At 43.2% G+C, this 69,053-nt stretch overlaps 1 protein-coding gene across 1 annotated transcript; it reads right to left on the bottom strand.

The window, feature by feature from the left end:
* Positions 1-9,290: 9,290 nt before the first annotated feature.
* On the bottom strand, positions 9,291-32,122 carry PAG1 (phosphoprotein membrane anchor with glycosphingolipid microdomains 1). Its single transcript, XM_065400034.1, has 6 exons — positions 31,998-32,122; positions 23,297-23,348; positions 21,347-21,443; positions 17,678-18,279; positions 11,756-11,815; positions 9,291-9,644 (listed from the first exon to the last, which is right to left on the bottom strand). Exons 1-6 carry the CDS (start codon positions 32,120-32,122, stop codon positions 9,291-9,293), a joined length of 1,290 nt encoding a protein of 429 aa, XP_065256106.1.
* Between the last annotated feature and the right edge of the window lie 36,931 nt (positions 32,123-69,053).

The raw sequence follows: 69,053 nt of genomic DNA, 5'->3' as shown, positions 1-69,053 counted from the left end.
AATCAATGCAAAAGACTCCATCAAACAATGAGGATTTCAGAGGCTTCAGGAGCAGGGTGCAAAAAGAACATGTGGAAATATTTGTTAAAAAAAGACAATTTCAAAAAGTGACAAAACTGATTTATTGTATTTATTAGTTTTGACTAATTTTTATAGATTTCAATCGACTGAATTTCCCTAAGATTTTAAAAATTTGATGTGTTTCATTTCTCAGTTTGACATTGTTTACATGGATCACCAATATATTCAAAAGTGATATGCAAGTATCATATGAACCAGAAAAATGGCAGAGCCTATTTTAAAAGCTTTTCAGAGAATGCAGTACAGAATATGAAGATTTTACCAGCATATAAACAAATAAGGATTAGGGTACTGCTATACATAATTAAAACTTATATTTTAAATTATTGACCTGTGTTCTTACTTTTACATAACTTGCCTCATACTTAAGTTACATCAGGGCAAAAAATTTATTTACATACAACTTGTCTATATTTACAGTAAATAACCATAATTACCTACTGTGCTTTCAGCAGCCAAAAGCTAAATTGGCTAGAAACATCAAATGAACATTCTTAGAATAATGGTAGAGCTAGATTACACCAGATCAATACATACTATTACAAAAAAATGTTGAAAGGAACTTCATGTCATTTATCAATTTACAAAACCATAACTTAGTATTTTGGATCTGAATTACTTTCATAATGGTATAAACCCTGAAATTACAGCCAAGCTACATAATTTCTGAAAACTACACTACTGCTTGCTGGTTCTGTGAATAAAACTATACGGATTTCAAAAGGTAGCAAGCCAAACCACCAACTATATTGCAAACAAGCCTGAGATGCTGCCATCTTGGAAGTCTGCATGCACTTTCTTATATTACAACCATTCCATTAAATGTCTCACTATCCATGCATCTGAACTACATACAGTATATTTAACACATTCTCTGTATCTAGTCCAAGATATGATAGTTGGATACAGCTCTAATCATCTCAGGATTTTCAAATCAGGATGGTTAGAAAATATTTTGCAGTTCTGCTTCAGTGACAAAAGTCAACTATAGCCCAGAAAACACTATTTGTTCCTTAATAGACCATTATGAGGAAATCATTCTAATAAGAAATGTTTTTCCATTATAGAACAATAGTTAAACTAAAAACAAGTGCCTATAATTACAAATATAAACCCCAAATGCTTTAAGAATATGATGTCTCATACATAAATAAAGATTTTTGTACTGAAGCCTAGCTATTCTCTATACCTGATTTAAAGCAAATCCTTGGAGAATTATTACCGAGGCAAACTCTTTGTAATAGCTACTATTAACAACATTTCCCCATAGAAATACAGAGCTTTTTGTATTGGCTGCAATGGAAGTCATGATCAATTGTAGACCAGGGTCAGAGAAATAAAGAACCTTTTATCACTTCAGTTGTAATACACAGAATACTCACAGAAACACAAGTTATTTGCTTTGTATCTAAGGGCCTGCTCCTGCAACTCTAACTTTTGCAAATAAGCCTACTGAAATCAAGGAGGCCAATTCTGATTTCAGTCACAGTCTATTAGCGCACTGTGTAGATCAACATCTTGAAGGCAGTGGTTAAATAGGATTTCCATCACTGCAATTGCAAAATTTGTCCACTTGAGATTTCTAATAGAGTGCTGTCTAATTAGAAGTTAGGTTTTCATTTTGTTGTTGTTGTTGTTGTTGATCTGGGCTCTCCAGAAAAAGCTAGTAGAGTACAGCATGGGGCAGGAGAGAATTCCTGCCATTGCCTCTTTTTGCTTAGGGCAGCAGTTCTCAAACTGTGGGTGGGGACCCCAAAATGGGTCACAACCTCATTTTAATGGGGTCACCAGGGCTGGCTTACACTTGCTGGGGCCCAGGGCCGAAGCACAAGCCCCACCACCTGGGGCCAAAGGCTTTAGTCCTGGGTGGCGGGGCTCAGGTTACAAGACCCCTGCCTGTGGCTGAAGCCTTTGGGCTTTGGCCCCCCCATCTGGAGTGGTGGGGCTCGGGCAGGCTCAGGCTTTGATCCCCCCTCCTGAGGTCCTGTAGTAATTTTTGTTGTCAGAAGCGGGCTGCAGTGCAATGAATCTTTCCTGGGAGGAATGCATCTTTGTGATATGGCTGAAACATAAATGAAACTTACCTGTCATTCCTTTTCTTATTCTTCTTCCAGTTGCTACAGCATTCTACATTTCACCCCAAGAAGAAACCATCCTCTCTGTTTTAGCAGTTTGGCTCTCAACTCCCTTTTCTTTAAATTGGAGAACTGGTCTGCCTGAGGAGGATCAGCTAGCTTTCCTGGTATGAGTTAAAGCTTGTGAAGCAAACAGCCACTTCCAGGAGTAGAGACAGGTGCAGGTGGAAATAATTAAGGGAGACACAGGTGGCAAATCAGCAGCTACTAGGAAAATCCAGTTGCCTGTGCAAAGCCAGAGCAGTAGACTGGAGCTGGTTGCTTGTAGGGAAACCCTGAGGAAATGGGCTAAGTAATAGTTCTGATATAGCCTCGAGGATAAAAGCAAAATGCAAGTGTCCTCCCGTATTTGAGAGACTGCACGCGCTTGGCTTAAGCCTGAAAAGTTCTTGTCCTCTTAGGTGTGTTTTTAAAAATACATTTTTATCAGATTGTCTGTTTATGTTTCACCAGTCCTTGCTTGTCAGCTGAGCTGCTTGCCAAGGTGACAGCTATTCCGCCTGAGTAAGGTCTGCAGGATCTGTGGTTTTCAAAAGGACCTAAGTGACTTAGGAGCATAGGGCCCATGCTTCTACATCAGTTAGCTGCTGTTGAAAATTCCACTCTAAGTTCTCAATCTGATGCAGTGTCCATACCCTCTGACAGCTAAGTCATATTTCAAAAAGGACTAAAATGTTGTTAAAATGCTGATTGCTGTCAACGTGACAAAAAACACCAACAACTAAACAGCTTCATAAATGATGGACGTTACAAACCCAACCTATAGTGAAAGCCAGAAATGAAATATTTTAAGTCTCTTTCAGGGCATTACGAAGTCAGAGCCTCAGCACTGCCAACTCCCAGTGTTAAAAAGATCATGACATTTTAAAAAAATAAAATGTGTGTCTTGGGTTGTAGACCCTTTTGGTTACACTTTTGTCATGTTTTCAAGCTTTTCTCTGCAACTATGAGGCGTTAGAAATTTTCATTAAAAAACATTAAAAAGCTGAGATCTCAAGTAATCACAGGATTCCAGGAGCTGGATACACTAAACATCCCCCCCACCAACACTAAATTTTATAAGATAAAACGCAAGAGGTGGCAACATTATATTGTATTGAAAGGAAGTCATCCCAAATAAAATAAATAACAGAATCTTTAAAACAAAATCAACTTTAAGTACCCTCCAATCATCTGAACAGTTTGTTATTTTTATACAAACAGGAAGAAATAACACAGCTACCCTTTGAACATAGGTACCCTTTAAACCAAAGAGTCTCCTTTTATCTTTTCTATTGCAAACATATACTCATGCTTGTTAAAATTAGCCAGTGGGTTTGTAAATATACAAAACTTGTGAGCAACTACTATTAAAAGGATAAAAAGAACATAACTGAAAACCATACGTTTAAAAAGTAAACAGCAGGACAACAGCACGTACAGTAGATCAGCCTAATAACTCTTGTGCAGAAACAGTGATCTGTTTATATCTTTAGCTGTAGGCACTTTGTCAGCCTGTGTGAGATGATTGCCAGCTTGGCAAGGGTTTGAACTGGGGCCCTCCAGAGCTAAAAGCATGAGTTGTTATAGCTTGAACTAGACAGCCAGGCACTGTAGCCGACTCACGTCCTCTGTGGATTGAGGACAGATGCGTGATACACACTGACCAGTGGTTTACATATGCAAGATGTGCAGTTATGTTTTGTAAACTGATCACTGGGTCACATCAGAAACTGATCACATCAGAAATCACCATTCATGTTTGCACTAGCCCTCAAAAGAAGTGCAATGCCCAGTGCACGTGGTATGCTTTAGCACTACTGAAAAATTGGCACGTAGGAAATAAATCTATTGTATGTTTCTAGGTTGAGGGGGGAACATAAGAATTATGAGCATGTGTTCTTCGATACTGACCCATTCAATGGTATATCTGACGGGGCTCTCCATTCTGCAAGGAAGGGACTTCAGATAATTATCTGAGTGTGGGAACTCCCTTGTCCCATTTATCTCTTCAGTGTTATAAATCTACCAATTTCCTTTATCACTATAAGCTATGGCTAGCTGGAAAGGGATGCTGAAATATATCTTCCTGCCTTTCCTCAGACAGAGAGCTCCCTTCACAATGTCCTCCATCACTACCATCCTACAGAGAGACACTACGGACTAACTTTTGCACAGGTGTAAACAGTTGCATTGCTCATCCAAGTCAATAAAAGTTGAGCTTCTTTCCCCCAGAACAGTGTTTGGTTTGAGGTCTGTAACAGCGCAACAAACCATTGCCTGAGATGCTGAGTCATTCTTTCTGAATTCTTGTTTTTGCAAGAAGCTAAATCCCAAGTTCTTCATTCTGGCAAAGTCCAATAGCCTTACTCAGGCATGCTCCAATTGAAGTCAGTGATTTAAATCTGAATTAAATGAGAGTTTGCCTGTTTAAAGGCAAAGAAAGGACCTCAGAATTGACTCCAATTGAATTTATGTTTCAGGACTATATTTCATTAGATAGACTACAAAGTAAAATGTATATACAGAATTGGGAGTGGGAGGTAAGTCCCTGAACTGAGCCCTATTTATATATTATTCCAACCCCATAATGTACAGATCACACCTTCACATGTCCAACTGAGCCTAAGACCAGGCACTGGCTCTGATTGGCTGATTTAAAATACTGATTGACCAATCTAGGCTTGTGAGGTGTGAGGACTCCGTTTTGAATCTGTGTGAGCTGATGAGAAAAAAGGAAGCATTGTTAGAGAGTTTTGCAGTTAGAATAACACTGCTAAAGCTAAGTTCTGGAAAGCACATGTTGCAACAGAGAATGATGTATGTCACAGCTTTACGTTTCAGCTTTGAGAAAGCACACTGAAACCATTTATCCAGCATCTTAAAAAGCACCATTGAAAGGTTTAACAACAGAGAACACCAAGTATACAGAATTTTTAACAAGACTACCAGCAGGAGCTGTGCAGGGATCCATGGAAAAGTATACAGCCCAGAAGAATCCTTGGAAGATGGATTCCTAAAGGCACAATATGTTATGTCCTGAAGGATGCAGCAGTTGACACCTAGCCAACTGCTACTGTGGAAGATTTCAGCTTTGGGTGACCAATGAGAGTCTGAATCACAGCACCTATTTCCCTCCTGCAATTTTTTTTGAATACTATGAACCCTGCTACATATGAGCGAGTTTACAAGTGATTTTAATGCAAAAGACCATGAGCAACTATTAATCCTAGATACATGTAGACCCAGAATGCCCCCGGCCTGAAAGCTCACTGGATCACTAAAGATTTACAAAAGATGATCAATAATTCTTCATTGCAAGGCTTTGTTGTAACATCTATCTTTCTGGAAAGATTGTGACATGACTATTCCCATCCTGGGACTAACCATTTTGACTTTCAAAGACATTTAGTCTGTGTTCCTCTCTTCCTACAAATTGCAGAGTCAGTTCTGACTTGTCCAAGAGGCTTCAGGGGCTGGTCACATCTTCTCTACCTCTGTACTAAATGAACACTTACAAAGTGGTATGGAAACACTGAATACTAATCAATAGATCAGATTATGAATAGATTAGATTATTTTGGTAACTAGGTACCTGGGTCTCAATAAGGATGTGATATAGATACTCTGTGGCTATATCTTTGCGGCTGGAGGAGAGATCAGTTTTGGGCCTTGACTACACTAGAAAAGATTTGCTGGTATAACTGAATCAGCAAACGCTCCTAGTGGAGAGAGTTTATATCGTGAGATACTAGTTTATACTGACAAAGAGAGTGATTTTGCTGGCATAATTTACACCAGTTCCCTGAAACAAATTAGTGATTCCAGCCAAAGGACATTTTTGCTGGTATCTTCACTAGGGCTTTTGCTGATGCAGCTATGCTGATTAGGGTGTGATTTTTTTCACACTATTAACCAACATACCTATGCCAGCAAAACTTTTAAGTGTAGAGCAGGCCCTAGAAAGAAAATCATCAGGTAGCAAATTCTATGTTCTGGATTCTGACCTCACCCCTAATATGAGACATTTGGGATGTAGTGAGCATGGAGGAATTAATGGAAAGGGAGAGAGAAGTAAGGCCAGGCAAAGCATGTCCCTCTGCCTTACAATACTAGTATTAATCTATTTTGTGATCCTGGTTTGAAACATCTCTGCCGACGGACGCTGCTGAGCTCTGGTGCTTCCCCTCCTCCAATATACAGCTGAAGAGGAAATGCAGTGGAAGCATCACTAAGAGTCCAGATCTTACTCTTGGAAAGGAGTGAGAAGAGATGCCAGATTCCTTGTCGAGTGATTAAATTATCCAGGTAAGAACTTGGGATGGGACCCTGGCACATTTCGCTTTAAAGGTGGATTGGACCTGGAAGTTGAATGGGAATTTTGGACTTGCCCCTGAAGAGTCCTTCATCGGGGAGGACTGTTCTGTTTGCTGGCTTCCAACAGTTGAAGAGCGCTGATCCACCCCCACAAAGGAATCTCAGCTGGTGTGAAGGGATATAAATGTCCCAACTAGCCACCCAGACTCTGAGCCCCTTAGGGAGTAGTCTTGGCAGATCTCCCCATGTGTGGCTCCTGAGAAGATCTCCTTGCAAATGCTATGCCTCTTGACCTTTGACCTGTGCTGCCATGATGGGGGTGGGAAGAATAGGCAAAGAAGGATCTCAGCAGGGGCCCTTGTTTAGGGTGCCACCCCCCAAAATTTTTGAGGAAAGGAAATGGGAAAATAGGGGGAAAAGATTTTGGCTGCTGCTCCCCCAAAATCAGCTTTGAAAGGTGGAAGAGGCAGAAACAATGAACTGGAGGCAGAGAATCTGGTACAAGGATGAAAGTATTGAGAGGACTTTGAGCCAGGCCCAAGATACTTTTGGCTTAGTCTGAACTGCCTCTGCATGTACAGGAAAAGAGTCACAGCCCAAATGTCCCAGACTGAGTGGGAGGTCAGGATCCAGAAACTTTTCATTGCTCTGATACTGCAAGATTTCATTGAAAAGTATCACTGCTTCACAAAATAATTCTAATGTGTGTTGTATAGTAATGAATGAATTTACTGCTTACAGTTTAAAAAAATCACTTTTATAACTGTGTTATTAAACAAATTCATGTTTGGTATGTAGTGCTTTATGAGACCAAGTATTTACTGTGCCCATGAGTTACGAAAATACCCAGTTAGATTTGATACATCCCTGGTAAAAATTACCAGTATTCCTCAATACCAACTGAAACAGATATAGGCTATTATACCACTAAGTGGGCCAGTCTCAATGTATGCATATCTTTTTTCTTTTCTTTTTTTAAAGCAAAAACAAACATTTTCAAACATACACTATATAATATTGCATATACAAACATGAGATGGCCCATGGATTTGAACACTATCAAATTTTGGGAGGAGAAGTTTAAATCTGGATTTAAATTTTGCAGCTGTGTTTGTGTGTGTAAAATAACACACACACACCAGATGTGGTGCATTTTCCTGTGTTCTTAGTATGGCCCATTATGGTGTGTTGAAAGAAACAAAAGAACCAGCAAAACACCTATCTATTTAATCTCTCTAAGCCATACCCTTTGTTTTTATTAGTAACCATGTAACTTGAATTCTCTGGAATGATACTGGTTTTAAAACTGGTTGCCAAAATGGTCAATTACCATCACATCCCAAGAGATTCTTCTCCTCCCTCGCTGTTTTCTTTCCCTATTACTTTTTAGCATAGGAATGGTGAGCACCAGTGGCTTTCCCTGAACATTTCTCATCCTCTTCTTTTCTCTCTTTGCCTTTTAACAAAGTGATCTTTACAGAGACTGAATGATTTTGATTTTTGAAAAAACAGCAAGACATGTTCTATATACCTGCTTAGAAATCAGATAATGCCTAGTAACAATTAAAGTATTAATTTATGTGCTTCTATTACAACTAATAGGTAATGTTTTTAAAATCAGGATAATTTTTTTGTTACATAAAATGGCAAGTTAATATACAATATTTTTGAACATGGAAAATTTGTTAGGAAGTAAGCATAAAACTTAAAATATCAACCCCCACGTACCACACTCAGTAAATAAATTCTCATAATAAAAAATATGTTTTTTACATTTTGATCTGATTACATCTAAGTTGAGTAACTTAAAAGAAGCAGATTTCTTAAAGATAAGGTCAATGCTGCGTTAATGTGGACTGGACATTCATTTGCACAGCCCTTCAGATGCAACATGACAACTGCCCAAATGCTGTGTAAGTCTGAATGTGTGTGAGAGACAGAACCTAAATGTTAAGGCTATAGTTTTAAAGCAATATGCTCCCAGATAATTTTTAAAAAGGCAACAAACAACCCCTACAAATACCAGTCCTTAAATACTGACAGTCAAGTTCTAAAGCTTGACTTAAAAAAACATGGACTCTACAAAATGAATTCAAGTACTATTGATGTAAGTCACTTGTGAACTGAAGTACCTTTGTTTAGACCACTGCAGTAATGAAAATGGAATGGAACACATTAATATTCTGTCTCCATCTCTGATCACATCTGGCTGCAAGAGCTCACAGTCCTAATATACTGAAATACAGAGCTCCTCCTATGTAGAGAAGTTAAACTCATTTTTCATGGCCCCACAAAGAAAGTCTGAGTTGAAGTATGGAGCTAAAATAATCTGAGATTTGCTCTTTGAAGAGGAGGGCTGAAATTGAAGGCAAACGATCCTTGAGAAATATTGTGAAGCTAATGACAAGAATAATATTTAAAAATGTAAAGCTGGTTTTCTTTAATGACAGTATTTTTAGGAAGTGATCACTTTGAGGTGACAAATGTGGTACTCTTTCCCAAATACTGGTTGTCTTGCAACTCTAACAATAAAGGATCCTTTAAACCCTTTTGATATCAATTCTGAACTGATGTAATCGTTCTCGTGAGGTTCACACCACCAACAAGATAGTGCAGCCTGGATGAAAAATGCTTTGCTTCTTTGTCTTTAACTTTTGTTCTGTACTTATACTTTGACTTTCTGTTGTTCAAAAGGAAAAATATTCCTGTTCTTGTTTCACATGAATCTGTTGAAAATATCTGTTGATAATACCTGCCGTAATCTTGTTGCCAGGGCAATTAAAGTCTGGAGATATCCCTAGAGTTTTGCTGCAAGTCCCCTATACTCTCATAGTCATTCTCTCCTTGGAGAATAGCTTGGCTGGTGTTAGGCACTGATAAGGTCTTGTCTTCCTCTTGGCTTACTGACTGGACAACTTCGTAGTCCGATTCTGACTCCCCATTTGGCCTGTCCGCTGACTGAGGCACAGTGGTAATGTCTGAGGTGTTTTCCAAGTCCTTTACGCTAGCATAGAGGCCACTGCAAATAGATGGGGACCTTTGAGGTACAACTTCTTGAATACTAGTGTAAGTAGAATCCAGCACTCTGACGGCCTGTCCTGGTTTACTCACAGAAGAGTACATAGCTGAAATCTAGGGAAGAGAGAGAGAGAGAGAGATTTAATTTTTAAGCAAAGCAAAGAACTTCTGTTCCATCATCCTCAATCTGTTCTGAAGTCAGCCATGGAAAAGTATATCGCTGCTACACTCATCGATTTTTTTTTAGGGAGAAAACATTATTTATTAAAAACAACCATTGAACATAATCCCTTGTAGTCCAATCTGTATACGAAAGATAGCCAGCCCTGTGGGAAAGTTGATAGAGTTATAGTATATTTTACCTCAATATTCTCAATGCTCTGGCTGACTGTGGGTGTGACAAGGAGATGACTGGTTTCAGCTTCTGGAAAGCAATGTGTGTGTGAGGGGGTGGAATGTAATTTGTACCTAATTTTAGATAGAATGTCTACTCTTTTACCCTTGGATAGAGGCTGCACTGTAACTATAGTTGTCACAGGTTCTATGAGGGACCAAGGATGTGAAGAGAAAATAAAAATGGAGGACAAAATTTACTCAGCCAAGGCGATATTAAATAAAACTAGAGCTAATGCTGGGCCTGATGCTGCAGACCCTATTCATTTGACTTCAATGGGATTGCTTCCTGAGCAGGGGTCACAGACTTAGTCCCTCTGTGATTTAGGATTACAAGTTAAAGAGCAAACCCTTGTCAGCATGTCTTGGAGGCTGACAGGGAGAGAGAACACCCATGGTCACACTAGCCAATTCCCACTAGCAGATGACAAAAGTAACATGCCTGAAAAGCTATGAAATAATAAACCTCAAACAAGGGCATGAATGGTTCAAGAAAAAGGCACTTTCAAAGGGAATAATTAATAAAAAGAGCCAAATCTCAGAAAATACAGAGCTGAATAAAGGGGCCATGTACTCAAACAAGCCCACATAAAAGGCCTGGAGCCCAGACGTGGAATTCTGAACCCCAGAATGCAGTAGACAGCACACAGCCACTGCTCTAGGTATGTGATGCAGAAGTAGATGATACTCACTGCTCCATCCTATGTGTGGATTTGGCTTTGTGGTTCCACTTCTGTCTATACCCCTTCTCTACTGGAATGCAGAGAGCCCTGCAGTGCATAAGGCAGGGGGTGGAGCTCACCTATGTGCGTTTTCTGAGCCTACCACCTTTGTTAATAGAAACATAGCTCTTCTGTTACATCTTGGGTCTTTCACACGCATGCAGGGTCATTCATGGTTTGGATGAAGTGAATTAAGAAACAAGAGATGTGCATTATCATAAGACAACATTGAGTGCTGCAGGTGCACCTGTGATTCACATAGGGAGTGCAAACACTTCCATTAATATTCTGTTGTATTTTTTAATTAACAGATGTATCACTTTCCAGGTGGTGATATTTCCCAACTCTTATTTCCTGCAAACAATAGGAAATACAGACAGAAAGTTTTCCTACTAATATATTTCCTGAAATACCATGTTCATGCACACACAGATTCTCAGGACTAAATTAAAGGAACCCAAGATCAAGGATGACTGCCTGTTTATGGATCTCTTAATAGAATACATGAAATCATGTGGTGCACTGTAAAGTTTGTGTTTGCTTTTTAAACAACAAATATTTGTATATTTCATGGGGTTACTGGAGGTGACCACACTCAGCCTCTTTTTTTTTTAAACTTTTCTTTTCCTTCCCTATTTGGATCCCCTTAGTTTGTTTTACTTGTATAAATTTTTAGAGGATGGCTTTATATTCCAAATGGTTTTATTATGTTTTAAATCTATTTTACATTTCTCCAAGCACTGTGGGTGGGGGAGCACTTAAAAAAAAACAGGCCATATTGGGCCATTGATTTATTTTAAGCAGAACTCCTCATTGAAATCAACTGGACTATTTATGGCCTCAAATTATTTACTGGCATTAATTCTTTACAAGGCAGTAACCCCCTAGTAACAGGTATGAAAAACCAAAATGCAACATTCTACTTTAAAACACCTCAGATTTTATGACTTTGGCTTTATAAACTGAAAAAATAATCCATAGCTTTAGTCTCCCTACAGAGAATTTTCACCTTTCTCAGACCCCACTTAATCATGCAGAACTTATGCTGATCTCAGTCTGAAAAAAAAAAAATCTTCTGGTTAGTTATTAAATTTCATGCAAGAAACCTACATCATCTTCTGTCAGAGACGGGTCTTCCTCTCGAGACTTGTAAGACAGTGAACTAAGCCTCTGTAAGAGAAAAAACCCCTCATTAACAGTGAACATTGTGAAACCTGTAATACAGCATTCCCCTTAGAATCAATATATATTACATGGGTATTTGCTCACTCCATTCTATTTTACATCAACTAATATCTATGCTACTGCTTTTGAGATAAACAGCCCTGAGGGCAGTATGGCTTTTTAGTGCATCAGTGTTGTTCTGAACCTAACTTTCATAAAGAAAGGTAAAAACAATTCAGTGGTTAAATGGACTCTGTTCTATAGGATTCCTGCAGTTAGATTTCTAGTGAAATAAGAATGAGTCCGCAAAAGGTTTACAATCATGAACAATTAACACCAGGCTGTTATGTAAGGCTTACCATATCACACTATTTACATCTAAGAACTATTTCTAATTAAAAATAATTAGTTTAAACAAATTCAAGGGAATAATATCCCTTTAAAAGGGACACGAGTGACTGGAGGTACCATTCTTTGTTAAAATGTTAATGGAACCTTTGCAAAATGGTTGTGGCTGATGTCTTGATGTTGGGTTGGAGGCTTTGGCTTCACAACTGAGGAAATAAAGGTGTTACCCATGAAGTTGGTTTAACAAAAAATCAAAGATATATTTACATAAACATTCCCTTTTTTGTTGCTACAGCAGAACCAGCAGATGCTGCTGTGCATTGATAGTGAAAGCTAAATAGAGGAATGGGAAATTAGAATTAAAAAAACCCTACAACAACCCCCATCTACAATGTTTAAAATATTCAATCAATTCCCATTTTCAACTGTGCTGCAGCCGTAGTTCTCAAGGACAGAACAGGCCTGCACTTCAATGCATTATGCATGTACATTGCAAGAAACATGTGATGCTGCCGGAGCTCTAACTCAGGATGACTTTTACTCTGAATAAATTTTAATTAGACAAACACCTTTTCTCTGGCACTTAGGGAACTGTATGTGTCATCTCTTGATTAATTCTTCAAAGCGTGAACCATTTTAATCAATTCCCAGTCCCAGCAGATTCTGACATTGTATTCTCTGGATTGGGAAGCTACAGAGCAGCGAATACATTTCTTTGTATCAATGACTATGAAATAAAATGATTTTTTGGAAGATTTTTCACACCTGACAGGAATAAAGTCATTAATACCGACAAATTTTCCCCATAAATATTAGGGTTGGTGTTAATATTCATTACATATAATATTTATTATATATTTAGCTCTTTTTGGTTAATTATTAGCAAAGCAATCTTGATTTTCTTTTAATAACCTTGTTATTTGTAAGTATTCACTGAACAGTCTTGATGAAAAATTTTCGGGCTTATGAGTTGTGTGTAAATTGTTCACTTTAACTCTAATATAGCCACCAATCTTATATGGTGTTTATCTGTTCCCTGATTGGATGATTGAAACGTGTTAAATAGGAGACTCACCAATAATAATAGCAAGTAATGTATATCCAATACACATTTCAGACAAAAACATTCACATTAAAACTTGTGAAACTTCGGAGATTTGTTAATATGTTAATAAATACTAGGGCTGTCAAGCGATTAAAAAGATTAATAGCGATTAATCATGCTGTTAACAATAATAGAATACCATTTATTTAAATATTTTTGGATGTTTTCTACATTTTCAAATATATTGTTTTCAATTACACACAGAATACAAAATGTACGGTGCTCACTTTATATATATTTTTATTACAAATATTTGCACTGTAAAAAACAAAAGAAATAGTATTTTTCAATTCACCTAATACAATCTCTTTATCATGAAATTTGAACTTACAAATGTAGAATTATGTCCAAAAATATCTGCATTCAAAAATAAAACTGTGTAAAACTTTAGAGCCTACAAGTCCACTCAGTCCTACTTCTTGTTCAGCCAATTGCTCAGATAAACAAGTTTGTTTACATTTGCAGAAGATAATGCTGCCTGCTTCTTGTTTACAATGTCACCTGAAAGTGAGAACAGGCGTTTGCATGGCACTGTTGTAGCCGGTGTCGCAAGATATTTTACGTCAGATGTGCTAAAGATTCATATTTCCCTTCATGCTTCAACCACCCTTCCAGAGAACATGTGTTCATGCTGATGATGGGTTCTGCTTGGTAACGATCCAAAGTAGTGCGGACCAACACATGTTCATTTTCATCATCTGAGTCAGATAGATGCCACCAGCAGAAAGTTGATTTTCTTTTTTGGCGGTTTGGGTTCTGTAGTTTCCTCATCAGAGTCTTGCTCTTTAAGATTTCTGAAAGCATGCTCCACACCTCATCCCTCTCAGATTTTGGAAGGCACTTCAGATTCTTAAATCTTGGGTTGAGTGCTGTAGCTATCTTAAAAATTTCACATTGGTATCTTCTTTGCATTTTGTCAAATTTGCAGTGAAAGTGTTCTTAAAACGAACAACATGTGCTGGGTCATCATCCGAGATTGCTATAACATGAAATATATGGCAGAATGCAGGTAAAACAGCAGGGGACATACAATTCTCCCCCAAGGAGTTCAGTCACAAATTTAATTAACGCATTTTTTTTAACGAGCGTCATCACCATGGAAGTATGTCCTCTGGAACAATGGCCGAAGCATGAAGAGGCATATGAATCTTTAGCGCATTTGGCACGTAAATATCACGACGCTAGCTACAACAGTGCCATGCGAACACCTGTTCTCACTTTCAGGTGACATTGTAATTAAGAAGCAGGCAGCATTATCTCTCGTAAATGTAAACAAACTTGTTTCTCTTAGCGATTGGCTGAACAAGAAGTAGGACTGAGTGGACTTGTAGGCTCTAAAGTTTTACATTGGTTTGTTTTTGAGTACAGTTATGTAACAAAAAACCCTACATTTGTAACTTGTACTTTCATGATGAAGAGATTGCACTCCAGTACTTATATGAGGTGAATTGAAAAATACTATTTCTTTTGTTTATCATTTTTACAGTGCAAATATTTGTAATAAAAAATAATATAAGATGAGCACTGTACATTTTGTATTCTGTGTTGTAATTGAAATCGATATATTTGAAAAATGTAGAAAAGAATCCAAAAATATTTAATAAATTTCAATTGGTATTCTATTAAAAGTGCAATTATTCACAACTAATTTTTTTAATCATGATTAATTTTTTGAGTTAATCGCGTGAGTTAACTGCGATTAATTGACAGCCCTAATAATTACCCAATATAATATGTACACTCACAAATAACAAATAATATGACCCCATATCATAAGGGTGTGTCTGCCCTGTAGCACATACTGTTGGTCAAGCGTGGCATGGCTGGCACTTCCTGCCTCAGTTTCCCTCTCCACGGTTGGTCTCCTCCAGCACAGATTTGATTGGTGTACAAGAAGAACTAGGATATGGCAAAGTGATGAACTGCTCACACACATCACTGCCCTACTACCGGGAAAAGCTAACTTTGATCACTAGGCTAACATTTTTGCCATTGTGATAGGGTGACCAGATCACAGAGGCGAAATATCGGGACGCGGGGGAGGTGGGGGAGGGAAGGGGCGGAGCCAAAAAATAAAAAAGCCAGTGGGGAGAAAAAAAAAAAAAAGCACGAACAAGCGGGAAGTGCCTAGGCTGGCGCCGGCCACACGCAGATGTAAACAGCGGCCCCCGGGTCCCGGGACGCAACAACCCCCGCCCGAGGACTGACACCCCGACGCCGCGGAGATGGGCACGGACAGGGGGAGCGCCCCTGCCAGGTCCCTGCACGGAGACCGGCCTGGGCTGGCCGCGGGCGCGCCAGCGTGGGGCAGCCCCTTCCCTGGCGGTCTCCAGCTCCCCGCGGGCCCGGGAGTGCAGAGCTGTAGCGACCTTCGCGCCACTGGGCTACACCCCACTGGAGAAGCGGGACCTTGATACGGCCCCCAGGCTGGGACTCGCCCAAGCATCGCGGGACGGGATCTCCTCACCTAGGGTCGCACACCCAGCCAGGCACGCACTGCTCCCCCGCCCTGCCCCCCGGAGGCAGACAGACTCACAGATTCTAATTATTCCCAGCACTGCGGCGGAGCCGCCGCCCGACCGGCCCTTCCAGCCGCTCCTCCGCCTCTCCCTCGCTGCATGTCAGGCAGAGGCATGCACCTGGCACCCGGTGCCAACTACACCCCTCCGGGGCCGGGGCGCACGTGGCGGAGGTAAAGCCCCGAGGAACCGGAGTCCCCACGCAGGCAGCTGCTCCCCCCCCCCACCCATGGGCGCGTAGGGAGCCGGTTCCCCAGGCCGGACCCGGGGCTGGCCCCCTGCAGGTACCGCCCCGCCCTCCTGCCTGCGCTTGGGCTAGGGCCAGGCCGGACTCACCCCGCCGTCCCCAGGCCTCCACCCTCCAGCGCTTGCCTGGGAGCGAGGAGGAATGTGGCGTGCTTCGGGAAGAGGCGGGGATTTGGGGAGCTATCCAATGGGGGAAGGAGGGGGCGGAGTTGAGGCGAGGGAGGGGGCGCGACCTGGAGCGGAGGGCAAAAATTGCTTGTTTATCCAGTGTCCCAACCAAACATTGGTCGGGACGCGGGACAAATGAGCAAATATCGGGACAGTCCCTATAAAATTGGGACGTCTGGTCACCCTACATTGTGATCACGCAGCCTCCGAAACTGCTTAACAGCACTGACTAGACCATAAACAATCATGTCTTTTAGGAGTCTATATTTACATGTAAAGACCAAAGCAGTTCTTGTCTCACTATTATCTACCTCAGCAAATGTAAATAATGGGGGGAAAAACTCACTATAATTTCATTTGAGCCTTTTGTGAAACTTGATCGATCTTAACACTGTTAAGAACTCTATGGCCATTCTAGCCTACAAAGCAGCTTAATGGCAGCCAGGGGGAAGATGCCTAAGGCCTGGTCTATACTGGGCGGGAGGAGGGGGGTGATCAATCTAAGTTACGCAACTTCAGCTATGTGAATAACGTAGCTTAAGTCGACGTACTTAGATCTACTCACCGCAGTGTCTTCACTGCAGTGAGTCAACTGCTGACGCTCCCCCGTCGACTCTGCCTGCACCTCTTGGCCTGGTGGAGTACAGGAGTCGACGGGAGAGTGCTTGGGGGTCGATTTATCATGTCTAGCTTGATGCGATAAATCAACCCCCGCTGGATCGATTGCTGCCAGCTGATCCGGCAGGTAGTATAGACATACCCTAAGTTAGAGTAGCTCCTCGGGCAGATTTAACTTACATCAGGGGCCGTCCCAACCACTGATGCAAGTGGAATCTGGGTGGCAAAAAGGTGGCTTAAAGTCAACTTTGTCCCCTCCTATGTTGTGCCTTAGACACAGCAGAGAACCTGGCCTCTAGACTGTAAGAACGTCAGGACTGGGCCTCATGATACCTGCCTGTAACCTTTTGTTGGACTGTTGTTAAACCAATATGGGAAGTGCATTCCAAAGTAAGAATGGCCTCTACCAAGAAGCCCTGCTCTCCATTTTGTACATCTAGGTATTATTTGCATAAGCTATTAGCAAAAACTAAAGGAAAAAGACCCTAAGTCACAGAAATGAATAGGATGCCAGTGCAGCCTTTAGAGAACTAGTGTGATAGCTTCCATACATCTAACACCACTGAGGAAGCAGGCAGAAGCAGTTTGTACTACCTGCAATTTCTGAATAGTTTTAAGAATGGCCCCAAGTAAAGCACACTGCATGAATCCAATCTGGAGGTCAGGATGGTATGGATAACTGTCCTCACCAGAGAGACTGGAGCGTATGCTTCACACCGTCACTATTTCACAGCCATGCATGACCTTAATTTAAATATGTTTTTTAAAATAAAGGACGATTTTTAAACTTTCAGCTCTATGACCATCATCTACGTACATAGGGTCTTTTTTCTGTCATTATACAATTGTCAGTATAGGGTTTACCTTATCAGGTTCACCAGCCCTCTCAGTCACCTCTTCTTCCTCCTCTGCTTCCTTTTCCTGAACATTCTCATTTTCATCAAGAAATTTCATAGGTACGGGAGGTGGAGCCTCATCTTCCATGTCTGGAGTGTTGCCAAGAGGACTCTCTGAATTAGTACTTTGCCGACTTTTTTTATTTCGGTCAACGGAGGCATATTCTGCTGATTCAGTCCTGCGCTCAGGAATCTGGTCCAGACCTTCAGCAACTGTCGGTGTAGACTTTGGTTTGCTGCCACAGCTTCTCTCAGCGTTGGATGCTACTCCTACCTCCTTAATTTCCTTCACAGTTTCATACAAGCAGTCTTCAACTATGTTTTCTTGGGAGGAGCTATCTTTCAAGACCTCATAAGGCCCTTCCATTCCAAGACCCTGATCATATTCAATATTTCTTGGGGAGAGGATGGTTTCCATGGCATCATTAGGAGGAATTCTGGGTAGCTCCCGGCTCTGGTGACATTTTATCGACTTTCCCAGAGCGTCCTGATGGTCTAACAGATCAGAAACAGAAGTTTGTACTTCTTCATAAGGCTGGATGCAGGCAGTTGTGCTGTCTTCTGAGAGAACTACAAAAAAATATAACAGAATAATTTACCAACTCTCCCTGACTACAGGAAGGTTAGATTAAATAAGCATACAACCTACTTTGTTTCTGCATTACTATTTTTTATTTACCGTGAGAAAAAATTACTTGGAATTCTCCGGTATTCACAGTATTCTCAGGTTTTAAATAAAAAGACATTGCTGTACTTACCAGATAAGATAGTTTAGTTTCACAGCACATTATTTATGCAATGAATCTCAAAACACTTTACACAGCAGCAATGCTCATAGTGAGCCCAGGGAACGGGCGAGTAGATGCAACATATGTAATGTTCTCAAAAATAGCTGCTATCCATTTTTGCATATTAGAGTCTGCTGGGGTTAAGAGTGAGGATGTTGGTGAGGATTCTGGACTCCGCTATTGTTCTTTTTGAAAAGTCCTGTTGGATCTTTGATTTCTGTTTGCTCATTTCTCTGAGACAAATAGAAAGGCCCTCACTTTAACAGAATGGCCTAATTTTGACCTGACCCACACCTTGTCCAACCCTACTGAAGTCAGCTGGGTTGCAGAGCACATTCATTACTCCACAAGTTCCTTATTGAAGTACTTTTCTTAATACTGTAATGCATAATATGAACTGACAACCTTTAGTCCTACAAATGAGGGATTACTAGTAACTACTCATCCACAAATAAGGTAGTCCATCAGATTTGGGGTGGAAAAGAAAAAAAGGGCAACCTGTTTTATTAAGCAGAACATGTAACCCACATCTGAGAACATGACAATAACTTGTTATTTTCAGAGATAATACTGCTGGAATGGAATGTACAGATCTTGTTATCTGGTTGTGCACGTGGGTATGCACTGAAGTTTGCTGGCAGTCAGATATACACCTCTACCCCATAGAACGCGGTCCTCCGGAGCCAAAAATCTTACCGCGCTACAGGTGAGACCGCGTTATATCGAACTTGCTTTGGCCTCCCTGCTCCTTGTCCCCTGACCGCCCCCTCCAGAGACCCCCGTCCCTAATCACCCCCAGGACCCCACCCCCTACCTAACCCCCCTGCTCCCTGTCCCCTGACTGCCCCGACCCCTATCCACACCCCCCCCCCATCCCCTGACAGGCACTCACCGGCAGCGGCGGGAAGCGGAGCAGCCCAGCCCCAGCCCGCTCCACTCCGCCAGCTCCCAGCTGTGTCGCTCTGCTTCCCGCCGCAGGTGAGTACGGGGGGGCGTCCTTTCCCCAACCTCCCCACACTCACCGGCGGCGGGAAGCGGAGCACTGCGGCTGGGAGCTGACGCGCTAATCCGCCGGAGCGCTGCTTTACCGCGTTGTATGCGAACCCGTGTTATATCAGGTCGTGTTATATCGGGGTAGAGGTGTATACACAAATCCATACAAACACTTTCAAGATTTTATCGTGTGCTTTTATAAGGGACATCTACCTGAAAATTATTTCTCTATGAGGTTATTTTACTTACTAGCTTCTAGTAACACTTCAAACCGACAAAAGCTTAAAAAAAGGAGAAAGAGAAAGTGGTATTTTCCTCCACTTTTCCAGTCTAATGTGTGGATTTGGCTGCACTTTGTGTGTAATCAGTGTCACTGATTTTGCTGGTTGTCAGCTCTACTTTCTTTGCCGTGCACAAGCATGATGACCACTTTCACACCCTGCTCTGGGCGTAGACTTTTGCCCCAGCCCAACAAGAGGATGTTTACCTGTAACACAGCAACATAACTGAGTATGTTTCTGAGTTTCAGGCTGGGAGTGATGGTGTCAGGAAGTCTCCTTTCCCTCCTGGGATCCTTGAACAAAGCCAGGGAACAACAGGAATTGGGTAAAGGGCAGGAGCGGAACCTTCTTCTCCTTCAACCCAGGGGCCAATGGGAATCTGGTAAGGTGTTTTTCATTCCCAGGATGCAGCTCCTGGGCAGCACCAGGAACCAGGTAAGGACTGGGGTGGGGTAGTTTGGAACTTTGAAAGCTCATCTCTATGCTGCTGTTGCCAAGGCCAAGTGAAGAGGCTGGCTAGGTAGCAAGTGTGCATACAGAGTGGAAGCAGGGGGAGGAAAGAGGGACAAACCTGAGTACATTAAGCAGTGCTGCTCTCAGGCCTGACCATACTCCCTTGCTGAAAAGACCCACACAAACACCAGCGGGGCAGCAGACAGAGCCATGAAAGATATTACAAATAACAAATTAAAACAAATCTGTCCATGCTATTTAAAGGGCAATTTACACCAACTGTGAAGTTTGAGAGTGTATTGAGTCATTCTGTGAGGTAAACACACCTAAATGTGAAACACCAACCAGTCTGAGGGAATGGGGATCAGCCATAAGAAAGGTTAGGTTTCAAAATTCCTTTTAATTGTTTTTTGAGTGCTAAAGGTTTAACGGATTAGTTTACAGCCTCACAGTGAGATTAGGGATTTAGCTGTAAACTAGGGAATGCAGCCCAGTGTGTCAGCGTCTAACCCAGGGAGGAAAAAACAGTTGGCTCCTGGGAGCTCTGTATTGAGAGCATGTTTATTTTTAGTTTCAGCTGAGTACAGTATTTTCTGGTGTTACATGAGTGTGAATCATTCTGAGTGTTCAGCAAAGCAAGAGGAATTAAGGAAGAGCTTATTCATGTTTCAGTTTTCTAAAATATAAAAATATGTTCAAGTGAACAAGAAAGTTGTTTTGTTTTTTCCAAACTACTGACCGTATAGTGTATTCAAATGACTCTGGTAACAGGACAGCTTTCAACATTGTTATTATTTATAATTTCTTTTCCCATCCTGCCCAAAATGTGCCTTTGTGCTGCTGAAATCTAAAAGAAGGGACAATTCCTGCCCTGAAGAGTTTACAGCTGAAGGTGCTGATTTTGCAAACGTTTACACATGTGCTTAGCTTTACTCATGTGAATAGTTCTATTAAAGTCAATGGCATTACTCACATGCGTAAAGTTAAGCATGTGGATATTTGCAGGATGGGGCCAAGAGACTGCACAAAGTGAAGCAGATATAAAGGATGCTATACAAAACAAACGAATGAAAGAGTATGGTATTTCTTTCCCTTTCCTTTTCAAAGTACTGCAGTACTTACCATCCCCATTGCTCAGTCCCCCATTCTGGTCACTGCTGACAAGAGGATCTATAGCCAGACTTGTGATGGAATGGCTGAACATCTCCTTATCTGAAGGCTGGAAAACAAAATCTGAAGGGTTACCTAGCATTTAAGTAGAGCAAGAGATAAACTATATTGCAAAATAATACTGTGAATGTAGTGCAGTTAATTTGAAACTGGACACATATGTGTTTATACGGATACACACACTGTTACTGCATACACGTACTATGGATTTGATTCTGATCTCACACTGCTCTGTATCAGGTATAAAACTGGTGTAAGAATAGAATCAGGCCCTATATATTAAAGTATTCGTGCATATGTTATATTAAATCACTAACTGCATCTAACTATACTGTGAAGTTCAGCCAAGAGTAAAGCAGATATAACTTCCATGGAAATCTTGAGTCCAAACTCACTAGTAATGTTCTGTAGTATAAATTGGTCAAAAACCTGATGTTAGTGGGTGTGCAAAGCAAGTGTAATTTACAAACCGAGTGAGGAAAAAGTGGAAGTCATGGGGTTAGGGTAGCAGGAAAAGCTACTAACAGGAAGGTGTAGAGAAAATAGCCCACCAAGCTGCCATTCTTCTTGGCTGCTTTTGCTACTGTGTGGCCAGTGTGTAAATTACACTTATTTTGCACACTCAGACTGACAAATTCCCACAAGTTATACTATTGTACTTTGCCATATACAGGATACAACTGTACTCTAAGCTATCATGTGCAAATCAGGAGTAAGTCCACCGCACTCAATGGGGCTAGTCTGTGTAAATGAAATCAGAAACTGTCGCACAGTGAAAAGTCAACATTTACCTAGTTACCACAAAGAGGTATCTTATCTACCACAATATTAGAATACAAAGTGACTGCAGTTTCTTTGATATCCCTGTGTGATAATTTTGAGTAAAGGTTGACTTTTTAATGGCAACCACTACACACACCTGTTTTCTGACCAATTTATGTTCAGCGTGAAAATAGCATTGTTATTTATGTCATCACTGCATAAATTGAATTAAATCTGACTTAAGTCCATGCAATAAAAATTCAAAGGTAAGCATTAAATGTTGGCACGTCACCTTGCCCTTTACTATGCTGGAAATGCTAAAGCCTCAGGACACTGCCTGATATCGCAGATGCTGCCTGATCCTTGTTCACCCAAGCCTTCCACTGAACTCTCTGGGGGCTGTGGCTCACCACATCCCAGTGCTTCTTTCCCTGCATGCAGTCCCCCAGCCAGGTGCAGCCCAGAGAGTGGTACCATGCTGCTGTGGCATCCGGGCTGCAGCCCCTTTCCCTGCTACTGCTCTGCCGCGTGTGTGGTCCCTGTGTGCAGGCAGATTTGCTGGGCTGCAGTTCCCCACTCCACTACTGCCTCTGCCCACAGCCTCCCTTCCCAGCCTTTACTTCCTGTATGGTCCCCTTGTGCAGGCAAGTTTGCTGGGCTGCAGGCCCCAGAAGGAAGTACTGGGATATGCCGAGCACCAGCCGCAAGCAGGTTCGCGGGGCTGCAGCCAGAGAAGACACAACCCAGCACTTCCTTCCCTGGCTGTAGCCTCACAAACCTGCCTGCAGGGGGTGCTCGGCATGTCCCGCTGCTTCCTTCTGGGGCTGCAGGTGGTGCTTTTCTTCCAACAAAAGTTGCTAATAAGTGACATGCCATTGCTAATATCCGAATCCCATCAACACTGATGTTAATGGGATGGGATTAGTTCCCAGCAATATGTTGCCATTAACTGGAAGTTGCTAATATCAAGATTGCTATTAAGTGGAATCAACTGTACCCACCTCACAAATCCTCCCATTAACTCCCCTAAACCTCCCCCTTCTCACCTGTAATATTTTATTTTGCATGCCCAGGCTTGGGCAAAGGGCTCATTACAAACCACTAGAAAGACACAAGCTGTAATAAATAAATAATATTTACCACATTCATCAGATTTTCATGGTCCCCATTCTGATGTTTTGGCCTCTTTTCCCTTAAATTAAAACAAAATTAAAACAAAATTAAAACAAAATTAAAAAATGTAAAATTATGCTGAGAACATCCAGTAAACCTCTAGTAAAATGAGTGTGCTGATGGTCACTATTGACCATATTGCTTCACTTTTATTCTTCAGACTAAAACATGGATTCTTAACCTGGGAGTTGCCACTATCTAGAGAGGGGCAGCAAACAGGTTCAGACAGTCTCACCAAAACGTTTTCCTGTTCTAACATCCATTCACAGAATGGAGAAGTTTGTGAACTACCACATTAAAATATCAATTTAACCCTTCTTTTTGTCACTTTCTGAAATTCTCACATAAGTATTTTCTGTGACAGATTCTGTAATCTATGAAGCTGTCTCTTTAAATGGCCAGGGCAACACCTCTTAAGGAACACTGCAGTCTGAGGAATTAGAAGAGGCTTTTTAAAGGTCCTATGGGCCACATAAGTCCTACTAACAGCACAGTTTATGATTCCTTAAAAAAAATACCTACAAGTGGATAAAGAGTGGGCACTCTAAGAAGCAAAACACTTACAGTGTAATTTGTAGCATCATGTGGCATGTACTTCATTATACAATGAATTGTTTCAGATATGCTTTATCATCTACAGATTCTTAGAAGGGATTAATTATGTCCCCAACACCCCTTTCTGAAAAAGATCACTTATTCTGAAACACAGCTATGAGGCTGACAGATAGAAACTTCTAATCTGGAGAAAAAAGGGGAGTGCAGTTGGGAGGGGAAACACAGGGAGGTGAGGTGGGAGACTAATGATGTCGCCTACCCCAAATACTCGGAGACACATGGCATTTTCCACAACAGAAATTTGCCTATATCTTTAAACTTCTACTTAATTGTGAAACAAGTAATTATATCAATTCAATCCATACCAATGTTCATACCATGCAGAATGTGATTCATGTTTACAAATACACTTCTACCCCGATATAATGCTGTCCTCGGGAGACAGGTAAGATTCAAAAATCTTACCGCGTTATAGGTGAAACCGCGTTATATCGAACTTGCTTTGATCCGCCGGAGCGCGAACCGCCCCCCCCCCGCCACCCCGGAGCGCTGCTTTACCATGTTATATCCGAATTCATGTTATATCAGGTCGTGTTATATCGGGGTAGAGGTGTACTTCATTCCCTCAAAGCTTTTTTGACAAAGCATTTTAAGCATGGCAGATTTTACTCTTTTTTAAGTCATCAAATATTTCATCAACAATTTTCAAAAAGTGTGCTATGAAGAAATTGTATATAATTTGTAAACAACCCACCACACAAACTAACTTGTAATAAATGATACTGCATGCAGACTAGCAACATGCTGAATTACTGAAGAACATCACTAGATAACTTCTAACAATGAATTTGCATAACTTGTTAGAAATATCCAACAGATTGATTCTCATAAAAGCTTTCTGCTGCTTATTGTTTCTGGCATTGTCTCTGGGACTCAAGCATTATTAGATACAATATAGAGCAATATTCATTAATCAGAACTGTGATTAAGAACAAGAGGATTTTTAACTCATATCTGTATACAGGCAGTTGTGACAAATGTGGGAATGCTCATGAGATCTTGTAGTAAAGAATGAGATTAGATGGGTATCCCTTTTAAGAGCAGAACCAATTTACACATGCTTTTTAGAAAGCCAAGGAGCTCTTGGGCCCAGCCTGGTCCCAATTGTCTTCCAGAGAGTGCCTCAGTCTGTTTTTCCCTTTCAGGGAAGTTAGGCTCTGTGACATTATTGACATGAACTAGGACCGTATAAATCACTGTTGCAACCAAGGTCCTATAGTTGCACCAAATCTTGTACAAAGAAGATCAAGTAAGGTGTCTATGGAAAGGTTGTAATTTACTAGTTATAATTATGCTATCTGTATGTGTGTATCATTTTTGTATTTAAGTTATGAATATTGGCTATGTACTTGTATCTCAATGTGTTTGATTCTAAGTAGCATCAGTGAAGCATTTGGTCAGCTTCTTGAGAAAGGACTATTCTGAGTAAGTGCCCAATCAAGAAAACTTAACTGACAATGAACCTTGGGAGACTCCAATCCACATCTGAGAAAGCTGGGAATGTTCAAGATAGCATGTGAGCAATGGCTGCCGCCTGCAAACTGAGTCATGCATGGACATGTGACTTGCCCATGTGACTCCAAACTCCATCTTGCTGCTGTGATTTTCCACAGTAAGAACAAAGGGGTCCTTCCACATGGCAGAGAATATAAAAGGCCCTGAAAACCCCTCCATTTTGTCTTCAATCCTGCTTCTGACCTCTGGAGGAACTGTGCTTGAAACTGAAGCTCTGAACAAAGGACTGAACAACCCATCCAAGCTGGGATGTTTGTACTCCAGAGACTTGATTGGTTTAAATCAGCACTAATCCCATCAAGCCTGAAACAAGCCTGAACTAAGAATTTTGCAATTGTTGTATGTATTTGATTTCATTTAACCAATTTTAACTCTCATCTATATTTCTTTCTTTTTATGAATACATCTTTAAATTCTAAAGAACTGGCAACAGCGTGATTTGTAGGTAAGATCTGACTTGTATATTGACCTGGGTCTGGGGCTTGGTCCTTTGGGATCGGAAGAACCTTTTTTCTTTTACTGGGGTATTGGTTTTCATAACCATTCATCCCCATAAGGAGCAGTGCTGGCGGTGATACTGGGAAACTGAAGTGTCTGAGGGAATTGCTTGTATGACTTCTGGTTAGCTAGTGGGGTAAAACCGAAGTCCTCTCTGTTTGGCTGGTTTGATGTGACTTAGTAGTGATGGACTCCAGCCTTGGGCTATAACTGCCCTTCTCTAAGCAATTTGTCCTGAATTGATACTCTCAGTAGTGTCCCACCAAAGACCACTTTGTTACAGGCTCTCTCAAAAACCCCCCACCCTTCATATGCATTTCTGGGATTCTGGCCCCCAATTACCATAGTGCTAAGTGGCCTTTTTACAGAACCCAGATGTGAAGTCTTCTTTTTGCCTCAGACTGGTTTCTCCCAGTGGTTCAGGCAGGTCATCTAAGAAAATAACCTATTTAGCCTTAATGACTTGCAATCACTGGTCTGAGAGGAGTGTGCTGAAACTGTCTGCTTCTCCTGACATTCCCACAGACCACAACATAAGCCACATTTTGGGGTACACATCAATATTCCTTGTTGAGCATTTCCACATTCTTTACAGCAGTAAAGAAAAATGATGCACAATTTTTGTAATTTTCATAATTTTAATGTATAATTTTTGAAATTTTTAAAAAACCTTTTTACTCTTTATTGTTCATATAAAGAGGTCAACCTCAACCTACCTATTAGACATCCATTCTGGTCAGATGCAGGTTGCACAGCTCAGGCAACCACTGCTCTATTTTCAGCTGTAAAGATTATGGACGTGTTTCTACTCTCATTTAAAATGATGTAAAATCCAGATGAAATCCATTGACATTTATGTAATTACTCTGGATTTACACTAGTGTAAATAAAACAAAATTTTTCTGCTCAAAACTTAACCCACCATTGTTAGAATTTTTTCAGAAAAGTCCTCTGGATTTTAAAGAGTAAAATTTTAAAGCACTACACTGCACCTCACTTAGCTGCATGATCCATTAAAGTCAATGAAAGTCACCATCACTTCATCAGTGGGGCTGATTTTACATGTTTTGGAAAGGGCTTGAAATTCTACTTTGAAAACCAAAGTATTTATATTTAGAGAAGCTGCTGGTCTTGGTGGAATGAGGCTCTCTAATAACAAAGGAAATCTTAAGGGTAGAGTGGCAAATCAAAGCTTTGCTTAGTACCATGCTTGCTAATGAAATCTGAAGGTTTGATCCTTGTTCTTAACTTCGGGGGGTGCAGGATCAGCCCCTAAGTCTCCAAAGAGGGAGGAGAAAAAGGTGAAACTTGTAGGTATATCAGTGTAATACTTTGCTTACTGCTTTCTCTGTCTCCCATATGCTTCTGCCCAGTTCAACCCACCAGATAGCAGTGTCGGGGAACATTCATCTCCTGCTTCTCTCCAAGGTTCTCTGCTCTGCCTGAAAACCTGGGCAGGTTAGTGATCCAAGCACTGAACACCGGGAGCAGAATACCGCTCACTCTCTCTTCCGCCCTGGGCTCCCTGGTCTGTGCTGGCATTTCAGGCAGAGGAGGGAGTCTCGGATGGACTGAGGGAAAAAAGGAGGCTGTTGGTGTACAGAGCTCCTACACATCACCAGCAGGAAGGCTGTGGAAGCGAAAGACACACCCTGTACGTGGGGAAGGTTTTACAGGGTTTTTCCTTGAAAGGGCCTAGGTGCAATTTACTGAATCTACCCTGCAAGACGTGTAGAATAACAAAGACTTGAAAAGTGTGGGGGGATCTGAAGCCCTCATCAGCCCCTCTTCAGTGCTAAGAATTTGAGAAATCAAAACAATTCCCACATTCACTATTTGTGTATACTCTACAAAGTGCCCCCTCTGTTGGTTCTGCCCCTCTATATTGGCGGGAGCTGTTATCAATCAGTGATGCCAGTACCAAAAGAAACGATTCAAATCAGACTGAAGTACTGACTTCATTGAACACAATTTACTTAAGCTTAAATCTTTTCTCTTTTGCATTGTGCTGTAATCAATACTGTAAACAAACATCTCTTATTGAAAATAATCTATTAAGTCTGGACAGATCTAACTGACCCAATAGCTGGGCAGAGAGGCAGAGAGGGAGAACGTTTGGATGATAACCTGCAGAACATAGCAAACCTCTTTTCTCACTTCACAAGTCATGGATACAATACCACTGGGCTGTGAGCATAAGTGTCCTTGAGAGTTTCAGGTTGTAGTATGTGGGTGAGCACCTTATTGACATGCTGGCGTCTGTGAGAGCGGTCCATTGCAGAGGAAAGGAAGTACAAGATCTGTTCAATGTACGATACAGGTTGCCTTGCTTTGCAAGGAAGTTCAGAGTTTAGGACTTCACTACATAACCATAGCGATTTTAACCTCAAAGACTCATAGACTTTGAGGCAAGGAGGGACCATCGTGATCATCTAATCTGACCTGCACACTGCACGCCACAGAACCTCACCCACCCACTCCTGTAATAGAGCCATAACCTCTGGCTGAGTTACTGAACTCCTTTAAAGACTTCAAGTTACAGAGAATCCACCATTTACTTTAGTTTAAACCTGCAAGTGACCTGTGTCCCATGCTGCAGAGGAAGGTGAACCCTCCACCGCCCCTCGCCCCCCCAGGATCTTTGCCAATCTGACCAGGGTAGAAAAACCTTGCTGACCCCAAATTTGGCTGTCAGTTGGACCCTAAGCACATCAGCAAGACACCTGGGAAAGAATACTCTGAAGTAACTCAGAGCTCTCCCCATCTAGTGTCCCACCTCCAGCTGCTGGGGATATTTGCTCCTGGCAGTCGCAGATAGGCCACATGCCGTTATAGGCAATCTCATCAGACCATCCCCTTCATACATTTATCATGCTCAGTCTTTAAGCCAGTTAGGTTGTTTGCTCCATTGTTCCCCTTGGAAGGCTTTTCCAGAACTTCACTCCTCTGATGGTTAGAAGTAGGGCTGTCAAGCGATTAAAAAAATTAATCGCGATTAATCGCACTGTTAAACAATAATAGAATACCATTTATTTAAATATTTTTGGATGTTTTCTACATTTTTCAAATATATTGATTTCAATTACAACACAGAATACAAAGTGTACAGTGCTCACTTTATATTTATTTTTGATTACAAGTATTTGCATTGTAAAAAAAAGAAATAGTATTTTTCAATCCAATTAATACAAATAAGTGTAGTGCAATCTCTTTATCATGAAAGCTGAACTTACAAATGTAGAATTATGTACAAAAAAAATTGCATTGAAAAACAAAACAATACATTATTTTAGAGCCTGCAAGTCCACTCAGTCTTACTTCTTGTTCAGCCAATCACTAAGACAAACACGTTTGTTTACATTTGCAGGAGATAATGCTGCACGCTTCTTGTTTACAATGTCACCTGAAAGTGAGAACAGGCATTCTAATGGCACCGTTGTAGCCAGCGTCGCAAGATATTTACGTGCCAGATGTGCTAAAGATTATATGTCCCTTCATTCTTCAACCACCATTCCAGGGGACACGTGTCCATGCTGATGACGGGTTCTGCTCAATAACAAGCCAAAGCAGCTTTCTTTTTTGGTGGTTTGGGTTCTGTAGTTTCTGCATCAGAGTGTTCTCTTTTAAGACTTCTGAGAGCATGCTCCACACCTCATGACTCTCAGATTTTGGAAGGCACTTCAGATTCTTAAACCTTGGGTCGAGTACTGTAGCTATCTTTAGAAATCTCACATTGGTACCTTCTTTGTGTTTTGTCAAATCTGCAGTGAAAGTGTTCTTAAAATGAACAATATGTGCTGAGGCTATAACATGAATTATACAATTCTCCTTCCAGGAGTTCAATCACAAATTTAATTAACACATTTTTTTTTAACGAGCGTCATCAGCATGGAAGCATGTCCTCTGGAATGGTGGCCGAAGCATGAAAGGGCAAACGAATGTTTAGCATATCTGGCATGTAAATACCTTGTAATGCCAGCCACAAAAGTGCCATGCAAATGCCTGTTCTCACTTTCTGGTGACACTGTAAATAAGAAGTGGGCAGCATTATCTCCTGTAAATGTAAACAAACTTGTTTGTCTTAGCGATTGGCTGAACAAGAAGTAGGACTGAGTGGACTTGTAGGCTCTGAAGTTTTACATTGTTTTGTTTTTGAGTGCAGTTATGTAACAAAAAAAATCTACATTTGTAAGTTGCACTTTCTCGACAAAGAGATTGCACAGCAGTACTTGTATGAGGTGCACTGAAACATACGATTTCTTTTGTTTATAATTTTTACAGTGGAAATATTTAGAATAAAAAATAATATACACTTTGATTTCAATTACAACACAGAATACAATATATATGAAAATGTAGAAATATATTTAATAAATTTCAATTGGTATTCTATTGTTTAACAGTGCAATTAAAATTGCGATTAATCATGATTAATTTTTTAAATCGTGATTACTTTTTTTGAGTTAATCGCATGAGTTAACTGCGATTAATCGACAGCCTTAGTTAGAAGCCTTCATCAAATTTGAAGCCTGAACTTGTTGATGGCCAGTTTATATCCATTTGTTCTTGTGTCCACACTGGCACTTAATTTAAATAATCCCTTTCCCTCCCTGGTATTTTCCCTCTTATGTATTTATAGACAGCAATCGTATCTCCTCTCAGCCTGCATTTGGTTAGGCTAAACAAACCAAGCTCCTTTAATCTCCTCTGATAAGGTAGGTTTTCCATTCCTCTGATCACCTTAGTAGCCCTTCCCTGCACCTGTTTCAGTTTGAAATAATCTTTCTTAAACATGCGAGACCAGAATTACACATGGTATTCCAGATGAGGTCTCACCAGTGCCTTGTATAATGGTACTAACACTTCCCTGTCTCTAGTGGAAATACCTTGCCTGATGTGTGTAGGATTGCATTAGTCTTTTTCACATCTGCATCACATTAGTGGCTCACAGTCATCCTGTGATCAACCAATACACCTAGATTTTTCTCCTCTGTTGCTTCCAACTGATGCGTCCCCAGCTTACAGCAAAAGTTCTTGTTGTTAGTCCCTAAATACATGACTTTGCACTATTAAATTACTCCAGTTTACAAGGCCATCCAGATCTTCTTGTATGATATTCCTGTCCTCGCTCGTATTGGCAATACCTCCCAACTTTGTGTCATCCACAAATTTTATTAGCACACTTCCACTTTTTGTGAAAAGGTCATTACTGAAAATGTTGAATTAGATTTGTCTCAAGACCCAATCCCTGAGGAACTCCATTAGTAACCTCCCACCAGCCTGACAGTTCACCTTTCAGTCTGATCCATTGTAGTCTCCCCTTTAACCAGCTCCTTATCCACCTTTCAATTCTCATATTAATCCCATCTTCTCCAATTTAACTATAATTTCCCATGTAGAACTGTATCGAATGCCTTGCTGAAATGCAGGTAGATTAGATCCACTGCATTTCCTTTGTACAAAACATCAGTTATCTTCTCAAAGAAAGAGATCAGGTTGATCTTGCATGATCTCCTTTTGTAAAACCATGTTGTATTTTATCCCAATTACTCTTTACCTCTATGTCCTTAACTATTTTCTCTCTCAAAATTTGTTCCAAGACCTTGCATACAATTGAGGTCAAACTAACAGGCATGTAGTTTCCTGGGTCACTTTTTCCTCTTTCTTAAAAATAGGTACTATATTAGCAATTCCCCAGTCATAGGGTCTGACCCCCGAATTCACAGATTCATTAACAATCCTTGCTATTGGGCTTGCAATTTCATGTGAAGAAAACTGGCCAATAAATTACTTTGGTTTGTGGCCCATTTTTAGGATTTTTTGTAATTTCAGCCTTTCTTGCTACTTGGTTGTAAATTAAATGACTTCAATCCATGCTATACTTAAGGCATCAAAATATTTACCCTAGAACTGAAGAGAACATATTATGACGACAGTAGGATTTTCCTTTATTTATACCTTAACGAAAAATGCAACAGGACTCCCTCTGTCATGTTTCCTGCTTTTTATCTTTATTGTCTCCTGACACACTGAGTCTTACCTGTCACAGCTGGAGCACAGAAAGATAAGGAAAGTAAGGAATAAGAGTGTTGTCACAGCTGCCAAACTTCCCCACACAATGACATGAAGTTGTCCACTGCTTAGGAAACCACCGTCAGGTCCCATGATATTAATAGGAGCTGGTGTAATTTAAGGATGAAGGGATTAATCCTTGGAGAATGCTGGCATCTGTGGTGAAAGCACCTTCTCTTTCTGCAAAGAGAAAAATGTCTTTAGAAATTGTTATGGATTTTGAAGATAGACTGACAATTACAGGTCTGGCAAACGAGATCTTCAAATATAGTCTACAAAACTAACGACTAAACATGCTCAGCTTTTAGAAAACCTGACCCAGCAAGAAAGGTTAAAAAATGGTGCATGTTTAATTTTGAGAAAAGATTGAGGGAGGACCTGATAACAGTCTTCAAATATGTTAAGCGCTATTATACAGAGGACTGATCAATTGTTCTCCATGTCCACTGAAGGTAGGACAAGAAGTAGTGGGCCTAATCTGCAGCAAGGGAAATTTAGATTAGACATTACGTAAAACTTTCTAACCATACAGGTAGTTGAAATCTGGAATAGGCTTCCAAGGGAGGTTATGGAATCCCCAATCATAGGAGGTTTTTAAGAACAGATTGAACAAACAATTGTCAGGGGTGGTCTAGGTTTACTTGGTCTGCCACAATGCAGGGGGCTGGACTAGATGACCTCTCGAGGTCCCTTGCAGCCCTACATTTGTATGATTCTATAAAAAAACTGTTCCAAGAACAGGAAGACTAACAAAAATACATCTTCAGTAAGCTCCTGATAGTAACATAGAAAAAACCTGTCAAATATTAACAGAAATGATCAAATATCAACAATCTTCACATAGATGAAAGTAGCGTAATCTCAGTACTTGTATTTTGGGAAAAATAACCCCAAATGACAATTGCCAGGTACCAAAGCAGTCCATTCTCCATCTATAATTGTTAATGATGATTTTAGTAAGTGCATTTTCAAACACAACTAAAAATTCTGCAACGTTAGCAAGAAAAAAAATTATTTATATGGTGCCTCCTCTCTTCCCAGTTCTGTGTCTGCTGCCTGCATGTGACCATCTGTTAAATAACTGGAGCTGTGTGCATAGCTGTTTTTTTGGTTTAAGGGCTGAACTGAAAATTAATAAAAAAAATTGTTTCAGATCAACTCAAAATTATAATTTTTCGGCAAACTGAAAAAGTCAAAAATATTTTGTTTCTGGTTGAATGAAACATTTTATTTGATTTAAAATGAAACATTTCAATTTGCTTGACTTTTTAATTATTTTTTAAGTTTTTTAAAACAAAATTGAAGTAAAATTTTAAATGAAAGTCATTTTGAATCAAAAAGTCAAAATATTTAATTTTAAAAATGTGAAAACAAAATGTTTTACCTTTTTTGAAATATTTATTTTGTTTCATTTTTGACATAAACCATTCAGTGAATTTGACATGAAGTCGTAAAATGTTCCAGTCAACCCAAACGTGCATTTTTCAGTAAAAAAAGGTTTTGTCTGAAAAATTCTGCCCAGCTCTAATAATGTCAAACAAGCAAGGTAAATCTAAATGGAATAGCATAAAACACTTCCTGCAAAGGGATTATAATTAGAGTTAATTTTCTCTATGTGAAACATTATTACTTTTATTGGACTGCCTTGGGCTCAAGAATAATAAAACTGAATCCAAAATGACTTTTGAGCTGAATAGAGACTGTCAAGAATAACACATGAGAAGAGATGAGATGGGTTTTTTCCCCCCAACTAACTGAATCAACACAACTTCTGCTACACAAGAGCCTATAAATCAAATTATTTTGTTCATTGCAGGAGCCTTTGAGATACGGTTCAGTCTAATGCCATTCGTATATTGTAAAGTTTTTCTTTGGTATTCAAAACAGTGGGTTTTTTTAATGGATTACATTATGCCATCATAATTTCAAAATAGGATATGCAGGGTTAATTTATAACCTGGCAAACAGAGTTCAAGATGAGGAAACATGACGATGAGCTATAACGATTAAAAAATGGTCAATGACGTTTCTCTGTCAGAGTGAAAACATAACAACCAAGAACAAGGGCTGGATGTAGCTCAGTGAAGATCTGAGAATTGATCCCATCTTATATTTCCGCAGCAGCAGCGCACTCATTAGTTGCAATCTCAATTAGCTACTACACTACAGCTCTGCAAAACCACACTATTATGCCAGTGCAGAACTCTCAACCAAAGAAAAAAAAACTTTTTTAGTGATAATCAGGATGGCCCATTACTCGCACCTTCTTGTTAACTGTTGGAAACGGGCCATCTTGATTATCACTACAAAAGTTTTTTTTTCTCCTGCTGATAATAGCCCACCTTAATTGATTACTCTCGTTACAGTTGGTATGGCAACACCCATTTTTTCATGTTCTCTGTGTATATATATCTTCCTACTGTATTTTCCACTGCATGCATCTGATGAAGTGGGTTTTAGCCCACAAAAGCTTATGCTCAAATAAATTTGTTAGTCTCTAAGGTGCCACAAGTACTCCTCGTTCTCTCTGTACAGAGAGCCACACCCATTGGTGGTCATCAGTGATCTCAGGAATTATTTCTTTTGGATCTCCTATGAGATAGCAAGATTGAGCCTTTGATGAAGATGGCTTTTGTTGTTGGTGGAAAGGTAGGGGCAGAAAAGTAGACTTTCAAATTTTCAAGATCAATAAAGCTGATGAGATGATTTTTTTTCATAAAAGCAAGGGTTTCAAACAGTAGGGGGACATAACCTCAAAATGATAAGAATGGTAATAAGGTGAACAGCTTGTAGATATGTGAGAGCAGGCATATTGGACGATAGTTCTTTAGATCTTCAGGATTGCTCTTCTTGTACAGCAGAATGGTGTTGGACTCCTTCCAGCTAGATGGTATCTTCTGCATTTCCAAGTAACAGCCAAACCTCTGAGCAAGGGTTTCCCAGTGGTCTTGGCCTCCAGTCTTATCATTTCGATTGTCAGTCCATCTTTACCTGGGGCTTTTCCTTCCTTCATTTGGTGAACTGCGTGTCAGATTTTGCTGACAAGGAATGGGAGTAAATGCTCATTGGTCTGTTGAAATGTTGGTACTGGGACATTTATCTGAGATGCGAACAGTTCGGTGTAGAATCTTTGCAGACCGCTTCCATCTCTGTTCTGTCAATTACTGGTTTTCCGTCCCTGTTCTTCAGCGCCATTATTGTTGACCTGTACAGCATCAATTCCTTTTTGCATTTTTTGAGGCTTCTCCGACCTTCAGCCATCTTTAAGAGCCTTTCATTTTGGTACTTTTCGAAGTCCTCCTTTAGTCTTCTTCTTATCAACTTGCAGAGGAGGAAGTACTCAAGTTTGTCACCATCATTCCGCTTCATATTCCTCCACTTCTCTAGGAAGTTCCGCATTTCCTCCGAGATTCTTCCCTTCGCTCTTTTCAGTCTTTCTTTCTCGGCTAATTTTTATCAGTGAAGTTTTTATAATCCTCATCGCAGTTATCTATAAGACTCCAGTCTTCCTTGGAAATGTTTGCTTTCAAGATTACCTCGTTGAATATTTTCAGCTGCTGTCTCCGATTTGCCATCTGTAACGACTGAGTCCCCGATGAAGTGATCAGACAGCAGAGTGGAGTGCAGGACATCGTCCTTGAGAGCAGGCAGAGTAAAATGCGATGGGCCAGGCATATAGCGAGGCTCACTGACAATCGATGGACTGCAGCTGTTGCCAAGTGGTACCCACGGGAACTGAAATGACCACTTGGCCGACCTCCAAAAAGATGGGAAGATTTTATCATGAAAAGACATGGCTGCACATGGAGAAGGAAGGCCAGGATACAAGAAGAATGGAAGACGTATTGTGATCAGTGCAATCTATACGTGGGCTGAAGGACCGATTGATCAAGGTGATCAAGGTAATAAGGAGATAATTCGCATAGGGCTTGATCCTGCTCCTGTTGAAATCAATGACAAAAGTCCCATTGATTTCAGTGGTGCAGGAAAATCAGGCCCATAAAGGGGAATAAATACTCAGGATATCTTGCTAGGGGATTCATATTTACTCTGTTCAATTGCAACACATTTGTTTTGGGAGGAACAGGGTATTGAGAGAGAAGTCAGAAAAGATATAAGCTGGGTCAAGCTGATAAAGTGGATGAAGTTCAAAGAAGAGCAATAGAAATTATTGTGGCCCTGGAAGGCCTGACTTTAAGGTGGAGTTTAATATCTGTAGCTTGGCCACGAGACAAAAAGCGGAGACATAAAATACAAATATTTAAAAGCTGTGAATACAAAGGATGGTGAGGAGTTAGTGTGATACATGGATATAATGAAGAGTAATGGAATGAAACTGAGACAGGAAAAAATTAGGCTAAATGTCAGAAAATAATTATCTGGTAGTTAGAGCCCTGCACAGATACAAAATTTGTATCCACATCTGCGACCCACAAACATGGTGTGTGGATATCCACTGATTTGCAGGGCTCTACTGATAGTGAGGGGTATTAGGCTGTGGAACAGTCTCAAAAGGAAAGTGGTGAAATACTCATTACCTGGCATTTTAAAAACAGAAGATAATATACTGAAAGGATCAGTAGAACTGGCTCAAAATTTTTGCTGGAAACTTTTGATGAAAAATGGCTTTTTGATTGAATCAAAAGTTTCAGATTTTTTTTTAATTTGGGAATTTTTTGATGAATTTTATTTTGTTTTTCAGTTTTTCCACTTTCTTCCTTTCCCCCCTTACTGGGAAAAAAGAGACAAAAATAAAACGGGGAAAGAAAGTGGGAATTAAAACCTGGAAAAATTCTTTCCCTCAACTTTCTCTAGTTTTTAATTCTAGCATTCCCTCCTTTTCCTCCACTGGGCGAGGAAAAAAACAAACAAAAAAAGAAAATGTGAGAAAAAAAAAGTTGCCTTGCCCCCCTTTTCAGCATCCCCCCATTTTTTATGCACTGGAAAAAAGAGGGGGAGAAAAGAGAAGAAAACAAACAACTTCTTCATTTAATTGCATTTGGACTTTTTCATTTAAAAATAAAAGAATTCAATAATTTTTTGAATGAAAGAAAAAATGTTCATTTTATTTGACATTTTTTCATGGAAATTAAATATGATTTTTCAAACAGCCCGAGGGAATAATCCTGCTTGGTCCCCAAGAAAATGGATTTGATTATGTAATATCTATGGAGATATATGACAGGAAAGTTGCCTTTTCCTATTCTACAATTATATTCTAAAATTGCTGGCCTTGCTAGCAAAGTTAATATCTGAGTTAAGGATAGTGATACCATAGTCTGAGGCATGGAACAAAGAGGACCACAGGAAGATTACAGACTTTGAAGAAAGTTATGGAATAAGCAGGAACTAAGAGAACTGAGAGCAACAAAGAGATTTTAAAAAAAAGAGGGATCAGAGAGAGTGAGTCAAGGGAGATATTTGTTTGAATGTCAGCTGTTTAAGAGTGATGAGCAAAGTTGAAGCTAGAAATGAGAAATCCTACTGGGCAGAAGATAAATTGAGAAGAGAAGGCAGCCAAGGACAGAAACTGGAGTCATTCCACTGAGGAAGAGACAAAGTACAGACGTAAAACTTTCACCATCAATGAAAAGGAAGAGGTGACTACTGGAGACACTGGTTACTTGTTCAAGGTGCTTATGAAGAATAAAGTGATTATGAAACCCTACAGGACAGAAACCGGCACAGCCAAAAGGTCAGTGCTACATTACGATGTGGCCAGTTATCAATTTCAGTTTTTAAAACATTGGGGGTTGAGATCACAGCAATGAAAAGAGCCTAGAAACCTTTTAACATATTTCTTTATATTATATATATTTATATATATAAATATTTTAATGGTGGGTTTATTTATATATATTCTAAAATTGTTGGCCTTGCTAGCAAAGTTAATATCTGAATTAAGGAGAGTGATAAAGGAGTCTGAGGCATGGAACAAAGAGGACCACAGGAAGATTACAGAAATCGGTACAGCACTCAAAAGTTATGGAATAAGCGGGAACTGAGCGTAACAAAGACATTTAAAAAAAAAAGAGGGATCAGACAGAATGAATCAAAGGAGATATTTATATATAAATAATATCAGTAGTGATACTGATAAACCACTAGAGGGCTGCTCCTCCTATTTAAAATGCCATTAAAAGTACTTTTTTCATTCAGCTGTATGCTGTAAGATGATGTATGATGTACATTGCCATACATGTTATGGTAATTTAGAGTCTTTAAGACAATGGGATAAGTATGGTGATGAGCACAGTATAGAAACTTAACTAGCTTGCTAGTTAAAACAATGGTCTTAACTCAAACTACTATGTTATAAACTCATAGACTTTAACGTCAAAAGGGATCTTTGTGATCATCTAGTCCAGGGGTTCCCAAACTTGGTTCATGGCTTGTACAGGGTAAGCCCCTGGCGGGCCACGAGACACTTTGTTTACCTGAGTGTCCGCACGTACGGCCGCTTGCAGCAGCCAGTGGCTGCAGTTCACCATTCCCAGGCAATGGGAGCTGCGGAGGAACAGGGAACCACAGGCAATGGGAGCTGCGGGGGAACAGGGAACCACAAGCGAAGGCAGTGCGTGGAGCCCTCTGCCCCCCCCCGTCCAGGGGCCGCAGGGACATGGTGCTGGCCGCTTCTGGAAGCGGCGTGGGGCCGTCCCACTGCATGCCTCTGCCACCCCGGAACTGCTCCAGGTAAGCTGCGCCGGGCCAGAGCCCGCACCCCGAGACCCTCCTGCATCCCGCATCCCAACCCCCTGCCCTGAGCCCCCTGCTGCACCCCGCACCCTTCCTGCACGCCTGCCCTGAACCCCCATCCGCACCGCACCCCTCCTGCACCCCAACCCCCTGCCCTGAGCCCCCTGCTGCACCCCTCCTGTACCTCAATCCCCTGCCCTGAGCCCCCTCCTGCACTCCGCACCCCTCCCTGCACCCCTGCCCTGAGCCCCCTCCTGCACTCCACACCCCTCCTGCACCCCAACCCCCTGCCCTGAGCCCCCTGCTACACCTCTCCTGCACCTCAACCCCCTGCCCTGAGCCCCCTCCCGTACTCCGCACCCCTCCCTGCACCCCTGCCCTGAGCCCTCTGCCGCACCCTGCACCCCCTGCCCTGAACCCCTGTCCACACCGCACCCCAACCCCCTGCCCTGAGCCCCCTCCCACACTCCGCACCCCTCCCTGCACCCCTGCCCTTAGCCCCCTCCTGCACTCCACACCCCCTCCTGCCCTGAGCCCCCTGCTGCACCCCTCCTGCACCCCAACCCCCTGCTCTGAGCCCCCTGCTGCACCCCTCCTGCACCTCAACCCCCTGCCCTGAGCCCCCTCCCGCAGTCAGCACCCCTCCCTGCACCCCTGCCCTTAGCCCCCTCCTGCACTCCACACCCCCTCCTGCACCTCAACCCCCTGCCCTGAGCCCCCAACCCCATGCCCCTTCCCTGAGCCCCCTCCTGCACTCCACACCCTGTCCTGCACCCCAACCCCCTGCCCTCAGCCCCCTGCTGCACCTCTCCTGCACCTGAGCCCCCAACCCCCTGCCCTGAGCCCCCTCCTGCACTCCGCACCCCTCCCTGCACCCCTGCCCTGAGCCCCCACCCGTACTCCTCACCCCTCCCTGTCCCCTTCCCTGAGCCCCCTCCCGCACTCCACACCCCCTCCTGAACCCCAACCCCCTGCCCTGAGCCCCCTGCTGCACCTCTCCTGCACCTCAACCCCCTGCCCTGAGCCCCCAACCCCCTGCCCTGAGCCCCCTCCCTCACTCCGCGCCCCTCCCTGCACCCCTGCCCTGAGCCCCCTCCCACACTCCACACCCCCTCCTGCACCTCAACCCCCTGCCCTGAGCCCTCAACCCCCTACGCCCCTTCCCTGAGCCCCCTCCTGCACTCCACACCCCCTCCTACAACCTCAACCCCCTGCCCTGAGCCCCCTCATACACCCCGCACACTCCTCTGCCCCAACCCCTTGCCCTGAGCCCCTTACTGCACACCGCACCCCCTCCCATACCCCACACTCCCACCCACACCCCAACCCCCTGACCCAGCCTTACATTCATGGCCCTGCATGCAATTTCCCCACCCAGATGTGGCACCCCAGCTCTAAATGCATGACCTTTCACTTTGCACTAGTAAAGTTCAACCCATTTCTATTACTCCAGTTTACAAGGTCATCCAGATCTTCTTGTATGATATTCTGGTCCTCCTCCGTACTGGAAATACCTCCCCTGCTTTGTGTCATCCACAAATTTTATTAGCACATTTCCACTTTTTGTGCAAGGTCAGTAATAAAAATGTTAAATAAGATTGGTCCCAAGACCGATCCTTGAGGAACTCCACTAGTAACCTCCCTCCAGCCTGACAGTTCACCTTTCAGTCTGACCCACTGTAGTCTCCCCTTTAACCAGTTCCTTATCCACCTTTCAATTCTCATATTAATCCCCATCTTCTCCAATTTAACTAATAATTTCCCATGTGGAACTGTATCAAATGCCTTACTGAAATCCAGGTAGATTACATTTACCGCATTTCCTTTGGCTAAAAAATCAGTTATCTTCTCAAAGAAAGAAATCAAGTTAGTCTGGCACGACCTATCTCTTGTAAAACCATATTGTGTTTTATCCCAATTACTATTCACCTCCTTGTCCTTAACTACTTTCTCTTTCAAAATTTGTTCCAAGACCTTCCATAAAATTGAGGTCAAACTAACAGACCTGTAGTTTCCTGGGTCACTTTTTTCTCCCTTTCTTATAAATAGGAACTGTAATTAGCAATTATCCAGTCACAGGGTACAACCCCCATGTTTACAGATTCATTAAAAATCCTTGCTACTGGGCTTGCAATTTCATGTTCCAGTTCCTTTAATATTTTTGGATGGAGATTATCTGGGTCCCCCGATTTAGTCCCATTAAACTGTTTGAGTTTGACTTCCACCTCGGATGTGGTAATTTCTACCTCCATATCCTTGTTGCAATTAGCAACCCTGCAACTACCCATAACCTCTTCATTAGCCTCATTAAAAACTGAGGCAAAGTATTTGTTTAGGACGGGGTGGCCAACTTGAGCCTGAGAAGGAGCCAGAATTTATCAACGTACATTGCCAAAGAGCCATAGTAATACGTCAGCAGCCCCCCATCAGCTCCCCCCTCCGGTCCCAGCGCCTCCTGCCCACCGGCAGCCCTGCCGATCAGCACCTCCCGCTCCCCGCACCTCCGGATCAGCTGTTTCGTGGCATGCAGGAGGCTTGGGGGGAGGGGGGGAGAGGAGCGAGGGCATGGCAGGCTCAGGGGAGGGGGCAGGAAGGGGTGGAGTGGGGGCAGGGCCTGTGGCAGAGCCAGGGGTTGAGCAGTGAGCTCCCCCCAGCACATTGGAAAGTTGGTGCCTGTAGCTTCAGCCCCGGAGTCAGTGCCTATACAAGGAGCCGCATATTAACTTCTGAAGAGCCGCATGTGGCTCCGGAGCCACAGGTTGGCCACCCCTGGTTTAGGAGATGGGCTGTGCCTAGATAATCTTTAATGTCCACCCCATCCTCAATATTTAGCGGTCTCACTTTACTATTGCTTTTAATTCCCTTTTCAAAGTCCAACTCTGCTTGGCTTTTGGCAGTTCTCACGTTATCCCTACACTTTCTGACCTCCAAGAGGTAGCTTTCCTTGCTGATCCCTCCCACCTTCCATTCCTTGTAGGCTTTCTCTTAAAAAAGAGAAATTTCATTTGGGGAAATAAAGTTACAAGTGAAGGCCTGGACATTAAAGTGTTAAAACAGTTAGTCTGAACTGTGAGAGTTTCCCTTGTGGAGTTAAAATCAAACCTTTAATACTATGAATTTTAGAAAAGTTGCAAAACCCAGCTTTAAACAGAAACTTAGCTGCGAGCTTAGCTATGGAACAGCCAGTGGCCACTCAACAATCTCAAACTATTTTTAACAGTTTATGTTTCTTAAGGATTAGCTGTTGCTTCTAAAGGAAATGTTTTACTGTGCTGCCCTCTGGTGTTTATTTGCTCTAGAAGGAAGGTATTTTTCTTTGCTGTTCTCATCACCTTTGATCGTGTGATTATATTTCAGTGCTAAATATAATCAGGGTTGCTAAAAATGAAGGTGTATATGCAGTCTTTCAACTGCTTAGCTTAAAAATACTACTATCGTCTCTAAAAGATCACCAGACTTCATTACTTTGACCTTTGCATAGAAATACCATTGAGATGCTCCTAATACATTAAATAGGTGATACCTGTGGGTATCTCACTGACTGGATATTATTTAGCTGGACAGTTTTGAAAAATCTCTGAAAACCTTTTTAGACTGTAAGATGTTTTTTATATTGTACTTTCTTCAGAGAAAGAACTGTAAGTTGACTGCATTTAGAAAGCTTGTAGCACACTGTGGGTGATACCAAATTCTGAATAATAATAATAATAAAGATGAGGATATGACATATGGATAGGAAGGACATTTGCAGTTACATTTGGTGGGATAAAATGTTAATGGCTATTGATGCTCACACTTCAAAACCAATAGCCAACAGCAACTGGGAAGTAATTATATCCCCACACTCCCAACCCTGTCCTTGAATAGCATTGCACATTATGAGAATTTTCATATACTTTTTTATGTATCAGGTATAAGCCCATAAGGCATACAGCCAACTCCTCAAAGATACACTTGAATGCACAATCTTACCTCCAACCTCAATACGGCTAAGACATCTTACCATTAAAATATACCTTTACTTTCAGAGTGAATAATGTGTTATTTCCACCTAAAATAATTCTGAGGTTGGTGTTCAAGTTGCTCATTTGAGCATGATTTAGCGAAGTTGGAGGTGTGCAGTGTGGGTGATTGTATGATGAAGGTGAAAGGGAGTGTGATGGGGGTGTACCAACTCTCCACTGGCCAAGAAGGGGTTAATGAGAGCTTGTGGACTCAATCAGCACCACCCTGCTAAACTTGCAGTAGGTGTCAGGCCTGGAGGGAGGAGCTACAGGGTCTGAACCTGGCTCTGTTGGGGGCTGATTGGGAAGGAGAGCAGATCTCTGTCTTCTCACTCAGTGAGAGAAGACTAGCTGGCGCCAGGGAGCTGAGTTGGACCGTTGTCGGACAGAGCCTCCTGGAGGGAATGTAGGCCTGAAGCAGGGAGCCCAGGTGACTGCTCTCTGGAAGAGACAGACTCTGAGTTGAAGGGCAGAGCCTGGTCAAAGAGGCGGGTGGATGACCCTTCTTTTTGAGTTTATGATATTTGATTTTGAATTTTGATAGCCCAGAAGGGGAGGAACTCTGGTGTGACCTGACCTAGTCAGAGGGCTAAGTCACCGCAGCACCAGACCATGTTGGAGGTGGCTGCTGACAATTGAAAAGAGAGAGGGAAAGTAAGGTAGGATAAGCAGTGCCGTAGTGGGCACAAAAGGGTGCTGTGGAAGCTGCCCCTGCCACAGGTACTATGTTGTGGAGCTGAAGATTCTGAGTGCTCTGGAGGATTATGAGGCTCAGAGACTAAGAGATGAAATGAGGTTGGAGAGGGTTGCCTTGATTTTTAGCGATTGCATTGAAAGGAAATTTCTAACAGTTTATGTGGCAGAAAACTAGAGATGAGCCCAAGCTGCAGAATTTGGATCTAGATCTTAATTTCATTGAAGCCTGGGAATATCTGGATCTGAGATTTTGATCCACGCCCCTTTCAACATAAATTCTACAAATCAAATGGTCAGAGCCTAACACCTAGTTACAGTAGCTATGTTACAGTGATGTTGGTGTCTGAATTCTGGGAATAAACCAAAGGTTTTATTCCACTTGGATGTGAACAGGAATTTTTTCTAGTTATTTTTCAAGGTAGACATCTGTCTCAAAAACTATCCAACCATACCAATGGAATGCTATGCAATATGACTGTTCACTGCATAAAGGCACATCCCTGCAGGAAAAGATGTATCTCAATGTTTAGCTAAACAAATCATTCAACTGACTCAAATATTCGGTGCTGAATCAAACATGCATCAGCCAAGGCCACAAGGTGGCAGCATAATATCACTTTAGCTGTTGAGCAGAGAGGCATACAATGAGATTTTGAACATGGCTTTTTAATTCAGCCTCGTGGGTCTGCTGTTGGTCTTTTACAACTGCTTCATTATAATTCAGTTATAAGCCATCTAGACTAACACTACCAAGCAGTTTCCCCCCCCCAGAAAAAAAAAAAAGGAAAAGCTGATGGTTTTACCTTTCAGTGGTTTTCTTTATGAATCATAAATAAATCATAAATTTGTTCTGCAAACTAAACTACTCTGAATGCATGGATAACAAAAGCACACTGGGGTATGGCGGCTTCAGAGAACTGGAGTTTAGAGTTAGTTGGATAATATGATGGGTTAACAATGGGACATGAAAGCTTTCAGCTGTAGGTCACCACTCTGAACATGGCCCACATCAGCACTGTCCAAAAGTCAATATAATCAGACTAGGTTAAGACAACATTGGATTATTATGATATTTTATGTGTTCACTTTACAGACCTGCCACCAGTGGAATTTAAAAACAACATGGGGGCAGAAACCACACGTTCATGATCCTAATAGTAGTTGCAGAAGATTTTTTCTTATTATTACAACACTGATACCCTTATCTTCCTGATGTTGCACCAGGGCCACCCAGAGGATTCAGGGGTCCTGGGGCAAAGCAATTTTGGGGGCCCCTTCCATAAAAAAAAGTTGCAATATTATAGAATACTATATTCTCATGGGGGCCCCTGCAGGGCCTGGGGCAAATTGCCCCACTTGCCCCCCCTCTGGGCGGCCCTGTGTTGCACAATAACTGAGCACACAAAACAGATCTTAAAGGTGCATTCCCTTCACACTTAGGTTACATTGATCACCTTTTCCAGAGAGCTCATTCTTTAAACTGAAGGCAAAACTGAACCATCGCTGGCTTTAGTAAAACTCTAAACATTGTCTAAAAGTTACGTGTCCCTAGAACCTTTCCACATTCTTGGGCCTTCCTGTAAAAACAAACTGTACAGAGGAAGCAGTTACCACAGAAACTCCTGCTGTCAACCCACAGACCAGATTTCACACCAAACTTCCCCATGTATTACAGAGACCCAGTTTGTTTCATCAGTCACTGCTGAGGGTACTTCTGATTCACTGTGCTCATTCTAGAATTACTGCTCCACCCCACACTCACCCAGAAAATGTGTTTGATTTGTTTCACACATACATATATATTGTACACACACACACTGCAAAAGTTGAGCAACCTCTTGGGCATGTGTACTATGTTACTAATTGATGACGTCATGAAGGCTGAGGTGTTTAATGCCTATTTTGCTTCAGTCTTCACTAAAAAGGTTAATGATGACCAGATACTCAACACAATTAATATTAACAGCAAAGGAGAAGGAACATAAGCTAAAATAGGGAAAGAACAGATTAAAGATATTTAAATAAGTTAGATGTATTCAAGTCAGTAGGGCCTGATGAACTTCATCCTAGCCTACTTAAAGAAATAGCTGAAGCAATCTTGGAACAGTTAGCTATTATCTTCAAAAATTCATGGAGGACAGGTGTGGTCCCAGAGAATTGCAGGAGGGCATACAGTACTTATCTTTTAAAAGGGGAACAAAGAGGACCCAGGAAATTATAGACCAGTCAGCCTAACTTCAATACATGGAAAGATATGGGAACAAATTAATAAACAATAAATTTGTAAATACATAGAGGATAACAGGGTTATAAGGAATAGCCAGCATGGATCTGTCAAGAACAAATCATGCCAAACCAACCCAATTGCCTTCTTTGACAGGGTTACTGGCTAGAAGATGGGGGAGAAGCAATAGATAGGATATATCTTTATTGTAGTAAGACTTCTGATGCAGTCCTATATGACAGTCTCATAAGCAAACTAGGGAAATGTGATCAAGATCAGTGTTTCTCAAATGCGGCCACCAGTGGTTTTTCTTGCGGCCACAGCCTCCTGGGCTGTACTTGGGGGGTACGGGGAGGGCAAAGCAGCAGCCCCTCCCCCTCCCCGTTGCTCCTGGATGCACCGCCTTGGTGTTGGCTGCTGGGGCTGCAAGCAGGGGTTTGGCCCTGCCCCCCTCTGGAGACAGCTGGGGCACAACGCTGGAGGAGCAGGCAGCTGGTGAGTTTCCCACCTTCCCAGGGGCGGTAGGGCTCAGGCTTTGGGCTTCACCACTGGAGTGGTGAGGCGGTAGGCTCCAGCTACAGGGCTTCAGACTCTGGCCCCCCACTATCTCCACCGGTCCCCCTTAACTCTATCGCCCCTGGTCCCTACTGCCTACTCTGACCCCCCATCCAGGGTTTAATTTGTCCCCAGGCTTGCCGGGGCTGAGTAAGTCTTCTGTGAAAAGTGATACTTTTACAACAGACTTACTTTTTACAACAGACTTACTAGCTAGAAATAAATAAATTACAATGTTTTGGACGTGTATATGTGCATACTTATTTGTTTTTCTTAAAGCTAATTAAGTATTTAGGGGAAAAGTGTGAGACCGGACACCAGCAAGAGTTGGTGGCTGCACTCTGAGGCCATCAAAAATTTGGTCCTGAGAACCCCATGGTCTAGATGAAATTACCATGAGAAAGGTGCACAACTGACTGAAAGATCGTACTCAAAAAGTCATTATTAATGGTTCACTATCAAACTGGAAGAGCATATCTAGTAGGGTTCCACTGGGTCTGGTACTAGTCAATATTTTCATTAATGACTTGGACAGTGGAGTGCAGAGGATGCTTATAAAGCTTGCAGATGACACCAAAGTGGGAGAGGTTACAAGAACTTTGGAGGACAGGATTAGAATTCAAAACAACCTTAACAAATTAGAGAACTGGTTTGAAATCAGCAAGATGAAATTCAATAAAGACAAATGCAAAGTACTACACTTAGGAAGGAACAATCACATGCACAACTACAAAATGGGAAATTCCTGGCTAGGTGATAGTGCTGCTGAAAAGGATTTGGGGGTTATAGTGGATCATAAACTGAATATGAGTCAACAGTGTGATGTGGTTAAGAAAAAGACTAATATCATTCTAGGGTATAGGAATGTTGTATGCAAGACACAGGAGGCAATTGTTCCATTCTACTCAGCACCGGTAAGGCCTCAGCTGGAGTATAGTGTCCAGTTTTGGGCACCACACTTCAAGAAAGACATGAACAAATTGGAGAGAATCCAGAGGAAAGCAACAAAAATGAGGAAAGGTTAAAAAAAACTGGGCACGTTTAGTCTTGAGAAAAGAAGAACGAGAAGGGACCTGATAAGTCTTCATCTATGTTAAGGGCTGTTATAAAGAGGATGGTGATCAATTGTTCTCCCTGTCCACTGAAGGTAGGACAAGAAGTAATGGCTTAATCTGCAGCAAGGGAGATTTATGTTAGATATTAGGAAAAACTTTCTAACGATAAGGATAATAAAGCTCTGGAATCGGCTTCCAACAGAGATTGTGGAATCCCTATCATCGGAGGTTTTTTGAGAACAGATTAGACAAATACTTGTCAGTGATGGTTTAGGTATATTTGGTCCTGCCTCAGCATGGGAGGATGGACTGGATGACCTCTTCAGATCCCGTCCAGCTCCACATTTCTATTATTCTAACTGTGCATTTAACAGTTATTAAAACAATGTTATGCTTTTTTATTTTCTGCATTTGTTTCAACTTCTGTCTATATGTAGGTTCTTATACAGCATCCAACACAATGGCATCTGTACTCCTGAGACTGGCTAATGAAAATAGACTAGCCAGTGTCATTTTTGCCAGTTTCCAGTGAATTTCACTTTCAGGTTCCTATGTGCTAATACGCTTGCAATGTTTGGGCTTCAAACAATGCAAGAGGGTGTTCATTTTGGGAAAGAGAATACAATCCAACCTTCCCACTCCTCAAACATCCCAACAGCACCCATCAAAACCCTGCTCCCATCATGGTTTTTTTTAAATCTCACAAAAAACTTTCCATTAGTATTTAGATCTTTGAATTCTTTAATGTCATAGATTCTTAAATTTACAAAATCTAAAGTTGCTTGACTCGTCTATTTAACGAGAACAAATAAAAACAAAAATTGCTTCTCAAGAATTGCTACAGTAACTAGACATGAACATAATTAAGGCCCAGTCTTGCAAGCCTTCCCCACATGACATTGATGTGAATTCTACATGCAGAGGGATTGCATGACTGGGCCTGTTTTGGTACTTGAATAAAACTGACTGGAATGGACTACCATTATCAAGCTGCACTAGATTGCTAGGTTATATAAGAACATGACTTGTAGATAGTTTGTGTGTTCCCAGTCATCAAAATATCACAGCTCTGCTTTGCAAAACCACTGTGACAGACACAGTATGCAGAGGTTCTATAGTCTCTCCAATAGCCTGTTGTGTCTGCTATATTCAAAAAGTCTAGCTAGCTTGTCTCTCTTTTATTGCTGTCCATCAGCTCAAAAGCACCAATGGGCTGAAAAAAGGGGTGGAAAGACTTCATATCTTGTACCAGCTTCATGGCTTCATTTATCTTTAAACCTTTTTGTTCTATGTCACTCTTCACCACATCTATCCAACTTATCTTCAGTCTTCCTCTGTTTCTGGTTCCTTGCACTCTGGTATGTATTGCCATGTATGGTATCCTTTCTGGGTCCATTCTTGACACATGTCTAAACCATCACAGTTGTCTTTCTTGAATCTTCTGTAACAGCATTATTTCTTGCCATAGTGTCAAGGCTGGGGCATGGGCAGCCTTGCCTAGGGGTTAACCTCAGGCGTGGGCTGAGGATCCAGGATCCAGGGCCAATTACCAGGAACCAGGCCAAGTTGGAACACCAGGAGATCGGAGTCAAGTGACAAATGGGAGGGTTGGAACCAAGAGACAGGTGCCAGGAGGCAGGCAGAGGCAGGTTTGGTGACAGTACTGGAGGGCAGGCACCAGTTACCAAGAGTCAAGAAATCAGGAGGTCAGGATCAGAAGGCAGGAACTGGTAAACCCCAGGAGAGCAGTACATGGCAGGGTGGAGCCCAGTTATTCAGACAACTTCCTGCTTCCTATTCTGGCTTAAATAGGGGCTGCAGCCCAATCAAGAACCTGGAGCTCTCCAAATCAGAGAATAGGGGCTGGGCTTGTGCCCTACTTGGGCTTCATGGGCCCTGGTCCCAGCTCCTGTCTGTGAGCTGCTGGGTGGAGGCTTGGGATATGATGACTCCCACAACCCAGGTTTGAGGCCTTCAGGGTCTGACACCTAGCTGTTTTCTTATCTCTTCATTTTTTATTTTCTGAAGTCTTGAAACTCTCAGTATTCCCCTCAGCTAGTTCATTTCTGCAGTCAAAATCTTTTGTTCAATGGCTTTCCTCATATTCCAGCATTCCAATCTGTACAGCAGTATCAGCATGACAGTTGTCTGATATACGCTGATTTGGTTTTTATCAAAATGTCTTTAGCATTCCAGATCTTGAACTGTTTTCCAAATGCTGTAGCAGCCAGTCCAATTACTTTTTTTTATGTCATCTTCAAAATTCCCATTCTTTGTAGAGCACATATGAATCATTTGCTAGAGTTAATATAAAAGGAGATTTAGGCCTAGATTTTCAAAAGTCACTAGTGATTTGGGATACATCAATTTTTGGGTGTTCAACTTAAATCAAGCTGAAGAGGCCTTGCTATCAAAGTGCTGAGTGTCAGCCCTCTGAAAATCAGTCCCTTTTAAGGGGACTCAAGATGGGCCAAAAGTTGAAGAAATCAAAATCATATTTGGGCCTTAAACATCTTTTAAAAACAATACAAAAAACAAGCCTCTGTGAAATCTTGTATCTATAGCATTACAGAAAAATTCAAAATTGGCTTTCCCTCAATAAATGCTGACATGCCAAGAGACCCAAATTCACCCTGTGATCAGCAGATCAACCTATCAAGGAAACATTAGAAAAAAGGAAACAATGGACAATTTCTCAGAACCGTGGGCAGCCCATTGATAGGAAACAGATTCTCTACTTGTTAGGATGCAGCAAGTTTATTTCTATTTAAAATTCAAATCATATTTACTATGTTCAATGAAATGTAAGAACTGTCACTGCAGAGGCTACATAAATTACAATTCTCCTGTCATCCTGTTCTTTGCCAAAATTAACGAGGCACACGGGGTACTGTAAAGTTGAACCTGTGCACGTCTCTCTACACCCACATGTTATATCCTGCTGGGTTAAATTCCCCCACACTCCCTCTTTCCCCCCCCCTTCTCTTTACTGTTCTGTCCTCTGGCTACTTCTCATTCAAACATGAAGTTGTAATCCAATATTAGAAAAAACAAACCTTCATGGTCCCACTTGTCTCTTTAACTACTGTCTCTTTTCTCTCCTCTCCTTTGCTTCTATGTACACTACCTCAAACAAGTGGCGTTTTGTGGCCTCGAATCCCTGTCTTCCAATTCTCTCTTTGACTCCCTCCTCTAATCTGGGTTTTTTCCACTGAAATTGCTCTGACCAAAAGCCTTGTCTTCACCGCTAAAAATATATTTTTTTACCTCTGGATAACTAACTTCTGTGAGCTATCCTTTTCTACCATTCTTCCTACCATTTTTGCCATTGTCAGTGTTTCCTACCTGTGCTTCTTTGCTCAGGGCCTTCCTGATTTTTATCTTTCATATCTTGCATACCCTTCTGAAAGCTCTTCAAGGGTTTCTTTAAGACTCCCAACTTTCTTCTCTCTGTCAGAATCCCCCAGGGCTCTGTCCTAGGTCCCTAGCTCTTTTTTCATTCTACACTCTTCCCCCAGAATGCTCTCATTCACTCCAACAGATTCAAATACAGCTTATGCTGAAGACTCCCAAATCTATTTCTCAGGCCTTGGCTACACTTGCAAGTTACAGCGCTGTAAAGCCTCCCCCAGCGCTGTAACTCACTCCCCGTCCAAACTGGCAGGGCACTTACAGCGCTGTATCTCCCTGGGTACACCGCTGCAGGTACTCCACATCTCCGAGAGGAATAACAGCTGCAGCGGAGTGGCTACGACTCATGGGTGTGAGTGTAAGCACTTGCAGCGCTGTACTAATCACCTTGTCAAGTGGCCAATCCTCTCCATTGTTGTGACCGGCTGCAGGAATGCGGAAGTGCTGGTTTCAAAGCTCGTACCACAGAGAAAAGCAAACAGTTTGCAGCTTGCTTTGAGTGAATAAATGAATGAGCAGGGGGCCGGGAGTTCGGAACTTGCAAAATAGAGAGCTGACATGCTCCAAAAAGCACTCTCTCTCCCCCAACACTCCCTGTCACAATCCACCCCCCCCATTTTGAAAAGCACGTTGCAGCCACATGAATGCTGGGATAGCTGCCCATAATGCACCGCTCCCAACACAGCTGCAAATGTTACAAGTGTGGCCACACCACTGCGCTGGCAGCTGTCAGTGTGGACAGACTGCAGCGCTTTCCCTACTCAGCTGTACGAAGACGGGTTTACCTCACAGCGCTGTACAGCTGAAGTGTAGCCAACGCCTCAGTGCTCACCTATACAATGGCCTTGATTCCCTCTAGCACTCCCTTCTTACCTGAGGTTCAATCACGTACCTTCACCTATCTCAGATGCTTCTATCTCAAGATCAACTTATGCACAGCTGAACTTACCTTTCCTTCCAAATTCGCTCCTTTACTCTCTTTCTCTGTTACTCTCAGCACTACCATTCTTCCTGTGCAGGCTCAGCCTTTCCTTTTTGCCCTCAGATCCAGACTCTCACCAATCCTTCAGCTTGCTACTGTAGAATATCTCACATTTGTCCCCTCCTCTTCAGCTCAGGAGACAATATGTTAATCTAGGCCAGCGGTCCCCAAACTGTGGGGCACATCCCCCTAGGGCGGCACAGAGGAATATTCGGGGGATGCGACAGGCCCGGGTCAGCCCCCATAGGGGGCGAGGAGGAAGGGCCACCCAGCCCCGCCCCTTCTCTGGCCCCATCCACAACCACGGCCCTGGCTCTGCAACTGGCTGGGGGGCCGGTTGCTTGCCCACACCGTGCCCAGCTGTGGCTTTGCCTTCACCCCCACCCCTGGCCGTGGCTCTATTCCCAGCCTGGGGCCCAGGCTGGGGGTGGGCGCAGAGCCACACCCGACCACAGGCCTCTACCGTGCCCAGGCTGAGGCTCTGCTCCCAACCCCAGCCTCAAGCTCTGCTCCTGGCCCCAGCCTCCGCCCCCTTACCCTGTCCACATCATCCCCACCATCCGAGCTGCAGCCCTGCTCCTGGCTTCGGGGTGGTGGTGGTGGGGTGGAGACACAGAAAGGGGTAAGGGGAGGGGAACTATCCTCAAAAGTTTGAGGAGCACTGGTCTAGGCCTTAGTTAACTCCCAGCTTGACCAATGCATCTTTTTGCCTCTCATTTTCCATCTCTCCTCATTCTAGTCCATGCTGTGAAAATCTTTATCCTCCCTCCTGGCTCTGGCCTTGTCTATCGCCTTTAATTTCATCAGTGGCTGCTACTCACATGCCACTTCAGTTTATGTTGCCCCTCAAACTTTCAACACACATGACCTCTGCATTTGCGTGTATCTTAGTCCTCATCCCCTCCATTAAGAGACATTTTGGGAAGTCGGGGAAACCAAAAATAAACAAAACCAGCTTAAATGGTTTCTTTCTAAAACCAAATTACCAGGGTGAACTTAGAGACATGGGAAGTTATCAGGAAAGTGAACAAAGAAGGCTAGAAACTAAAAATGCACGGCTACTGTTGCCCTCACAACGTTAAAGCAGACTGTGAAATAACAGCCAGATTTTCAAATGAAGGTGCAAGCAATTACCTGCATATATTTGCTCACAACTCACTCATCCAATACAGGCACCATCCAGTGTATCTGCACCTGACCATGAAGGTGCATAACTAACCATGTCCATGCGCAAATAGCTGATCAATATTCACATAAATCAGGCATGCACAAATATGTGCAATTGAACGTATCTGACTTTTAAAACCTGGTCCTAAATGTCCAGTTTGCTGAAGGATATATTATTATGAAGTAATTTACTTAGCACGTAAATAGTGCTTTAAGGGTTTAAAGCATTGTACAAATGTTTAACTAGTTAATCTCACAAGCTCACTGTAGGGTTGGGAAGTATTATCCCTATTCTTACAAATGGGAAAACTGAGGCAGAAAAGTTAAGTGACTTATTCAGTTGTCATCAATACAAAACTGTTCTTCAGAAAAAGAAGAAAATAGCACAGACCAATCTTTCAACTGCAGTGCACCAGTTTGGTCTGGATCAACTGACAGAGGCAACGCTACTCAAGAAGAAGCTGACAATCAAGGCTATATAAAAGGGTTTATGATAGCAATAACACACATTGTTTATTCCAGGCTTTACCAGCTATACAATGACTAGCTAGAGTGTTAAAGGAACACAGCATTATCTAATGAGTGACCATGCCAAACATTACAGGCTAATTATAGTATATTATTCTCTTTCAGCCCCCCACCACTCCTCATCCCCAATAACCATATTGCTTTCTGGCTTCTATGAAGTAATTAGACTGTGATCATCTCATGCTTTAAAATGTATAGAAATGAAAGCTCTCTTTGTGAAATGTTTTCCAGTTCTGACACTGATTTCTAATAGCTCATACTTTCAGGAAAAGTAGAATTATTTCATACTAAAAATAACCTGTTTACAATAGCACTTTGCTGTACATAATTGTGCTATCCCAGCTTATTTTGTAATCTTTGTGCAATCAATAATCTATATTCATGTTTTTTCATACATTCTTAGGCCAAAAGGGAACATTGTGATCATCTACTCTGACCTTCCATGTAATGCAGACATAGAATGTCCCCAAAATAATTCCTAGAGTATGTTTTAGAAAAACATCCAATTTTGATTTAAAAATGATCAGGGATGTAGAATTCACAATGACACTTGGTAAATTGTTCCAATGATTAATTACTCTCCCTCCTAAATATTTATGCCTTCTTTCCAATTTAAATTTGTCTAGCTTTAAGTTCCAGCCATAAATCATATTATGCCTTTCTCCATAGATGTTGACTCTGTGGGTGCTCCAGGGCTGGACCACCCATGGAAAAAAATTAGTGGGTGCTTAGCACCTACCGGCAGCCAGCTCCCCGTCTACCCCCAGCACCTCCTGCCTGCTGGCGGCCCCGCCGATCAACCCTTCCCCCTCCCTCTCCCTCCCAGCGCCTCCCACCCACCACGATCAGCTGTTCTGTGGTGTGCAGGAGGCACTGGTGGGGGCGGGGGGGGGGACTGGAACTGGAGAAAGGGGTGGAGTGGGGCGGGGCTGGGGCTAAGTGGGAAAGGAAAAAGCTAGTGTCTGTGCCTTTCTCTGCTGGATTGATGAGTCCATTATTAAATATTTGTTTCCCATGTAGGTACTTAAAGACTGTAATCAAGTCATCCTTAACCTTCTCTTTGTTAAGCTAAATAGTTGGAGCTCTTTGAGTCTAACACTGTAAATCAGGTTTTCTAATCCTTTTAATCATTCTCGTGGCTCTTCTCTGAACCTTCTCTGATTTATCAACATCCTTCCTGATTGTGGGCACCAGACCTGGACACTGTATTCCAACAGCAGTTGCACCAGTGCCAAATACAAATTCAAATGCCTTACAGAAGTCTAAGTATACTACATCAACACTACTATGTTTATTAACAAAACGTGTCATCTCACTTTAAAAAAATCAAGTTAGTTTGAGAGGATCTATTTTCCATAAACCCGTGGTGATTGGTATAAACTACATTACCCTCCTTTAAATCTTTATTAATTGAGTCTTGTATCAGTCGCTCCATTATCTTGCCCAAGACTGATGTCAGACTGACAGGTCTATAATTACCCAGGTCATCCTATTTACCCTTTGAAATATTGGCATAACATTAGCTTTGTTCTGGAAATTTCCTGATGTTCAAAGACTTATAAAAATCAGCACTAATAGTCCGGCAAGTTCCTCAGCCAACTATTTAAAAACTCCTAGATGTAAGTCATCCAGACCCGCTGATTTAAAAATGTCTAACTTTAGTAGCTGCTGTTTCGCATCCTCCTGAGACACTAGTGGAATGATTATATGACTACATCATCAGGTTTTATCTGAAATACAGAACAGCTATTTATTGAATACTTCGACTTTTTCTTAATTATTAATGACAATTTTACCATTTCCATCTAGTAATGAACCAATATTTTTGTTAGGATCCTTTGTTTCTAATATACTTTAAAAATTCTCTCTTTCTTGTTGTGGGACAGTGTTCTAAATAAAGTATATCAAGCAATGTTCTCTTGTACATTGAGACATTGGTTGTGTTAATTTAAGTAACAGAACTTCCCTTAATTCCAAAAACAGATGCATGTAATATTGTCTATTAGGGCCTGATCCAAAGCCCCCTGAAATCAATGGAAAGACTCCTATTGACTTAAATGGAATTTGAATAAATCATAAAACATGACAAAAGACCTTTTAAAATACATTGTTGACTCATATTACATAGTATCTTAATGTGAACATACTGGAGTTTAAAACACACTAATGCTTTGTGCTCTCTGCTACATTTTACATAAATCTTTCCCTATGTTGGTCACGCTATTAGGAGCCCCCTGTCCATTCACTGTAGCTTCATCTGTTCTGGGATCTGATTTCTTGTCTCCTAACAAATATGCTCCTCCAGGATATCCTGTGCTGTTACCAAATATGGCACATGGCAGTCTGTGTGTGGTAATTTGCTGGAGACCACCTCGGAATACTTGTGGGTCTAATGACTTTGATGCAAGTGTCTGTCCAGTGTGTGGCAACAATTAAAAAGCACAACTCTCCTGCTTACCCCCAACAAAACATTACTAAACAAAAACAGAATGCTTGGCTCTATTAAGAAAATATAAAGGCCCACAAAAGTGACTAGTGATTTTTGGGCACCTAATTTGACACTTTGAAGAAGCGTGATCAGGGCCGGCTCTAACTTTTTTGCCGCCCCAAGCAAAACAAAAGAGTGTTGCCCACCATAGCGCCGCCATAACACCCCCCCCTCAGCACTGCGCTGCCACCCCCCCGAACATGCCAGTCACCCGCGGAGCGCCGGCGAACCCCCCCCGCCGAACCCTCCCAGCCCCCCGCGGAGCGCCGCTGAACCCCCTCCCCAGCCCCCCATGGAGCGCCGCCGAACCCCCCCGCCGAACCCCCCAGCCCCCACGGAGCGCCGCCGAACCCCCTCCAGCCCCCTGCAGAGCACTGCGCCGCCAACCCCTCCCCAGCCCCCTGCGGAGCGCCGCCGAACCCCCCCAGCCCCCTGCAGAGCGCCGTGCCGCCAACCCCTCCCAGTCCCCCGCGGAGCGCTGCGCCGCCGAACACGCCAGCCCCCGCAGAGCGCCGCCGAACCCCCCAGCCCCCCGCGGAGCGCCGCTGAACACCCCCCCCCCACCGCGGAGCACCGCGCCGCCGAACCCTCCCGCCGCCACACACACCTCCCGCCGAGCGCCGCTAAACACCCCCACCACCGAGGCGCGCTGCCGAACACCCCCCCCCCCGGAGCGCCGCTGCCGAATCCCCCCCCAGCCGCCAAAACAAAAACAACCCACCCCACGCCCAGCGCCGCCCGACCGAACCCCCCCCCAAAAAACAAAAAACCCTGAGCGCCCCCCGCCACCCCAAGATTGGCAGCCCCTTACCAGGTGCCGCCCCAAGCACATGCTTTGTCGGCTGGTGTCTGGAGCCGGCCCTGAGCGTGATTTTCAGAAAGTGCTGTGAATTGAGGATAACAGCATTTAACTACTTCACTGAGGGCACGTCTTCACTACCCGCCGGATCGGCGGGTAGCAATCGATCTATTGGGGATCGACTTATCGCGTCTAGTGAAGACTCGATAAAATCGATCCCTGATCGCTCTGCCGTCGACTCTGGAAATCCACCACAGCAAGAGGCGGAAGCGGAGTCGACGGCGGCGCGGCAGTGGTCGACTCGCCGCCGTCCTCACAGCCAGGTAAGTCGACCTAAAATACGCAACTTCAGCTACGCTATTCACGTAGCTGAAGTTGCGTATCTTAGGTCGACCCCCCCCCCGTAGTGTAGACCTAGCCTGAGTGAGGTGAGAGGATTAATGGTTTAAAGTTTGCAAAATGCTTTGAGATCCCTAGATTGAGGGTGCTATGGAAGTGCCAAGTGCTAATTTAATACTTACGGTTAATTGTATTAATCCTAATTGACCATCTTGGGTGACAACTGATCAAAATGAGGAGCACACAATTGAGTGTGTCTGGTTTGGGCAGCACTGATATACTGGCTTCTTTCATGGATTCTGGGGTGCGGTTGCTTATATACATTTTCAGTATACAGCTTTAAAAAACTTAATTAACCTTCCTGAAAGTCCTGGTGTTTTGCCAGATTTCATATCCCTTATCGTTTTTTTTTCTCTGAACGGGCCCTCAACTCTCCTCAGCACCTCGCAGGATCAAGCCCTCATTTTATTTTTCTTTGTTTCTTTTTATCCTCATCTTTAACTCTAGCATAATGTCATCCCTTCCATGTTACTGAAGGGCTGATTGGAGAAAGAGGAAATGGACAAAAAGACAGCAACTCTGGATATGCTAAACTGTGCTGTGAACTATACCTCCAAGCTCGGCTAACATTCAGTACTGTTCAGCATACTGAACTTCTCAATCTAAACAATGCAGTATAATGTAAGAAAATAAGATGAACTGTTTGAAATGTTTTGAATTTCCTGGCACTGTTTACAGATAACTCTTTGGCTTTCCTGCTGTAAAAAGGGAAATGTAAATTCTACACTCTGTCCCAGTGGACTGAGGTAGTGAAAGCTAATCTTTAGTCCTATGGGAATGACTTGCAAGCAGGGTTTTTCCCCCATAATGCCACACAGCAAACACGATTATAAGATCTAATGAACTGCAACTAATGTAATTTTGAAAATCTTCACAGCTAATGAAAAACAGGTCTTCTCCCTCCAGATTTAACTGGGATATTTTGTTTATACACTATGGAAAAAAGACTCTTCAGAAGGCAACGTATGAAAACTTAGTTTTCAATTCTGGTAAACTCTATCATCTGACAGTTTTTTCCAGATCCTTCCTGGGTAAATCATGAATAGATCTATGCATAAGAATCATGCTACGAATATCTGCATAAGAAAATGGACTTCTCAAAGAAAATATCAGAGGGGTAGCCGTGTTAGTCTGAATCTGTAAAAAGCAACAGAGGGTCCTGTGGCACCTTTAAGACTAACAGAAGAAGGTGTCAAAGAAAATAATTTCACATGTTATTCAAAGATAAATATTTAACTTAGCTGTCATGGACTAGCACTTTATAATCTGTAGATATGTGTAAAAGGGATCATTTCCTTAATAGGACCAAATTCTGGTCTCATATGAACATATTGCTCTTCTAGACACTAATAAAGGCCACACACATTTGCCTGAAGGCAGAAGGTTGCCCACAGCCCAAAATCTTTAACCTGAAAATGGATAGCCTAGTGACTGAAAATGCCAGTTTTCTTTCTTCAGCCTTTGCTCTTCTCAGCAGCTATCAGCGGTGATTCTGCCCCAATTAAGTTTATCATAGGATGTGGCTTATCTGCTGGAATATCACTCAGGAACTGTGCCTGAATGAAAGAGCTCTGCTTCTCTACTCCACCACATTATTATCTGCATTTGTATAGCTCCCAGACCTCCCAGTGTGCTAGGCATTGTACAAACAAATAGAAATACACTGGCCTGGCCATGAAGAGTTTACAATGAAATTAAAGATAAGATCTGACAAGTGACAGTGACAAACAACAGAGGAGTATGAGAAGGGAGGCCAAGTGTATCAGTAACAACATCACATAACTAAATAGGCCAAAGTGCGCGTAACTTGTTGGTTACAAAACATTTATATATTTTTTTGTTTCTGACCAGTCAGATTTTTTTTTGTAGGCATCACCACACAAGTGGGTCCTGAGCAGGGATTTGAAAGAGAGTACTGAAATTTGATGAAATATTAAATCAGATACAGTGTAAAAGTTCTCCAGACAAGAGGCAGAGGCAAAGTGGATCAGATTAAAGGAAGAACAGCTGCATAATGCTTGGAAAGGAGAAGATGTCAGTAAATTTGAAAGCTTAATATATTTAAATGTGGCAAATTATATATATATATATATATATATATATATATATATATATGTTTACATGGTAGCTGATTGGGATATCATACTCTCTCACCTATACAGACAAATATAATCACAGCACACACGCCGTTCAGATGCTCTACAAAAACAGTTATCCTTGTCTTCAAGGTCCTTCAGAACCAGGACCCATCTACCTTTGTAATTTCATCTCTCTGTATAAACTTCATTCAACTCAGCTTCCAACCCTAATTAAAGGTCAAACCTTTGCTACCATTCCACAGCAGCTCTCTGGAATGGTCTACCTGTCTCCCTCCATCTCACTGATTCCATATACCTTTTATAAACAACACTCAAACTATAACTCTTCTATGCTACTAGTGCTTAATCATACCCACTCCCTTTATGCCTCTACTACTCGACTGCACTCACCTACTCTAACATTTTTACTATAACATTTCTTTAAATTGTTCATTGTTGTGACTGCTGTGTGATGGGAGAGACTCATATGAACACATAAAATCATTAATAGAGATATCAAATCTCACTGATTACTTTTTCTAGTTTATTTTTTTAAATTATATTTAAAAATTTCTTTCTTTTCTTACTCTCATGGATCTGGCTAAGGGTATGTCTACACTACGAGAGTAGTTCAATTTTACTTAAATTGAATATGTGGAATCGATATTACAAAGTCGAACGTGTGTGTCCACACTAAGGACAGTAATTCGACTTTGTCAGTCCACACTAACGGGGCAAGCGTCGACATTGGAAGCGGTGCACTGTGGGCAGCTATCCCACAGTTCCCGCAGTCCCCGCTGCCCATTGGAATTCTGGGTCGAGCCGCCATTGCCTTCTGGGTAAAAAAATTTGTCGAGGGTGGTTTTGGGTAACTGTCCTCATCCGTCCGTCACTCCCGCCCTCCCTCCCTGAAAGCGCCGGCGGGAAATCAGTTCGCGCACTTTTCTGGTCAGTGACAGCGCGGACGCCACAGCACTGTGAGCGTGGAGCCCGCTGCGACCATCGCTGCAGTTATGGCCGTTGTCAAGACCTCGCAGCTCATCATCGACCTTTCCCAGAGGCAGATAGAGAGAAATCAGGCGAGGAGGCTACGGCAGCGGGGTGAGGACCTGAAGTCTGAGAGTGGCACAGACCTGTCACAAAGCATGGGACCCCGCGCCGAGGACATCATGGTGGCAATGGGTCATGTTGATGTTGTGGAACGGCGATTCTGGGCCCGTGAAACAAGCACAGACTGGTGGGACCGCATAGTGCTGCAGGTCTGGGATGAATCACAGTGGCTGCGAAACTTTCGCATGCGGAAGGGAACTTTCCTTGAACTTTGTGAGTTGCTGTCCCCTGCCCTGAAGCGCAAGGACACCCGGATGCGAGCAGCCCTGACTGTCCAGAAGCGAGTGGCCATAGCCCTCTGGAAGCTTGCAACGCCGGACAGCTACCGGTCAGTCACAAACCACTTTGGCGTGGGCAAATCTACCATGGGGGTTGTTGTGATGCAAGTAGCCAACACAATCGTTGAACTACTGCTCTCAAAGGTAGTGACCCTGGGAAACGTGGAGGTCATCATAGATGGCTTCGCCGCGATGGGATTCCCAAACTGTGGTGGGGCTATAGATGGAACTCACATCCCTATCCTGGGACCGGACCACCAGGCCAGCCAGTACATTAACCGAAAGGGCTACTTTTCAATGGTGCTGCAAGCACTGGTGGACCATAGAGGACGTTTTACAAACATCAACGTCGGATGGCCGGGCAAGGTTCATGACGCTCGTGTTTTCAGGAACTCTGGTCTGTTTAGACGGCTGCAGGAAGGTATTTACTTCCCGGACCACAAAATAACTCTTGGGGATGTGGAGATGCCTATAGTCATCCTCGGGGACCCAGCCTACCCGCTAATGCCCTGGCTCATGAAGCCCTATACAGGCGCCCTGGACACTGAAAAAGAACTCTTCAACTACCGGCTGAGCAAGTGCAGAATGGTGGTGGAGTGTGCTTTTGGACGTCTCAAGGGGAGATGGAGAACCTTACTGACTCGCTCTGATCTCAGCGAAACCAATATCCCCATTGTTATTGCAGCTTGCTGTGTGCTCCACAATCTGTGTGAGAGCAAGGGGGAGACCTTTATGGCGGGGTGGGAGGTTGAGGCAAATAGCCTGGCTGCTGATTATGCCCAGCCAGACAGCCGGGCGATTAGAAGAGCCCAGCGGGACGCGCTGTGCATCCGGGAGGCTTTGAAAGCTAGGTTCCTGAGTGAGCAGGGTATCCTGTGACTATTAAGTTTGTTTACAGAGAAGCTGAACCTGCCCCCGTTTCTTTACCCAGTAAATGTTCACTATCCTCTCCAGTTACATACCCCGTTCACCCCGTTCCCCCCCTTCCAACACACGTTTAAAAATAAAATCACTTGAAATTTGTTAATGAACACCGTTTTCTTTATTACTGTTTTCGCGGGAAAGTGTTGAACCTGGGACGCAGACTGTGGTGGGGAGCGGGTGTAGTGTAGTGATGCAAAGGACGCTTCTAAACTCCAGGAATGACAGGCTCCGCACTGGTGGACTGGTTGTTTCAACGGAGCCTGCCACCCCTCCTGTTCGGGACTCTGTGTGTGGGGGCTATGTGACTTTGTGGCAGGGGGAGGACGGTTACAGATCCCCTGCTGCGTGGCTCTGTGATCCAGGATAAGGACCGCTGCATAAGATCTCTAACCGCCCTCCCCCGCCACAAAGTCACATAGCCCCCCCCCCCCCACAGAACATGAAAACCACCTCCCAGACTGACCAGGGTAACTAGTGAATGCAATGTGTGTGTGCCCTGCTGCTGAACCTGCCCCCGCGTCTGTACCCTGGTAAAGGTGACTGTCCTGTCCAATTACCAACCCCCTTCCCCCCCTTCAAACAGACTCTCCTCTAAAAGAACATGATGGAAACAGTAATTAACAGAAATGTATTTTTTATTAGCAACTACACATGAAACTGGGGGATGAAACTGGGACGGGGGCTTGGGTGAGGCGGGAAGGAAAGGACTTATCAAATTTTGGGGAATGAGAGCCTTCTGGTACTTGAGCAGTCTGCAGGGGTGGAGTGAGAGTTTTCACGGACTCTGCCGCCCCTCCTTCTTGGGACTTTGGGTGAGAGGGGTATGGGACTTTGTGGCAGGGGAGGGCGGTTAGAGATAGACTGCAGCGGGGCTCTGTCCTCCTGCCTCCGGTCCTGCAGAACATCCACAAGGCGCCGGAGCGTGTCCGTTTGCTCCCTCATTAGTCCAAGCAGCGTCTGCTGGTCTTCCTGCCGCCACCTCTCCTCCCGTTCCATGTGTGATCAGTGCATTTGGGACAAGATCTCCCTCCACTGGGTCTGCTGGGCTGCCTGGGCTCGGGAGCAGCCCATAAGTTCCGAGAACATGTCCTCCCGTGTCCTCTTCTTTCTACGCCTAATCTGCGCTAGCCTCTGGGAGTGTGATGCCAGGGTAGTTCGGGAGACAGTCGCAGCTGTGGGATGGGAAAAAGGGAGTGAATTCCTCAGAAAGATAAATTTTTGGTTGAACAAAGAACATAGTCTTTCTCTGTGAACAAGACCATGCACAGCACCTATCACATGCGCACTCAGGACAAGGTCGAATTTTCGGCCTTCGCATTCAGTGCCTGGGGTCTTGCAGTGCAGATCAGACAAGCGGGACAGGACAGCGGAATTTGGGTAACAGGCTGACATGGTAAGCCGTAGACTTGTGGCTGCTTAAAACTTTAATAATAGCACTGGCCTCCTTTCACGTTCAAAGCAATGCCAGTCCCTGCTGCCAGCAATCCGGCAAGCATGAACTCTGCCCCTGTCCCACCCCCTCGCGGCTGTCCCAGGGAAAGATCCCTGTATGCTGCTCCTCTCCCGCCTCCACCGCGTGGCTCTAAACCGCCGGTTACAGTTCTGTAAAGGAACAGGCAAGCAGTCCCAATACTAACATTCCCCTACCTAATTCAAAGCAGGTCACCATGAGCGACATCACTCTGATGAGGATTTCAGAGACGGAGAAAGAACGGATGCTTCGGGAAAGCCTGCAAAGACCAGGGCCGTATGCCGCCATGCTCTGCAAGGCAATGATACCCGAGTACTTGATTGTCTCCTGGCGCGGAAACGTTTCCTACCACGGAGGACCCAATAAGGCCGCTCTCCCCAGGAACCTGATGCAAAGGCTTTCCAATTACCTCCAGGAGAGCTTCGTGGAGATGTCCCAGGAGGATTTCTGCTCTATCCCCGGACATATAGACCGGATTTTACTGTAGCTGCACTGGCAGGGACTAAACAGTAGAGCGCCTAGGGCAAACCAATCATGATAAACCGGACATTGTTAGATTTTTTTTCAGTAGTTGCACTGCCAAGGACTGAAACGTTAAGCGCCTAGGGCAAAGTAATCATGAAAAACCCATTGTTAATATTGTTAATATTCCTGTTCTGTTAAAAATAAATGTTTACATGTTTAAAACACTTACTGACTGATCCTTCCCCTGATTCTGTGTCCGGGTTAACGCCTGGGGACGGTTGGTAGGGGATCTCTGTAAGGGTGATGAAGAGATCCTGGCTGTCGGGGAAATCAGCGTTGTAAGCGCTGTCGACTGCCTCGTCCTCCTCATCTCCTTCCTCATCTTCCCCGTCCGCTAACATCTCCGAGGAACCGGCCGTCAACAATATCCCATCCTCAGAGTCCACGGTCAGTGGTGGGGTAGTGGTGGCGGCCGCACCTAGGATGGAATGCAGTGCCTCGTAGAAACGGGATGTCTGGGGCTGGGATCCGGAGCGTCCGTTTGCCTCTTTGGTCTTCTGGTAGCCTTGTCTCAGCTCCTTGATTTTCACGCGGCACTGCGTTGCATCCCGGCTGTATCCTCTCTCTGCCATGGCTTTAGAGATCTTCTCGTAGATCTTTGCATTCCGTCTTTTCGATCGCAGCTCGGAAAGCACGGACTCATCGCCCCACACAGCGATCAGATCCAAGACTTCCCGATCAGTCCATGCTGGGGCCCTCTTTCTATTCTGAGATTGCATGGCCATCTCTGCAGGAGAGCTCTGCATCGTTGCCAGTGCTGCTGAGCTCGCCACGATGTCCAAACAGGAAATGAGATTCAAACTGCCCAGACAGGAAAAGGAATTCAAATTTTCCCGGGGCTTTTCCTGTGTGGCTGGTCAGAGCATCCGAGCTCGGACTGCTGTCCAGAGCGTCAACAGAGTGGTGCACTGTGGGATAGCTCCCGGAGCTATTACCGTCGATTTCCATCCACACCTAGCCTAATTCGACATGGCCATGTCGAATTTAGCGCTACTCCCCTCGTTGGGGAGGAGTACAGAAGTCGAATTTAAGAGACCTCTATGTCGAACTAAATAGCTTCGTGGTGTGGACGGGTGCAGAGTTAATTCGATGTAACGGTGCTAAATTCGACATAAACTCCTAGTGTAGACCAGGCCTAAGACAGTCTACAAAGAGTAGGAAAATAAACAGTCAATTTTCAAATGACAAAAGATTAACAATGGAGTTACCACAGTTCTGGGGCTGGTAGTGTTTAATATATTAGTGATTTGAACAAGGAAGAGCAATAAGCTGATGCAATCTGCAGATGGCACAAATTATGTTGGTTAGTTATAACTACAGAAGATTGTAAGGAATTTACAGGGGCCTAAGCAAGTCAGATGAATGGGACATCACAATGGCAGATGAGATTCAGTGTGCACAAAAGCAGAGCAATGCACACTGGAGAGAATAATTTGAACTGCTTATACATCTTACTGGCTTCTAAATTTACTGTATTATGGAAAAGAACTGAGCACCACTGCAAAGCTGAATGAATGTCTTCATTCAATGCACAGCAGTGGTCAACAAGCCAACAACATGTTAGGATGTTTAAGGGTGGGGAAGAGAAATTTACAGAAAATATTAATGCCATTATACAAATTAATCGTATGCTCAGACCTGGAAAACTCTGTTCTGTTCTAGTCACCTCATCTTAGAAAGGATATAGCAGAAAATGAGGGGTACAGGGACAGATCACAATGACTAGGGACATGGAAAAAACCCTCTCATATGAAGTGATTTGTAATGACTGGGACTATTTCCCTGTTCAAAAGGAGACAAATAAGAAGGGACATAATAAAATAATACAAAATAATGAACTGTAATAAAATACCTAGCTCTTACGTGGTGCTTTTGATCTATAGATCTCAAAGATCTTTACAAAAGGAGACCAGAAGGTAGTTCAGGAAATTCTATAAACCCTTTCTCACAACACAAGAACAAGGGGACAGTCAATTAGGTTTGCTAGGTGTCCGGTTTTCGACTGGAATGCCCAATGGCGGCTCCAGTCAGCACCGCTGATCAGGCCGTTAAAAGTCCGATTGGCAGTGCAGCGGGGCTAGGGCAGACTCCCTGCCTGCTGTGGCTCCACCCGGCTCCCGGAAGCAGTGGCATGTTCCCCCTCCGGCTCCTATGTGTAGGGGCAGACAGGGGACTCCGCACACTGCCCCCGCCCCAAGCGCCTGCTCCGCAGCTCCCACTGGCCAGCACGCAGAGTCGCCTGGCCACACCGCCACCTAGGAGCCAGGGGGGGACATGCCGCTCCTTCCTGCTTCAGGTAAATGCCACCCAGAGCCTGCACCCCGACCCCCTCCTGTGCCCCACCCCCTGCCCCAGCCCTGATCCCCCTCCTACCCTCCAAACCCCTTGGTCCCAGCTCAGAGCCCCCTCCTGAACCCCAAACCCCTCATCCCCAGCTCCACCCCAGAGACCGCACCCCCAGCTGGAGCCCTCCCCCCATGTGTCCCAACCCCCAGAGCCCATACCCCCTCCCACACCCTGCCTCAGCCCAGAGCCCCCCCCATACTCCGAACCCCTCGGCTCCACCCCCCAGCCCGAAGCCCCCTCCCGCACTTTGAACTCATTTCTGGCCCCACCCTGAAGCCTGCACCCCCAGACGGAGCCCTCATCCCCTCCTGCACCCAACCCCCTGCCCCAGCCTGGTGAAAATGAGTGAGTGAGTAAGGGTGGGGAGAGTGACAGAGGGAGGGGGGATGGAGTGAGCAGGGGCGGGGCCTAAGAGAAGGGGCGGGGTAGGAGCGGGTCCTTGGAGAAGGGGTGGTGGAGGGGGCGGGGCAAAAATGTTTGGATTTGTGTGAAAGTTGGCAACCCCACATTCAATGAAATTGGAAGGTGGCAAATTCAAACCTGATAATAGTAAATATGTTTTTTTAAACACAACTCATAATTAGTTTGTGAAAGTCATGGTCACAAGATATCATTTAAGCCAGGAACTGAGCAGGATTCAAAAAAGGATTTAAAAAAAAAAAAAATAGGAACAACTACCCAGAGTTACAGTAAATATTAAAAAGTTTTGAAAAGTAAATTCTCTTTCTGTAGGACATGAGCCAACCTCTGTTCTAGATTAGGAGGGTAAACTTTCCCTGGGAACTGGTTATCCCTATTTCCATCTATTGTAGGATGGTTTATTTATTTGTTTTACCTTCCTTTGAAGCCCACGTGGAAACTTATTTGCAAAATCCTTCTGAAACCCCTTTAGAAAAGTGCAGGTCTTTTTATAAATCAACCCATGAACTTTTAAAATGTCTTTTTTACATCTGCTAGCCCATTACTGAAGTAAGTCTATTATAATTTTCATACTAGATAAATGTAAATACATAGGATCTAAACAAAATGGGAGCTATGCAGAGTTTAAAATAGAAATTGCCTTTGTACTGACAGTCTTATGGCAACGTTACTTAGACCTGTGGTTCTCAACCAGGGTACTCGTACCCCTGAGGATATGCAGAGGTCCTCCATAGGGTACATCAACTCATCTAGATATTTGCCTACGTTTACAACAGGCTACATAAAGTGCACTAGCGAAGTCAGTACAAACTTAAAATTTCATAAAAACAAAATGAGAAAGTAAGCAATTTTTCAGGAACAGTGCGCTATGACACTTTTGTGTTTTTATGTCACATTTTGTAAGCAAGTAGTTTTTGAGTGAGGTGAAACTTGGGGTACGCAACACATATCAGACTCCTGATAGGGGTACAGTAGTCTGGAAAGGTTGAGAAGCATTGACTTAGACCAGGAGTCCTGTGGCACCTTATAAACTAACAGAAGTATTAGAGCATAAGCTTTCATGGGTGAATACTCACTTCGTCAGAAATGATGATTGTGAAGCTAGGTTGAGGTGGTGAAGTCAGAGGGTGGAAGAGGGTGGGATATTTCCCAGGGAATGCCTTACTGCTAAATGATGAACTAGCACTTGGCTGAGCCCTCAAGGGTTAACACATTGTTGTTAATGTAGCCTCACACTCTACAAGGTAGCACCAATGGAGGGAGGGGAGACAACATGGCAGAGAGAGACAGAGACACACAGAGAGAGACGCGCATTGCCCCTTTAAGTATGCTGATCCCACTCTAAGTAGTACACTGCCTTTTTAAGTAGATCAGCAAGTTGAGACAGCAGCTGCTGCCATCAAGCTCCCTCCGTCCTGAACCCTGTCATGTCCCGTCCCCCCTGCTCTGTGGGGGGGCTAGAGGCGGAGGAGAGGGACACCCCAACAATAGCACCCCTCTTCCCCCGTCCCCTGCACAGCAAACAGGAGGCTCCCAGGAGCAGCTCCAAGGCAGCGGGCAGGAGCAGCACGGGGCAGTGGGGGAGGGACAGCTGAACTGCCCAGCAGTTGATAGCCTGCTGGGCAGCTGTCGCACAGGGAACTTAGGGGAGCTGATGGAGGGCTGCCGGTCCACCCTGGTTCCAAGCCCCCACCAGCTAGCTCCAATGGGCTGCTCTTTCTGCGAGCAGTGGACAAAGCAGGTGGCTGCCAAACACTGTTATAAGGGAGCTTTGTGCAACTTTAAACAAGCATGTTCTCTAACTGATCAGCAACGTAACAAGGAAACAAGGTTAACTGGGATGATGTTAAGTGAGGAGTTACTGTAGGATGTAATTCAATAAGGACAAATGTAAAGTACTCCACTTAGGAAGGAACACATACAAAATGGGAAATGACTGCCTAGGAAGGAGTACTGCGGAAAGGGATCTGTGGGTCATAGTGGATCACAAACTAAACATGAGTGTCAAGTATCAGAGGGGTAGCCGTGTTAGTCTGAATCTGTAAAAAGCAACAGAGGGTCCTGTGGCACCTTTAAGACTAACAGAAGTATTGGGAGCATAAGCTTTCATGGGTAAGAACATCTGAAGAAGTGAGGTTCTTACCCACGAAAGCTTATGCTCCCAATAATTCTGTTAGTCTTAAAGGTGCCACAGGACCCTCTGTTGCTTTAAACATGAGTGAACAGTGTAACACTAAAAAGAACAAGGTGTACTTGTGGCACCTTAGAGACTAACAAATTTATTTGAGCATAAGCTTTTGTGGGCTAAAACCCACATCTACCAATGTGATATATGCCATCATGTGCCAGCAATGCCCCACTGAAAAAATGACCTATGAGGGAAGTTTGAAAAAAATTGGGTTTGTTTAGTGTGGAGACGAGAAGACTGAGGGGGGACATGACAACAGTTTTCAAGTACATAAAAGGTTGTTACAAGAAGGAGGGAGAAAAATGGTTCTCTTTACTCTCTGAGGATAGGATAATATGCTATGGGCTTAAATGGCAGCAAAGGCGGTTTAGGTTGGACATTAGGAAAAACTTCTTCACTATGAGGGTGGTTCAGCACTGGAATAAATTGCCTAGGGAGGTTGTGGAATCTCCATCACTGGAGATTTTTAAGAGCGAGTTAGACAAATACTTATCAGGAGTGGTCTAGATAATATGTAGTCCTGCGATGAGTGTAGGGGATTGGACTAGAACAGTGGTTCTCAAAGCCGGTCCGCCGCTTCTTCAGGGAAAGCCCCTGGCGGGCCAGGCCGGTTTGTTTACCTGCCACATCCGCAGGTTCGGCCCATCGCAGCTCCTACTGGCTGCGGTTTGCCGCTCCAG

The sequence above is a fragment of the Emys orbicularis genome, chromosome 2 (assembly GCF_028017835.1).
Source record: "Emys orbicularis isolate rEmyOrb1 chromosome 2, rEmyOrb1.hap1, whole genome shotgun sequence".
Taxonomy (NCBI): Eukaryota; Metazoa; Chordata; order Testudines; family Emydidae; genus Emys; species Emys orbicularis.
This window is presented reverse-complemented; position numbering and strand designations above follow the sequence as displayed.

Coding starts and splice junctions, on each gene's coding strand:
- PAG1 (XM_065400034.1), bottom strand. CDS start 32,122: ATGGGACCTGACGGTGGTTTCCTAAGCAGTGGACAACTTCATGTCATT. Junction 11,816..17,677: donor GGGCTGGTGAACCTGATAAG/GTAAACCCTATA, acceptor TTTCTCTTACAG/AGGCTTAGTTCACTGTCTTA. Junction 9,645..11,755: donor CGTCTCTGACAGAAGATGAT/GTAGGTTTCTTG, acceptor TCTCTTCCCTAG/ATTTCAGCTATGTACTCTTC.